The sequence below is a fragment of the Haliotis asinina genome, chromosome 2 (genome assembly GCF_037392515.1).
Source record: "Haliotis asinina isolate JCU_RB_2024 chromosome 2, JCU_Hal_asi_v2, whole genome shotgun sequence".
NCBI classification, from domain to species: Eukaryota; Metazoa; Mollusca; class Gastropoda; order Lepetellida; family Haliotidae; genus Haliotis; species Haliotis asinina.
Window position 1 is genome coordinate 22,499,057 of NC_090281.1, and position 72,089 is coordinate 22,571,145.

The 72,089-nt window shown below is 40.0% G+C and overlaps 6 protein-coding genes across 7 annotated transcripts in view; 5 read left to right on the forward strand and 1 right to left on the reverse strand.

The window, feature by feature from the left end:
- Positions 1-1,508: 1,508 nt before the first annotated feature.
- On the reverse strand, positions 1,509-23,508 carry LOC137273404 (endoplasmic reticulum transmembrane helix translocase-like). The gene is made up of 26 exons (XM_067806064.1): positions 23,242-23,508; positions 21,466-21,555; positions 20,999-21,186; positions 20,071-20,299; positions 19,450-19,519; positions 18,710-18,816; positions 18,055-18,184; positions 16,948-17,130; positions 16,344-16,481; positions 16,012-16,132; positions 15,479-15,630; positions 15,112-15,287; positions 14,233-14,343; positions 12,831-12,956; positions 11,820-11,925; positions 10,802-10,911; positions 9,911-10,003; positions 8,274-8,370; positions 7,505-7,566; positions 6,161-6,295; positions 4,687-4,804; positions 4,337-4,533; positions 3,620-3,762; positions 2,803-2,914; positions 2,142-2,285; positions 1,509-1,710 (listed from the first exon to the last, which is right to left on the reverse strand). Exons 1-26 carry the CDS (start codon positions 23,494-23,496, stop codon positions 1,603-1,605), a joined length of 3,501 nt encoding a protein of 1,166 aa, XP_067662165.1. The 5' UTR covers positions 23,497-23,508; the 3' UTR covers positions 1,509-1,602.
- A 177-nt stretch (positions 23,509-23,685) lies between these two features.
- LOC137272350 (coiled-coil-helix-coiled-coil-helix domain-containing protein 5-like) lies at positions 23,686-28,990 on the forward strand. 2 transcript variants are annotated; one of them, XM_067804719.1, is made up of 5 exons: positions 23,686-23,748; positions 25,127-25,195; positions 27,010-27,150; positions 27,734-27,879; positions 28,401-28,990. In XM_067804719.1, exons 2-5 carry the CDS (start codon positions 25,179-25,181, stop codon positions 28,430-28,432), a joined length of 336 nt encoding a protein of 111 aa, XP_067660820.1. In that variant the 5' UTR covers positions 23,686-23,748; positions 25,127-25,178; the 3' UTR covers positions 28,433-28,990. The 2 variants fall into 2 exon arrangements, with proteins under 2 accessions (XP_067660820.1, XP_067660819.1); XM_067804718.1 differs by lacking the exon at positions 23,686-23,748 and having other exon boundaries at positions 24,940-25,195.
- Positions 28,991-32,670: 3,680 nt separating this feature from the next.
- LOC137271640 (cell surface glycoprotein 1-like) lies at positions 32,671-39,785 on the forward strand. Its single transcript, XM_067804076.1, has 6 exons — positions 32,671-32,678; positions 33,926-34,498; positions 34,870-34,968; positions 37,185-37,247; positions 38,298-38,360; positions 39,686-39,785. The coding sequence occupies exons 1-6, from the start codon at positions 32,671-32,673 to the stop codon at positions 39,783-39,785; spliced, it is 906 nt and encodes a 301-aa protein (XP_067660177.1).
- A 3,979-nt stretch (positions 39,786-43,764) lies between these two features.
- LOC137271641 (high mobility group nucleosome-binding domain-containing protein 5-like) lies at positions 43,765-51,043 on the forward strand. Its single transcript, XM_067804077.1, has 6 exons — positions 43,765-43,772; positions 45,031-45,630; positions 46,003-46,101; positions 48,443-48,505; positions 49,556-49,618; positions 50,944-51,043. The coding sequence occupies exons 1-6, from the start codon at positions 43,765-43,767 to the stop codon at positions 51,041-51,043; spliced, it is 933 nt and encodes a 310-aa protein (XP_067660178.1).
- Positions 51,044-54,902: 3,859 nt separating this feature from the next.
- Positions 54,903-62,504, forward strand: LOC137271643 (cell surface glycoprotein 1-like). The gene is made up of 5 exons (XM_067804078.1): positions 54,903-54,910; positions 56,165-56,737; positions 57,107-57,205; positions 61,274-61,336; positions 62,438-62,504. Exons 1-5 carry the CDS (start codon positions 54,903-54,905, stop codon positions 62,502-62,504), a joined length of 810 nt encoding a protein of 269 aa, XP_067660179.1.
- A 9,004-nt stretch (positions 62,505-71,508) lies between these two features.
- LOC137271644 (cell surface glycoprotein 1-like) overlaps positions 71,509-72,089 on the forward strand; it is a 7,305-nt gene continuing 6,724 nt past the window's right edge. The window contains exon 1 of the mRNA XM_067804079.1: positions 71,509-71,516. Within this exon, the coding sequence (XP_067660180.1) occupies positions 71,509-71,516 (8 nt within the window). The remainder of the gene's footprint in view (positions 71,517-72,089) is intronic.

The window sequence follows — 72,089 nt, forward strand, 5'->3', positions numbered from 1 at the left end:
TAAAACTGAAACAAATTTGAAGTACTCGGCAGCAGTGTTAGTGCATGTTAAGTGAATATAATATACAGTGCATGGAATTTATCAAGCAGCCTACTCAACTTCCTAATTACTTTCTCTTGCAGACAATTTGAGAACTCCTGGGAACAAATTGTTTTATTTATCTAATTATCATTATTTGTAGTCAAAGATGATCCTAGCCCTCCAGTAAGTAAGACTATCTATATCTTTGTTATATTTTGAAAACAATCGGAATGAATTTGGCTTTGTCGGAATGATGCAATCAATGCATTTTGGGGGATGATTGCAATAAGTTTGGGATTGTTAGCATCTCTGTGCTACAGGTTAGCAATGGTAAATGATCACAGATATCACCAACATCGAGCAATGGTGAGTTCTAAACCTTCCAATTAACATGTCCTGTGATGAGACTGCGTCAAACATTCTGACCTAACACCATACATTCAAACACGGTGACATGGACACTTGCACATCAAAACATGTCACTTATTTTATTTCGACTTTATCAAATTGGTGCAGCTCTACAATCCCAGATAATGTCATACTGTGACCTGATCAGTTACATCACAACTGTGTAGTGTGTAGTCAAATGTCAGTAGATATATTTTGTGCAGTCATGACAGATTTGATGAGTGTTCCTGAGCTCCACATGTCATCCCATCGAACATGGGCATCTAACAAACATGGAATGTCGCACAGTCAAACTTGTCATGATACACAATCAGTAAATAAACTGATATCTCATAATACTTTCAGAATTTCATTATACAAAGGCAGCTCAGTCTAGGAATTGTAGTCTATAGGAGATGCATCTTCAGTTAACAAGTAATGCTGTTTAACTTCTTTGAGTGACATTTAGAAGTTGGTAAGACGAACAAGAAGGAGAGTTCTATGCATACATAAAATCTTTAATGTTCATATGAGTGATAACAGTGCTAGTAGTTACACCTTCATAATATACCCAGGAGTGCAACACAGATGTTGAGGTCAAATTCCATATTGCACCCTAGATCCACTTTGAACCCCTGCTGTTCTACCTTCTCCAAATCTCGGCACATTCCGGTATTTAACAGATTAATGCACGATACAAGGTAAATAATAAACATAGAACATCATACTTGAGCATTTAGTTGTTTGGTATTAACAAGAAGATGTCATGGGAGCAGAGAAACAAGTTCAAAGAACAAGCTGTTCCTCTTCTCCCATGACATCTTCTATATATACAATCATATCAATATTAAAAAAGTCGCATATCCATAGAAATCTCCTAATTGTTGAGTACTGCTTTATGCAACATTCTTTCTCATGACTGCACTACTGCACCTTAAAGTGGGGTGCACTTTGAACAGTGCACCAGACACACACAGACACGATATGTAGCACTACTGCTCTTGAAGAGGGGGGACCTCGAACATTATTTGGCCCCACTGTAACCCTTCAGACGGAAATGACAAGATGAAATGCAAGAATGAGGTCAGACTAACAACCACGGTATATCAAGGGGCAGGAGGGAAGTCCTGTATTGGAGACACAGCCATGTATAAGAAAAGCATGTGAAAGGCAATGTTATATAAAAATAAGTTACTATGTCGATTTTAACTTTCCCGTTCCTAGGAAAAATCGTATAACTCTGTCCACTACAAATGCTGAAACGATGTCTGCTGATATCACGCCAAGAACTGTGTTGCGAAACTGAAACAGGAAAGGGCGGGGTAAGCAAAAGATCTGTCGGTTAAACAACTTCATCTGAATACCTCATCTTTTAGAGAAAAAAATTTTCTGATCAAGCTTACAAAGTTTCTAAAGAACTATCATCACTGAAAATAATGAAAGAGGATTTAGTTGCAAAGCATGAAAGCACACTAATCATGTTGAAGGAACACGTAACTTTCGTTATCATGGGACAGTTTCCTGAAGTACAACTCATCTCTCTGTCGTATGCATCTTATCAACTTTCACTTGGGTTGTTGCATCTTCATAATCGGGTTGTGAACAAAACAACCTGGTGGTTTAGCAGTGAATGAGGTAAGACTTTTCAAATTGTGTCCTGCATCTCGACAGCTATATTGTGTTGCTCCAACCTCATGGATTTAAGGTGTATGTGGACAAACTTCTATAGTTACCTCATCTGGAAAGGCAACCAGTTGAAACTGGTCTGCAAGGTCGGGAAGCAGTCCACTTGCTAGTGCAAAGATGGCGCCCCCTGAGAACATCAAACTGTACAGGAGGGGTTTATTGTCCTTTAAACTCTCCATGAACGGTTCTCCCTGTAACAGAAGTAAGTTACAACATTCATCTCCACATCTTTGAAAGGCATTTAGAGGTGGAATGCATATTAGGAAAGCAAGATTTATGGTGAGTCAAATTCCTTATTGTGAATAATACAATGTTTCTGAGTGTATGATTGCTCCTTGACTAGATGACATGACTTGACCTCACTTGACATGACTTACCTTCAACTGACATGACTTACCCTTCAGTACACATGACTTACTCCTAGTTGACATGACTTACTCTCCAGGTGACGTGACATAACCCCACATGAGAAGACTTACCTCCCTTTGACACAACTTGCCCTTCAGTACACATGACTTACCCCCAGATGACATGACCTACTCACCAGCTGATGTGACCTAACATGACATGACTTACCTCCCTTTGACATGACTTACTCTCAGCTGACATGACTTACTCTCAGGTGACATGACTTACCCTCCATTGACATGACTAGTTGACAATGACCATTCGTTTCATCTGATGCACACTCTACATGACATAACTCACCCTATAGTTGACAGCAAATGTTGACACTTGTAAAGCCATGGACATGATATATACAGTTGTGTTTAAGATGGTTGGCTTAAACTCTGCCTCTAAATCTGGAAACCCTTCTTTTCTGGAAGAAGATAAAAACAGTAAAATGTTATTTCTTCAAGCAGGCAAAACAATCCCATTACTGGGCTTCATGAAACTAATGATATCTTTGAAAAGTAAGATGAATGTGATTCACATAAGGAAAATGAAAGAAAACATCATCCAACCTCTACTGTTGACATAGACTCGCAGCTTCTGGCACAAGGCCTCACACAAAACGCAAGATACATATGGGTACACAATTACAGGAACACCTCCCAGATGAAACTCCCAGCGTTAGGTGCTCAAAGTCCCACAATGTGGACCTTACACTGAGGGCCAGACTTTGTGGGTCAGACACAGACAGTTCCAGACACTGAGGGAGAGACATTGATGGCAAGACACCGTGGGTCACACTGGTGGTCAAATACTGAGAGCCTCACACTGTGGGCCTCACACTGAGGGCCTCACACTGAGGGCCCACAGTTCCAGACACTGAGGGAGAGACATTGATGGCAAGACACCGTGGGTCACACTGGTGGTCAAATACTGAGAGCCTCACACTGTGGGCCTCACACTGAGGGCCTCACACTGAGGGCCTCACACTGTGGGCCAGACATGGAGGACCAGACACTGTGGGTCAAACATTGACTGTCTCACACTGTGGGTCACACACTGAGGGAATCACACTTACACACACTCAGATCCTCCCCAGGAGTCAAACAGACAGTGCCAGTGAGGGGCTTACCTTTCTGCATCATGCCGATGTGCCTCCCCGACTAAATACACTAAACTACTGAAATGTACAGCAAACTGTGCCAACACTGTGAGTATTGTGTACATGTTGAAGATGTTAGGTAGAGGACGTTCCTTTGACAGAGATTTTAGTGGCTGAAACAAGGAAAAACATCAGACTGTTAAACTAAACATGGCCTGCAGACACTTTTCTACAAACTGTTGAAACCTAAGGTTATTAAACACAAAATCATCATCATCATCATCATCATCATCATCATCATCATCATCATAATCACCACCACCACCACCGATGTCATGGTGTTAATTTGTCTAAGTGGCATTCTAGAAGCTGCTGGTATAGAGTTAACACAACATTTTGTATGAAAAATAATGGACTAAAATAAGGAAGTTTGTCATCCGTAAAGTTGTGTCATCTCGTCATGATATTATCTGGGCTGAGTGGGTTGGTGAGTACAGTTTTAGGTTGCTTTTCACAATATTCCAGCAATATCACAGCAGAAGACATGAGAAATGGGCTTCACACATTGTACATATGTGAGGAATTGATCTCGGGGAAGGTTTAAAAACTAGGCTATCCCACCATCCATATCTGGGCAACACCACTATGTATGTGCATGAGTTTTGCTGTTTAAGCCCTGACTGTAACAGTAATTCAGCAAAAGCAAGGCGTCAAATAAACATGTGACAAGAAGCTGTCGAGAGTTACCTTGGACCGTGAGATAAACAGGAAGCAGCCAGCTAGCAGCAGACCTTGCATGGTTGCCTGGCCGTCGCTGAATTTTATGCCATCCAGGTACAACACACTCTGACTGTAAGCCAGGATCAGGGCGTTTAGGGCCAGGATCTTGAACATCTGCAGGGTCGTAACTAGTGTACATCGGCCTTGTTTGATGATGTGACACACTGAAACAGCAGAAATACTAGCTTGCTATACACTGCTGGGTCAGGAGTTTACACAACAAGACACATGTAGAGGTGACCAGCTAAAACTGCTATGGTTTAAACTACAGTGGATAGTTTGGATGGTTGAGTCTATGCCAGTAGAATGCCACTCACCACTTGCAACTGTGGATAGTTTGGATGTGAAAGGGGAAGCTATACTGGCATCTCCAAGTCGAACAATCTGCGATTTTTCTTCTTCTTCAAGTTCTTTCAACATGGCAGCAAGTTTTTTCTGTAATGGCAAAAGACACATTAAACTCCAGTAGACTGCCATTAGTAATGTTCAGGGCCTAGTCTCTTGTAGAAAGATTTACAATTCTATGATTGTCCTGATACAAAACACTGCAAACTTCCCCACTTTTTCTGTTCAATTGTCCAACATTTTAACTCCTCCAACCATGGATACCAACCAGAGTTATCGGTCCTTGATCCATTACCATCTCATCAACACTCAATTAAATTTAAAATTGAGTTTGTTCTTTAACTGAATCAGGTCCTCCTAAGTAATTGAAGGAATTACAGTAAATTTGAAGGAATTGCATCTCAAATGTAAACAAGCACATCCTACTTCGCGAAACAACTGCAGCGATATCGGTAGTTTAGCAATAATAACATAAACACAACACCCCTATCGGAAGCAATGTCAGTAATACTTGAAACACACTCAGCCATCTTCGGAGATTTCTCAGCTCTGTTCCGTGATTTGTCAATCATGTCCTGAAACTCACATATCTAAACATGGTGTCACTGGAAGGAGCACCCGCCTTGGTGAGTTTTGTTTTTAGGTAGTACTACCTCATTTTTATCTTTATCCACCTTTGACCACGCGTGATGAATGCGTTTAGGTATAAGGTCTTGTTGGGACTATAGATTGTTTTTTCCAGAAAAGATCATTACTGCAGAAGAGCATGATAAGTCAGGCCCCTGGAGGTTGTTTACGTCTGAACATTGAAAGCCTCTAGAGGGGGTGACATATGACACACTTCTGCAGTGACGATCTTGTCCTAAAAAAATAATCTAAAAGCAACACCTCAAACATAAATGCATTCCACATGGGTGGTCAAAGGTGGATAACGATAAAAATGAAAACAGTACAAACTAAAAACAAAACTCACCGAGACGGGTGCTCCTTCCAGTGACGCCATGTTTAGATGTGTGAGTTTCAGGACGAGAACGACAAATCACGGAATGGAGCCGAGAAATCTCTCAAGATGGCTGAGCATGTTTCAAGTATTACTGACATTGCTTCCGATAGGGGCGTTGTGTTTATGTTATTACTAAACTACGAATATCGCTGCCATTGTTTCATGAGAGGGCTGCACTTGTTCACATTTGAGATGCAATTCCTTCAAATTTGCTGTAATTCCTTTAATTACTTAGGGGGGCCTGTGAATGCTAATAGTAAATATGTAACATATGTCATACAAAATTACACACAAAGAACTATAAACCATATCATTTGATCAAATTTGGCAAAGAATTAAAAAGCCTTTTGTGATGCATTTTCCAGCCACCATTCAGAATTCAGGTAATGATATTGTTGAACATCTTCACACTAACTCTGTACATGACAATATAGGGTAACTACCTGTGCTGGAGCTAGGTTATCTCCCCTTGCAATGGCTCTCTGTTTGGCTGCCCGTCCTGACACCTTGCCCCCACCACGCTGACTTAACATCTGTAGCTTGTCATTGGGGGCCTCACCATCTACACTGCTGCTATTCTGAACAAGAACATTGAACACTGTTCAATAGCCATGCATGGCATCGTACCAGATATGTCAACCTCACAAACAAAACAGACTTTGATTTACCAGCTCTTGTTCATCTCACATCTGTCATGAAAAATAGTCGAAACCCTAAATCAACACTATTGCTGTGTTTGGGAAGTAACATCAATATCCCAGATCTCATTTAACCATTAGTTTGAATTTGACAATCATCATCATCATCATCATCATCATCATCATCACCATCATCATCATCCCGCTCCTTCCTGCCTTGAGCATTTTAGAAAAGGAGTTCGGGCTAGCAGTGATCGAAGTTAAGAATTCTAAGGGCGGTGAATGTTTTGAGCATAAGGACCAAGCTACTTAGACTCCAGTTTGCGATGATTCCAAATGAAAGTTTCTCTGGAAGCCCCAAATACAAGCAGAAAATTCTGAAGACATATTTTACCTTGGAAGCCCCACACTACAAGCAGTAAATTCTGAAGATATATTCTACCTTGGAAATTAGATAATTCAAGCTGTAGATTCAGGTGTAAAATCTAAGACAAACATCGCTTTCGACTTTGGCGTTTCCAAATCCACTTTCAATTCTATGATTAAGAATTGCGAATCTACTCTACAAGAATAAAGATTTGAAGCCTCAGAATATACATCTCTACATCTCAACAATCCAAGATGGCAGTCAAATGTGAATAACAAACAACAGATATAGCAAACTTGGTCCCTTGGAGTTCATTATATCCATGTTCTACTGTATTTGTATGGTAAACTTCAATCGTGACTACATTTAAAAAACACGAAATGAAAAGCAGGCATGTACTTTTACTGTTCTGCTACATTCTGTTTAGAACCAGGCTGTGGTGAATACTGCCACAATAGTGAGTGAGTTTGGTTTTACGCTGCTTTAAGCAGTATTCCAGCACAAATATCATGGCGGGGGATACCACATATTGGCTTCACACATTGTACCCACGTGGAGAATCAAATCATGAAAAGTCCTTCTAGGACACCCTACCAACCCACGTATGAAATAGCACATGGGAACTTCCCGACTTGGTGCATTATTCAAGTGATAAAATGTGCACATCAACAGAAAAGTGTTCGCTTTTCGCTAAAATCATTAAATGTTGAATGGTCTTAAGTTAAGAGTCATGAAATGTTCCGATTCAGAGTATTATTCTGTCTCCTCCAACTTTTACATACCTCCTCTCTCTTCTTCTTCTTGTCAGGCAGCCTCTCAGGTGCATTTGCTAATAGTGCAACACCTGAAAACACAGAACAACTTGTACCTCAGAACAAGGGGAGGTGAAGCCATACAAAATCTGCATGGATTTGAGCAGTAAGGCTAATGCTGGTTTGTTAGAAATATCCACTGATACTTCAGAAAATACAACATTAAGTGTTTCACATTTATTTGGTACAATCTGATCCATGAAGAATTGGTCGTCAACAACCCATGTTTGTCGTAAGAGGCGACTAAAGGGACTAGGTGGTCAGGATCAATGACTTGGTTCATTTATCTTATATCCAAACTGCGTAGATCAATGCTCAGGCTGTTGATCACTGGATTGTCTGGTGCTGACTTTATTATTTACAGACAGCCACAAAAGAGCTGGAATATTGCTGAGTGTTAAACAACTATCAGCCTAGTACAATCTGCAGGCAGTAGGCTATGTCTGTACGTCCATGCTACAACACTGCTGGTGATCGAGGATCTGAGAAGCCTCTGGGTAAGCCTTACTACAAATACAACCTTCAAACCGGCTTCGTGATGAAAGGAAGAAACAAAACACTTTTATCTATGAATAGATGTTAGAATAAATGTTGAAAGTTGGTATAGGGATCACAAATATTTGCTGGCTATTTTTCTGAAAGTATGCACTCATTCTTCAGGAAACAACCATTTAAATACAGTTAGATTCAAGGCCCTAACTCTCTGCCCAGTTTATTGTAAAAGAACAACTCTCCTCACCAACATGAGCATGTTTGAGAGCACCAACATCATTAGTTCCATCTCCACACATGAGCACTGTGTAACCCATGCTCTTCAACGTTGTAACAATGAACTCCTGCAAGGCAAATAACATCAGTTGAAGTGAAATTGGGTTTAAAGTCGTACTTGACAACATTTCACTCATATACCAACATGTGTGCATCTGTATGTGTGGCTGCTTGTACTAGCCCAGACTTAATTTGGTTTTACAGTGCTAGCTCACTGAGATACCATGCCACAGTTAAGCATGAATACCCCACTCTGATACATTATACTGACTCTGAGCTGACCAGTCCCTGTATCCATTAATGCCGAGCACCAGAATGGGAACAATAATTACCATGTTTTAACATGTTTAGGTATGACACAGCAGGGATTGAACTCACGACCTTCCGCTCTTTGGGCAAAAGCTCTAACCACTACAACGCAGAAGTGTCCCACTTGTAATATACAGTGTTAGTGAAGCAACTATCAATTAAAAAGCCCTTTACAAACACAACCTGTGTATAAGAAACGTGTGTATAAGATGTCCATTGAGTACATTTCATTTCAGAATTGCTCACTAACACAAGAACTGATACTTGAAACAAAACCAAGTTTGGCACAGTTGTCTGAAATCGACAGAGCAACTCTGATGATTTGTCTCATGATTTTGGACACAGCAATAAAAAGGTTGTTTAACAGATGAACTTTATTTTGTTGTCACTTATCACTATTACTTACGAGGGAGGACCACTCGCTGGCAGAACAGCCAGCTGTGTGAGATGGATGTATGAAACTGCAATTTCACTGCACACACTTGTTGATTACCTGGCTCTTCCACCAGTGGGTGGTTCCACCTCATAATGAAATTTTGCAATAACATGAAATTGACATACCAACTGTGATAATTTGTCTCATTATTTTTGACACACGAATAAGAAAGTTGCTTCACAAATGATGTGTTGCTACGACTAAAGATCTGAACTGACTGTAATATCCACACAGTGATTCTAACATCGTTAGCGACTGTGTAATTGTGTACAACACAAACCTTGATTTGTGATTTGTTTGCACTGAATTTTATTGGTCCTTATGATATATCTACATATATAACTGCAAGAACTGTTTGATTTTTAAACAATGTTTTTATGTTTTGAGTGTTTATGTGAGTACATGTAAAATGGTGGGGTATGATATGTTGACTGGGTGAGTAGGGGAAGAGAGAATGTGTAAAGGGTGAGGTTTAAGTGATAACATGTACGAATCACTGTAAGCAAGGAATGGTCAGCCAGTAAATGTTAACTCTGAAATGGGGGTTAGTGATTACTCTGACATGTGACAAGTGTTAGTGTTCTATGATATGAAATTATCATGACATCAGTTTATATGGAATATAACACATCAATTGAGACTATAAAAGTTAATCTAAGCATTAGTATAAGTACATTAAGAGATAACACAGAAACTTCATGGACTCTGACTTGATGGAAACACAATGATAATACTCTAAACGAACACAAGAATGCTTGCACTGACTGAACGGAAATTGAAAGATATTTTTCGAAATACTGTGTCACATCTAAAGACTTCCTATGTGAGGCCTTGTAGGATGACGTTAAGTGTGTGAAACTTACCTTTTGTTTTGGGGCTACCCTGGCAAAGACTTTCGTGTTTGGCAGCACGATCCTCAGGAGTTTCTCATGTTCTGCCTGCAGCCAAGTCAGCGCCTAGAAGAAATTATCCCTGATCAGAAATAACTCACTGAATTGGTGAATGTTGTTTTCAGTGAGAGCTCGTAGTTAATCAATGTATCCATGACAACTAAGTCTGATCCCTGTTGTAAAACAAACCGTGAGGTTACTGAAAGGTGCAGGCTCTTATCGCACACAGGGAACAAAATTGAGTACATTTTCCTACTAGGGCTAGGAGAGATGCACGTGTACTTGAATCAAGGTCAGTTACAGCTGGAATCGAGTCCGATTTCTAGGAATCAGTGAGTGAGTTTTGTTTTATGCCGCACTCAGCAATAGTCCAGCTTTATGGTGGTTTCTATGTGGAAAAGGACAGAACGTTGTATCAACAATGGGGGCAGATAATAACTTATCTCTTCATTATTGACTCAAATTTATCTGCGCATGAGTAGTGAGTAGTCAAGTTACAGTAAGAGCAAGAATAAAAAGTTTTAACAAGGAATATAAGTAATAGTATTACTCTCTGTATAAATTAAATACCCTGAGATCGGACCAACACCATCATCATCATCATCATCATCATGAACTTATATAGTGAAAGAATCCAGTCAGTATAACTGCTCTAAATCGCTTTGACTGATGTTACATGTATCAGCAACGCCCATGTCTTTGAGATTTGGGTTTTCAGATTGGTGTGAACATATATCACTGCAATCTGAAATTTGTTTGACAGTTTGAAAGTTTACACTCGATCATACAGGTTTATCGTATATGCCATGATCTGTTTAAAACATAAGCGTGCCAAGAGTTAAACTGATAATGTCAATATCATACCTCCCCTGTGAGACAAAGGTCATATGACGCTATAAGTTCTTTCTTCATGTCCACTGGTATAGCAGGGATGACAACACGATCGTCGATTGACTGCCAGTGCCACCCTCGAGCTGCAGGAACATAACAGGCAAGCTGGTTATCATGATATTTGTGGTTATCATGTGTTATCATGAACTGGGTATTTATCATGAACTGAGAGGTTATGAAGTTTATGGTTATCGTGAACTGAGCATTTATCACAAACTGGGTAGTCATCATGCACTGGGTAGTTATCATTAACTGGGTAGTCATCATGCACTGGGTAGTCATTATGAACTGGGTTGTTATCATGCACTGGGTAGTTATCATTAACTTGGTAGTCATCATGCACTGGATAGTCATCATGCACTGGATAGTCATCATGCACTGGATAGTCACCATGCACTGGGTGGTTATCATGAACTGGGTGGTTATCACAGATGCAGGGTAAACAATCATGTACAGTGCGGGTATATGAACTAAGGGCTGAAGCCTCCTAAAATCAATTGTCTGCAGGCATGGATAATTCAATAGTACAAAAGGAAGAGCAAGAACAAGCACAAGCATATCCAATCTCCATGGGAGATGAAAGTCTGGATCTGCTGAGTGAGTGAGTACACTCTCTCTCTCTCTCTCTCTGTGTGTGTGTGTGTGTGTGTGTGTGTGCGTGTGCGTGTGCGTGTGCGTGCGCGTGCGCGCGTGTAGTTTTATGCCACACTCAGCAATATTCCAGCTATACGGTGGCAGTGAGTGAGTGAGTGAGTGAGTGAGTGAGTGAGTGAGTGAGTGAGGTTTAATGCCGCTTTTAGCAATATTCCAGCAATATCACCGCGGGGGACACAAGATCTTCACACATTGTATCCATGTAGGGAATTGAACCCAGACCTTGGTGTGACGAGAAAACATGCAAAACTTGATCATGTTGATCAAGTCATGTACATCATGATCCTGCTGACAAATGGCCAGTAACACATAAACAGTTGAACACAGCTGTACGCACCTTTATCATTTGGACCTTGTAGGATGACAGTCTCTCGCCTGGTGATTCTCAGCTCCTTGGCAACATGGCAAGCTGTCAGTGGGTTGTCTCCAGTAATCATGGCAACCTGAGGAACAACAAGTATTTTCAGTACCTTCAAATCAACTTCACATTTTCCTCCTCATGTTTCTCATTCCATGAGGATCTTTCATGAATGGTTGATAAATCTTTAGAATCATGACATTAATCGTCTCTGTGCTAAGCACTGTTGGTGTTAAAGGTAACGTAGCTCCAACACTTCATGACAATTCCAGTGCTGACATCACTGTGAGCAGGCTGCCCTGTACTCGAGTTTGGCTGCGGTATCTCAACTAACCTTAACAACATTAATCAAGAGGAAAGTCTGACATTTCCTCAAGCCTTTTCTACTTCTTTGATTGGCATTCTAGAAGTTGAGAAGATGAAGAATGAGGTCAACTTTTATGGATATACAGCTTCTTCACTCTGAAAATGTGACATTTTGATATAGATTCTGTGAGAGAGTGAGTGACTTTGGTTTAACACCTCTTTTAGAAATATTTCAAAATTTTCACAGCAAGGGACAACAGAAATGGGCTTCACACATATTGTACCCATGTGGGTATTTGAAACTGGGTCTTTCGTGTGATGAGCAAACGCTTTACCTTCTAGGCTACCCCACCACTCCTCTATACAGAATAAAGAAGTTGTATATCCATAGAAAATATCCTCATTCTCCCTACTACCTTGGTAAAAACCCATGAGTGACAAAACAAAGAACTGGAACCCATGGTTACTGGCACCATGTGGCATCAGTGTAACCCAACACACAGTCATCACTCAGCAAGTCTTAGTTAATGGCGAACAAGCACACTGCTGATTTAGGTCTCAATCTCTCTCACTCTGTCATCATATCCCATTTAGTAATAGTAATCGTCTTCATACATGGAGCTCATAAGTATGTGTATGAGGCACTGTGGACTGATTTCACACTGGAATGAAACGTGTAACTACCAGATGTGAGGCATTATAGATTTCTTTGACCGAAGCCTTGGAGTCCGCCTTGAGTGGACATGAGATAATGATGAAGCCAGCAAACTCCAGCTGACATTCCGCCTCCTCCCTTGTCATCTCCCGCACCTGCAACAACATGCACAGCATGGTCAACATCACATCAATATTAGTCATTTCATGTTGTTTCACAACAATCAGTTTTTTCAGAGGTTGATGATGTGAGCTACTATCAACAGTGTTGGATAGGGAAAGAAGCCTTTTTAAATTTACCACTAAACCACTGGACCAGTGAGTGGATAATAATTAGTGGTCCTGTTTGTATTTCGTTTCTCCAAAATAACATTCGCAGATTTACTTTTAAAATTCACTGGCCAGTAACACTTCAGTGTTATCACTGGTGGTCCTGATGAAATTTTTACTAGCAATGAACCACAGGGCAAGTGTTATTTCACACAATGATGGTACCCTTATTCAAAGAATGCTCAGTTAAGTTAACTTTCAAGACAATTAGGGTATTTAATGAAGATAGGCAGTATTTTCTGGGGTTGTATATTGAGGAATTCAAGTTATCAAATCTGGTCCAGACAACAGACGACTGGCTATTCAATCTTCATCCTTCTAGACTGTTCCTGCAAGGGATGTGCCATGAGCAGAGTGAGATTCATGTCTGGGACATGCTAAGAACAAACACAACATACAGTGAAACCTGTCTAAACCGGCACCCCAAGGGACCGAAATGAAATGCCGGTTTAGACAAGGTGACAAATTAGACAGTGACAATCACTTTCCAATATGGCTGCCACTTACACACACCATTTTCTTTATCTCTATAATGTCTTTCATCTTTTCCAATTGTACAACAAACTAAAACAATGTTATCTACTTATTTAATCATCCTGTTTATATGAAGCATAATCATTGTAATCCTGCCAGCATTTGATTCACCCCACAGTCACTACTTATCGATTATCTAGCATGCCGAGAGGGGTGTATTGGCCTAAGGGACCATAACTGAACTGCATATATCCATGGCAGCTAAATAGCAGTTGATTCTCTGCACGATGACTACTTCCAGATTATCTAGCATGCCACGATGATTAATTAGCCTATTGGATTATGGATCCTTGACTGGACTGCTTATACCCATGCTGGTTTAGACAGTGTTAATTATAGTTAAAATTGCTTGTTGGGACCAAAAAGTCGCACCTGAATACACAATACACTGGTGCCACATAAGACAATGTTTTAATGACCAATCATCACATTAATCGTCTCTGTGCCAAGCAATGTTGGTACTAAGGGTAACGTGACCAAATTTTAATACCGGTTTTGATAGTGTGGCAGATTAGACAGGTGCCAATGTTGGCAGGTTTCACAGTATTTTCGGATATGTGATACCAACCTCTTGATGTGAAAGGCTTCCCATACGTTTGTATCCAAGGGCCAGAACTCTAGCTCCTCTTCTTGCCATAGCCAGGTACACTTCATCATAGTCTGCAGGTGGGTTCTTGAACTGTAGGGAGATGATTCATCATACTTCACAAGTAAATCAGTATTGTGTGATATCAAGGGTGAAACACTGGACATTGGCTCTGACACATTACATAGTCACATGAATTACTGTACATCACTTTGTAAGTGTTTTATCATGGCTTTAATAGTCTCACCATTAGTGCAACTATATCAGCAAAGGTCATCACTGGCTTAAAGTCTCCCTGTAGGTTCACTGTAGTTCTTACTTTCAAGTCAAATGTCTCACTATAAGTTCAAGTGTCCAGGTTTAAGTGACTAACCATAGGTTCAAGTGTCTCACCATCGATAGAAGTGTCTCACCACAGGTTTTAAGTGACTGACCATAGGTTCAAATGTCTCAGCATAGATGTAAGTGTCTCACTGCAGGTTTAAGTGATTCAAGTGTCTCAAGACAGGTTTAAGTGTCTCACCATAGGTTTAAGCAACTTACCACAGATGTTAGTGTATGACCACAGGTTCAAGTGTCTCACCGAGGATGCAAGTGACTTACCACAAATATAAGTGTCTCATCATAGATTTAAGTGTCTCACCACAGGCTTAAGTCTCACCATAGATGTAAGTGTCTCATCACAGGTTTAAGTGTCTCACTATAGATGTAAGTGTCTCACCATAGATGTAAGTGTCTCATCACAGCTTCAGGTGTCTCACCACAGATGTAAGTGTCTCACCATAGATGTAAGTGTCTCATCACAGGTTTAAGTGTCTCACCATAGATGCAAGTGTCTCACCATAGATGTAAGTGTCTCACCATAGGTTTAAGTGTCTCTGGTGCTCCCTTCACTGTGGCCATGTAGTCAGTCTCCATGGAGCCTGGCGCTGTGTGACCAGCTATCACTGACATTCTCTTGAGGGCACTGGAGAAGTGGAATCTGTGGAAGATCTTCATCCCGTGGGTCTTCTTCTTCTGTGGAACAACAGCTTCACCTAAAGAGAAGAGAACAAGGAAGTCAGACAAAACAGAAATGTCTTATTGACATATTTGTCTGAAGGATGTGGACATGGTAGGGTTAGGTTTTTCAGTGTAGTAACTGAAACCATTGTCTCTCTGACCACTGTGAGCTTGTCTCATCTGCTAAGAGTGAGGATGACATCAGTAAGGCAACCACTGTTCCTACCTTTTGTCAGTGTCCACTCCACAGCATTGAGAGTGGCTTTCTCCAGGGGGTCTCCCACCATCTCATCATCCAGTTGCACCAGAGAGTGGCATGTTGCCATCACCTGCGCCGTCTCCAGGGGAGCTTCTTGTGCTGAGATGATCTCAGACCCACTAATATTAGCAGAGAACAAGTGTTAAGTCCACTTCAAACAAGAAAGGGCATAACGTCCTTAAATCAGTGATGGTAATTCCATGAAGAAAGTAATTCAGTTTGTCAAAACCAAAATGATTTTTGAATGAGTGAGTGAATTTAATTTTACATTGCTTCTAACAATATTCCAGCAATTTAAAGCTCCTTAATTCCATGAAGAAAGTAGTTCAGTTTGTCAGAACCAAAATGATTTTTGAATGAGTGAGTGAATTTAATTTTACATTGCTTATAACAATATTCCAGCAATTTAAAGCTCCTTGTCTTTCATGTTTTACCTCGAGCACTAGCAATATGACATGCCACCAAACCTGAGTGAACTACTGACTGTGTCCAGTACTTACTTGAGGCCAGCTACCCCTTCCACTACCAGGTTGTCACTTGTCAGAGTACCTGTCTTGTCAAAGCAGCAGATGTCTACTTTACCCGCAAACGGTATACGGAAGGGCTCTGTGCAGTACACATCTACAACATGCATCAAAGAATAGTCAGCAGGTGTCAATCATGAACCACTATCAATTCCTGTATGGACAAAGGGAGACCACCAATTTAAGGTTATCTCCCTTTCCATTGTATGGATAGGTAAATTAACCAGAGAACATGCTGGACACAATTCATTGTCTTTTAAACATGATTAACATTTGGACAAGTTCCATTAGACCATGTGTCTACATACATAGTTTAGTGAGAGCCAGCAGCGATGTGTTTACAGCCAGAGACAGCTCTATAGGTAGCTCTGGCGGTACGACAGAAGTCAGGATGAGAGTACACTCCAAGAACAACTTGTAGCGGTTTCGATCAGGATTTTTGGTGCCTGAAAAACAACACAACAACGTGAAATACTCATCTATAGTCAACTTTATCTGAAAACTTCTCATTCTCAAGTATTTCTCAGCAGCTGCTTAACCACGATGTGAATAGATCTGCTAGCAAAGAGTAGCTTTTTCATAGTCTTTAGTTTCCAAGATGCAGAACATGCCTCAGCTAAATGGTATAATTTCTACCATGTGTTAGTTCAATGAATCGTTAAATACTATTTTCATGAATTGTGAATATATCATGAAAGACTGTTCCGATGTGACAACATCGATGGTGAACAAAAGCACAGGGGTAGAATGAACTGAGATCCAAATCTGGACAAACTTATTGATTAAAAGATCATGTCATGTCACTTGGGCACAATACATTCAGCATATTATCATCTGAGAATTAAACCAACCACAGCCAGTATTCAAATATTTCGATGAACAGACTTGAAACAGAAATAGAAACTAAAGCACCTTCTATCCAGACATAGCTGGCTGCAGTGACAGCAAAGATGAGGAGAAACAGGATGAAGCAGAATGTCTCAAGGTTGTTGGCTGTGACTCTCTTCACACCAAACAGGATGGTGCGCAGCAGCTTGCCCTGCGACGTGTTGAAACTATGCCGCAACACGAATGCTATACATCCATTGTCACTAGCTGAAACACAGTGAAGGAGATTAGTACTACTGATGATGATACAATCTGGGTTGGGTTCACTTTGAACAGTATTCAGTTATATTGAGTTGGGTCAATTCAGCATGGGAGGATTGAGGGAGTGAGGTGAGTGAGGTGAGTGACTGGGGTTTTACACCACGTCCAGCAATATTCCAGCAATATGATGGTAGTGGACACCAGAAATCAGCTTTACACATTGTATCCATGAGGAGAATCAAACCCAGGTCTTCAATGTGACAGGAGAACACTTGAACCTTGAAGCTACCCCAATGTCCTGAGGACAGCCCAGAGTGATGCAGGTTTCAGATGTTTATTGTCCTTAGAATGGGTACAGTGCTGACAAACTTATCATCACAAATGGCGCAAAAGTGGGGTTTAAACCCATGATCATTGTTTCCTTGTGAGCACAAGGGATGTAACTCTGCACAAATGATTGTGGCATGTTAGACAATTGGGCCAGCCTTGCCACCTCATTCCACTTGAACAGAAGTCACTTTTAGTGGAAACAAGCTTCACTGGTCTCAAGAAGAAGGGACAAGAGGGATTGTGGATTAATCGGTCAGGACATATTCACACTTGACTTTTTGCCAGGTTAGAATTATGAGGTCTGCCATTTACATATACAGACCAAGGATTTGAGCATTACTACAGCTAAACTGAACAGACAGTACGGGCAGTAAGGTTGCCTAATAGTAAAAGCATTTGCTCATCATGCCGAAGACCCGGATTCGATTCCCCACACGGGTACAATGTATGTAAATAATCGAGTCTCGATCAGACGATCCACTGGTCAACAGCATGAGCATCGATCTTGTTACAATGACCCTCAGGTCTTGGTAACAGACATTTTAAAGACAATTTCTGTCCATTCTAGCTACAACAAATATTGACTGAATAAGTACTCACATTTGAGTCCTGGTCCAGTCTTGCTTGGGGGCGAGTGCTGCACTACCTTTGTACCACCATACAGAACGTGAAGTTTCCCATCATGCTCCAGATCAAACACATGATCACTGTCCATGTTCTCTACCGGCTCCTGTTGATACCAAAAGTCCATGAGTTAACATCAATGTGAAAATTAAAAGAACATAAGTGATTTTAGACCCATTCTTGTCACTCATCAAGGAATCATTACACTTACAGATAAAGGAACCCTTGAAACTGGTTTACACAGCCTATCAACTTGACCAGGGCAGAATATAGAAACATTAGGTGACAATTTCTCTGAAACATTTCATTTTCATAATTTCAAAGACATAAGTATGTGAAGAGTGACAATCTAAAATCACTTCAGCTTTGTTCTCAAAAAGTCACACTTCCGTGCAGATAACATTTAAAAAAACAAATGACTTTGCATCATCCCATACATGATAAATACTTTACTCACATGACAAGAAAAAATTGCAAATCCTGTCCTACAACAGTCTCCACCAAATGTCTTACTGCCTGGTACATACATACAAATTGTTTGCTTAGCATTCATACAATGGACAGACCAAAACCATAAATTATTATAATTATTTTTATTATATGCCACCAGTTGTAAGTATTTGCCACTGACCTTCATGACTGGTACAGACTCTCCTGTCAACATGGACTCGTCTACTATACATGGCCCCCTCAGTAACAGCATATCACATGGTACGAGGCGATCATCCTGGGATCGCCCTGCAACAGAGTCAGGAGTGAAACTCAACCCAATATTGCTTACCACAAACTTCCACACTTATCTACTAGATATATTGTCACTCGACTGATTATAAAAACTCTAGTCAGAATGAATATTGTTGCTTTTTGCTGTATCCCGCTGTGAGCATGCTGTCGTTGTGGATTTCGCACTATATAAATGGACTGTTCATTATTATCACCAATATTAAAGCCATTAAGACGAGTCTCTGAGTTTTCTCTCTATAGGTACAAGATTTAGAAAACCCTCCTCTGAAAATTTACTTGTTTCACTATTCCAGTACCGTAAAACAGGCACAATTGGTTTCAAGTGCATTTAAGGTTCCCAAATTTAGGAAATTACAACGAACAATGAACAAAATTTTGATGACATAACAAGACCTTGTCAGATACAACTGAGAGGTAAGAATGTCTAATGTTTACCATTTTGCAGAAACCAATGAGCACTGGTATGGCACAGACAAACCTAGAAATCTTGGATTCAAACCCATAATCAAAGTAAACAAAGGGACATAACTCTGCAAAGGAATTAAAACTAGGTTCAATGTGCTCAAAAAAGTGAAAGATGCCTCTTGCGTCTGATCAAAAACAGACATGTCTCATTACATATCTCACCTATTGAGATTATGTCACCCGGAACTATTTCATCTGACAAGATCCGCTGCCACTTTCTGTTCCGATAGGCCTGAAACACGGAAACATGAGCTGACCAGCTTTTTGAGTTGTTTAAACAGACAAAGCTACTGACATCTATGAAAATCTAGCTGTGAAACTAACACTGTATTCACTATATATCAACCCATCTAGATGGGCTCAATTTTGCTCATTGCAACCTAGGAAGATTAGTTTCAACAAAATAAATAAGGAGTGGGGCCTCTTGACTTTAATTCTTAAGTTTGGACTCTGCTGACCAATAAAAACATCCACATAGTTTTGAAAAGCTGAATCAGACAATGTGTACAATGTCTCATCACTGAACAACCCATGAAGATTCAAGTTAGAACTGGCCTTCAGTAACCCATGCTTGTCATAAGAAGCAACTAACAGGATTGGGAGTTCAGACTCACTGACTTGGTTAAACATGTCATTGGTTCATTTGTACAGATGTTGATCACTGGATTATCTGGTCCAGACTTCATAATTTACAGACGGCTGCCATATAGCTGAAATATTGCTGAGTACAGCATAAAACTAATCCCATTCACTCCCTCTTGACTGAACTGTCTGCATCATCACCTGCATAACATAGGGTTTATTCCCCATCTTCCTGATCTCCGACATGTTGCGCAGCTGCTGTTGTACAAGTGTAGCCTCGAACGCTATCAACATGAACAGCGTGAACACACTGTAGTACCAGTACTCATCCAGGCACCATAAACCCACACAGAACACTTGGAACACGAAGAATGGAGCAGTGGCTCTCTCACTGAACAGCTCCATGAAAGCTGGGATGTCCATGGTCATGCTAAAATGATGGAATGGAATGGTAAACATTGTAGTTCCACAAACTGGGATAGTATTTCTAACAAATAATAGATAAACTGTATCGTGATCAGTCTCCTTATGAATACACAATGTCACTTAGAAAGTGGTCAGATGTAATGTATCCTAAACCTGTTAATTCACAACTGTCAAGTAACCACCACTCTTGGGGATTTCACTGGATGCATCCAATGAAGTTGGTTCCATGGTGATTGAATTATTGGGGTGAAGTGATTTAGTTAGTACTGAGGAATGTACAAGAGACGATAGGCCATCTCACAGACATGTGGCATCTCTGACAAATAGTAAAGTACAAACTGTAGTACTTTTGTTGGGTTGAGTCTAATCTGGGATTTGAACCCACACTCCCAGACACAGGCAACTAATCACCATCACACAGTCAGGCATCTAACCCGCTCAATAACCACAGCTTCCACCACAATAATGTGTTATTAATTCACTAAACTGACCACTGGTTTGGAAAGATAATTTTTATTAAACCCAAAGTTTATTATTGGGATCATTACTGTTTGCATTACACTATGCCACATCTCAGAATTTCAACAGCTGTATGTTTCCTCAAACATATAATCATAGCCTTACAAACAACATAATGGTAATGGTAAAAAGTTGTGTATGTGACTACTCTTTCTCAGAACAATGCAGATTAAAGAACACTGACTTGTTGAGTCCGAACTTGGACTCTGCCGCCTTCATCTCTCCTTCATCCTGGTAGCCCTTCCACTCCATGTAATACTTGATGCTGTGGTTGTCAGGGAAGGACAATGTGTAGAACTGTTTCCGCTCCTCCGCATCGTACAGGTATTTTGTTTTCTGGAAGTTGTACCATAACTCCTCCCCTTTTTCCTTCTGAAGACAAAATAATTTTCTGTTTGGAGACAGAATTATACCAATGTCATTGGACACTTTTTTACCTATAGTAAATCTAAAGTTTACTGTTATCAAAGAAAAATACTTATAACAGACAATAAAAATAATAAATGAGTACCATGGTTTTAAAAAAATTCAAAACATTTCAATAATATTGCCAAGCTTCCTTTCAATGTCTTCAACATGTCTTCTACTAACATGCCACTTAAAAATACTGTATACCTTCTTCACAAAGACATGGCAAAGTGTTTACTTTACCTTTTGGTGATGCAATCGAATAAGTTCCGTGGATCCATTATTTGGTGTAGGCACAACTTTCACCCAAGATGCCTTGAATGGATTGGTTTCCTGTTGAAAGTTGAATAAGTTGATCACGGTGAAAGAATAACCTTGATCAAGAGATTAAGTGGTTTGGCTGTTGAAACAGATGGTCAAGTTCTGAGGCTTGGACTGGCAAGCAGAGTAACTGATCATTTAATCAATCAAAAATCAGATTCATATGGTCTAACATCAGTAATCTGTGGTGAACATTCACTGAAAACAAAACAAGCATCTAAAATAGTATCACAGTTACTTCACCAGTAAAATACCAGTATTAATCATGTTGATGGGATTATTTTTTTAACTCTTGAATCCAGGCAATATTTTTGTGACTTGGATACATCCAGTCAAATGATGGCAGTATTCAATACCCTTGATCAATTAGAAAACATGTATTAATTGATCGTGCTTTTACAAAATAGATGAAAATTGGCTTCTTGTTGTGATTCAAAAGAAAAGCATAATCGAGAATTTGGATACCCTAATTCAGAATGGTTATATACTTATGAGATGTTTGGTGGATTATTTTAAATTGGAACTCTTAACTTTCTGCACAACTATAAGACATGAGATTTATATTTCCGATTTTCATAAGTGCATTTCAAAAGATAATATTTACACATTATTTGAGACATTTAAGATTAAAATAGATATTTGTTTGCTGTTCAACAGTAATATTGCTGCTATAAGACAATGTTCAATTTCATCTCACAAGTCTTAACTTTTCTGAAATAACAATTCTAACTCAAATTTTCAAAGGGGTGAGAACAGTCAAATGTTCTCTGAAACTTCCTGTGGAAACTCATGGCAAATCAAGTTTCCATGTAAATGATTCATATCAGACGAACCCAAGCACATTTACAGATCACCAAAATATGTTGACTGATAAATTTGGAGCAAAAATAGCATTATTCAAGGAAAGGAAGTTTAACAAAAATAGAATTTACTACGAGCATGTAACTCCACATAATTTCTTTCATCATAGTTCCATGTTACTTGGATAGAGAACTACATTTGTTCAAACACAGTGTGTGAAACAGTTTCCAAATTTTGCAACCCAACCGGGATAGCTATGCCTGTACGCTACTAACCAATAAAATAATAAACTAGCCCAAAATCTGAATGCATATACTACATTCACTAGCTAGTCGGGCTAGTGACTGAGGAGATTTACTGGACCAGCTGGATTTTTACTACTACTAATACCAGTCACAGGCCAACGGCTATTTCAAAACACTGAAGCACGAGGAGATCTGGACATGAGAACATTAAATATGTTTAACCAGACATGATTCATAACTGACAAAGCCACTGCCAGTAAGTAGCAGTGAATGAACAAGACTACAAGCCTCAAGCTGCACTTCTTTGGATTGTTTGACTCGAAAAACCACCTCAAGGCACAAGTTATATCCTATTTCAGAATTTCTCATAGTCTTCCATATGTAATAAATTACTGATTTTCATGCTTTACTTGTTCAGTCTGACATTGCTTGAAATTAACACAGTGTGACTCTGAAAAGAAAGAACTGTGCAGAAATGGATACCAATGACCAAAGATCTATCACTGGCCATATGGAAACCAAATTTCGTGAAAGTGCTAAGTTTAATCGTAAAGTGCCGCGTAAAGTGATCTGCATATAAAAAAATTCACACATCTAAGGAAATACACATACAATGTGAACGATTTTACTTTCTGACGGTATCCATTCTTACTTTAGAGCATGTGAGAGCACATCTCACATGAATCGACCACAAACAAAACAACGCCGTCAGAATCTGCACCAAGCCGATGATTGCCAGAGCTATCAAACCGCCCTCATAGTAATCTTGAATTCCATAGACAGTAGCCCACACATAAAACCAAGCTATATAAATGCAAATAAAAGGCGCAACATATCCATGCAATGCTACATGTCGAATATTATAGTAGGAAACAGATTGGATCTCGTCATTTAAGGGCGCAGCCATCTTGAAGTTTCCAATACTGCAGCAAATGCTTTCCACAGATTCGATTCCATGAAAGTTGATAATTAATTCAAGACCACGTCTAATTTGGGACTTGAACTATTGCATCATTGACTATTTTGTCAAATTTAATTATTCTAATAAACATATTATTATCGTTGAAGTGATCAACAACTCGGCGAGTTTTATGCAATTTTCTCCGATGTGCGAAACATGTGTTTGTGTTGTGTATCGGGAATCGTGAATTTAGAACATGTAAGACGAAACACAGATGTTAACCTATATTGACTACACAACACAATCGCAGGCTAGGCTCTTTGGGGCCGGCTCTTTTACAGAACAGTGGCCATCGACATTATATTGACTAATATTCTGAACATTTATTAGCTAATTGCAGTTTTGACAACACAACACACGTTTCATTTTCCTAGCAGCTGCGAATCCATCGCTCAGTCCGTAGATATACAAATCCACCTAATTTCTACGAACCAGTTTGTTCTACGAATTCACTGCAAGCATATTCTGGTTCTTTTTGTTTTTGAAATTTGTCTCGGCTACACTGCAGAATGCATTTATGGCAGAATGTGTAGCCTACAAACAATTTTTTAAGTTACTAACAAGTACACGCCGTATTGAATACAACTTAAAGTCAGAAGCCCCAGATCTATATATATATTGTGTAAGATCAGTAGAAACAAAACACATTCCACTGTCCAATTATGAGTTCTAATTACATTGGCTCAGAAATACAGCTGACAGAGTTGCCCCTCTTTGTCATGCCAGGATCTGCTGATTATATGGGTCCAGTGTACCAGCACTTATTATTGTCCTTAAGACCAATATATACAGGATTCCCCAAAGTAATATGAATGTCAACTACCTGCATGACCATGAGTTTCCCCTATAGCCTGTACCAAATGCATTGATTGATGCTCATGATGTTGATCACTGGATTGTCTGTTCCAGTCGCGATTATTTACAGACCGCTGTCACATGGCTGGAATATTGCTGAGTGCAGCTTTAAGCAACAAACCAAATAACCTTAAATCCCAATCCTCAAATCCGTTATAAGTAAAATTATCATAAATATTTTCAATGCCAGAATTGTTATATCGTTACCTGCAGACTTTGTGATAATGACTGGTTAACTTGAACTAATTTTCTGTAACCAGTGCTTGTCGTAAGAGGCGACTAAGGGGATTGAGTGCTCAGGCTCGCTGACTTGGTTGACATATGTCATTGAATCCCAGTTACATAGATCAGTGGATCACTTACTTTGTACATAACAATTAGAGGGGGTGGGAGTTGGGGAGTAGTCATTTACGTTGTACATGCTTCTCCATAGCAATCATCATTGGCCCACTAGCCATGATTATTGAATAGTTCCTTAGGGATGCAGCTTCCATATTACATTAACATGGCAATACACGATACTGGGTCCTCATTCTTGAAATGCTTGTAGCCCAAAGTATTCATAGCCAATATGTTAGGATTGGGCCCAAGAAGTTTGTAGGGCCATGAACATTTTGAGAATAGCTAGCCTGGTACCTTATATATTACTGCAATCATTAACAGGTCTATTCCTATCATCATTATTATGTATATTACCTCCTTATTCCATCTACAACTGCAGCTACACGAATGAAGAGGTGACATACGACAGCTCTTTTCTTCACCTGGAGGAAATGGACGTGAACAAGATGTAGGTGTTACAGGTGATCATGTCTTCAGTGATAGAGATAACTTGCAGTTGTCACATTTATAGAGGATAGCAATGCCAGATGATTATTATGATTCTCTTCATGGTTTAATTTAAAATCTATGCAGACTTTCAATCACAGCAAACATTTTCTTTTGTTATTCAATGGCAAAGCGGCATACTGTAATACTAAACTATATAAAAGAGAAAATAGGACCCATGACTATGCAATCTAATTTTGAGATTGCTGTTATCAGAACCACCTGGGAAGGTCAGGGGCAGAATAGGCCTTCAGCAACCCATGCTTGCCATTAAAGCCGACTCTGCTTGCCGTAAGAGGTTACTATTTTGATCGGGGGGTTAGGCTTGCTGACTTGGTTGACACGTCATCGGTTCCCAGTTGCACAGATCAATGCTCATGCTATTGATCACTGGATTATTATTTACAGACCGTCTTGACATAGCTGGAATATTAAGGACTGTGGCATAAAACTAAACTCATTGATTCACCCTTCTCACTGTTATCGGAACCACAACATGTATATCTGAGAACATAGGATTTATATGCACAATTAGTGTCTGTCACTGTCAGACACTCTGCAAAATTTCCATTGTGTCACAATACTTATCGCAATATGGGTACCTGAAATACAATATATTGCAATACAATTTATTTGCCAATACACTGTCCTACTGGGCACAGCTATGTCTTCATTGTGGGAGTGTTTACCTTAGGGATAGCCTCTCTCCCAGACCAAAAATAATAAATGTATAAAGATGTCAAATGAAATCCAGAATGATCACACAAGTTTACAAGAATTTTTCAGTTTCTATTTTGTCTTTTTGTAGGTATATATTTTGATAACTAAATCTTTTGGTCTAAATGTCTGTCTATCTTGGGAGAACAAACAGAAGTGAGCTAGTGATTTTCAAATTTTTTAGCCGAATAGGACCAGTTGTCAGAGTGAGGCTATGACATGTCTTAGAACTTTGACCGTATGTCCAAACCAGCAGCAGCCAGGAGCATCAAATGTGCAGGTCACCATTGTATTCTTTAATGACTAATTCACATTTTGAACTATATCAAGCTAAATTTTGTGTAGATCACTATTATTTGTGTTTAAATATCATGAGCTGCACTACTTGAGTTGCAAATGATGATGTTTAGGAAATGAATTATCCTACAAACAGCCCTACCATATGCTGTGATGCTTGTAATGGATGCTGTGATAGCCATGGCTAGTAAAACTCCAGTTGGGCCAGTAAACCTCCATAGTCACTGGCCTGACTTGTTAGTTAATTTTCATAGGGTCATTTTAAATATGTCACTCTCTCCGACTTGTTAAGCTATGACACACTTCTAAATCATGCAAGATTATGATCTGTTTGATTGGCATTTTAGAAGTTGATGGATAATAGAAAAGTATAATACTATATTGACGACAGCTTCTTTATTTCTGTGATGCGACGTTTTGGTATAGCTTCTTATGCCATTTTAACTCTTGCATGAAAATGGTTAAGAAGCTATACTGAAATGTGGCATCACAGAAATAAAGAAGTTGTCATCCATACAGTATTATACTTTTCTATGCAAGATTAAGGTCTGATAAAAATGTTCATCATATTAGCAGTTTAATGATGAAACCTGTGTTTACGATCAAGTTTCAAACTAGTGAATTGTTTTGTTGGCTATTAACTTTCAGGCATAGCTAGCCCGATGGGCAAGCAAAATCTGGAAACTTTTTTGTATGCTGTTTTGATGGTTATGTTTGCACAGTATCCATGACTGTCAGTAAGTTGTGTTCTGTATTAACCAGGAACGCCTCCCTCCAACTGGTGGAGCGTCAGTGTGGCCGCTACCTCAACACCTATGCGGCCTGCATTAACAACTTCCCCGACACTTGGCACCTTGACTGCAACAAACAGAAGCTCAAACTAGCCAGCTGTGCTGAGACGGAGTATGTTATCAACAGTATATTTGTGTTGATTTTCAAGCAGAAGTGATATTCACTCTCAGATTTAGGGCACTTTTGACCTATCAGGAACAAATAGATAGGTGTGTACCTTTTGATTTGAACTGAATGGTGGAAATTTGATGTTGTAATGTAGGCATTACATGGCATGGTGATAAGGGCTGACTGAATAATGGGTATTGCAATGGGTATAATGGGTATAGTCCCTACTGACTACGCTTGTGGAGACTGTCATGGGAGGCAAAGCATAACTATGATAATATACTGGCCATAGTGATAAGACTTTTTTACTATCAAGGCTGTATGAAAGATTAACACCTGTGACTGTTTAACAACAGTTATGTTTGTGCCATAGACTAATACCTTTGTCGGTGTTACAGACTAACATCAATGACTGTGTTACAGACCGACACCTGTGACTGTGTTACAGACACCTATGGCTGTGTTATAGACCAACACTTGTGTCTGTTTCAGATCAACACCAGTTACTGTGTTACAGACTAACACCCATGATTGTGTGAAAGACTAACACCTATGGCTGTGTTACAGATTAACACCTTTGTTACAGACCGACTATCAAGAAGATCAAGACAGTCTGTGCAGATCAGTTTGAGAAGTATGAGTCATGCGTGGTGTCAAACCCAGTACATAGTGACCACTGCCAGCCTCAGTTTGACCTGTTCAACAAGTGTGCTCAGACAGTGTCTTCCCACAGTAAGTAGTGCCTGACACCTCTACTGGTATGAGTCATGCATTGGTCAGTCACCATCCATCTTGTGATGAAGATCTATTCCATTACCTCTGAAGATCCAGGTTAGATTTGATCTTCCGTAAACCATGCTTGTCATGAGAGGAGACTAACAGGGTCAGGTGGTGTGAATTTATTGACACATTTATAACATTGTATCCAAATTGCATAGATAGATGATTTTGATTTTAATTCACTGGATTGTCTGGTCCAGATGTTATTATTTACGGACGGACATCAAATAAGTGGAATATTTTTTTTTGCGTAATGTTAACAATCAAACAAACAGGTCATACTAAACATTGTGGGTCCCTTTCTAGGTATCCAGCATACTGCATGGAATTTTGGGCATCCAATTAACAGGTCACATGTTCACAATGTTAATTTCACCTTATTTGATTTACGTTTTTGTTTAAAGTGAAATTCATCAGTACATATTCATGGCAAACAGACTGTTGTGTATTGACACTTTTCATGTTGTTTACAGGTAAAGATGATGACCAACACACAGGGACCTGACATCAGTGTTCTGTAGGGAAGAACGATACTCAGCATCAGGACCAGACACTAGTGTATGGAGGTTTAGAGTGTGAGGGAGTGTGTATGTCCAGACATGTGGATATGTGCGTGCAAGTGTTCAAAGTGTGTTTACAGATATACAGCTTTACAGGTCTGCGTTTGGTGTGTTTGTATACAAGCATGGGTTCTGACATACTCTTAATGAGTGCATGTTTTTATGTTGGTTCCAAGACCTAAGTGAGGGCATCCAGACTGTCTGGACTTACCTGTGATTGTTGCTGAAAAGGTTGGGCAAGCCCACAATACTATCTAAATATACAGCTTTGGAACTTATGGGGCTTATACAAAAAATTGCCTTGCTAAGCACCTGGTGGAGTCATGAATTGCCACAACTGTTGCTACTATTTTATTTGTGTGTGTATACAGAGGACATGCCTTAAGTGGTACTGTTTGTTTGATTTACCATTGATAGGACTGTGCCCCTTAATAGGTCTGTTGCTGTGTCCAGATTGTTGATTGTAAGTCTCACTAGTGTATTAAAACAGCTGAATGAAGACAGCTGAGTGTCAACTGTTTTGTTTGATTAGAGGTACGCTTGTTGACTGACACACAGGTGTAGGTACTAGGTAAGTTGAAAAAATGTATGATGTTTGTGTTTCTTTCACCAATGTGTAATGGCTTGTTGGGTAAGAAACATTACTTACATAATTTATGTGTATTTCATATTACAATCAAAATCCAGATTGATAGTCACTGTATGACAGAGTATAATCTGGCTGAAAGATTCCAGCAACAGGTCAGGGTCAAACACATGTACAGAGTCAAACATACACCTCATCAGTGTACAAAAAGTTATAAACTTAGGATACTGTTTTATTGAAGTAAGTGCCCTCTGTTTCGACTTGTCATGAGAGGGGACGATTGGGATTCTGTGGTCAGACTTGCTGACTTTGTTGACAGATGATGTTGTGTTCCAGTTGTGTAGATTGATGCTCATAATGTTGATCACTGGATCACACTAAAAACTGTCATCAGGGTATGTACTATCAGCAAAGGTTTCTTGGCACTGTATAAAAAGATTTTCTTTAATATAGTGCCAAAACCCCGTCACTGATGGTGGATACCTTGATGGCAGTTTTCTGTTACAAGCCACTGTTCACAGACGACTCCAACTGTGCAGAGCTGATGATTATCAAGGGTCGAAGGTGTCAGGGTGCCTGTGAACTGGTATGGGGTAGCTTTACAGCTCATGAGTCATGGGAACAACATGCTCTTGTACAGTGCTGAACAACTATCGCCTCGATGTTTCTGCAGACATTTCCCAAGTACAACGTGTAGAATGAGTGAGTGAGTTTAGTTTTACGCCGCACTAACCAAACTTCTAGCTATATGACGGCGGTCTGTAAATAATCGAGTCTGGACCAGGCAATCCAGTGATCTACAACGAACGTCGATCTGCGCAATTGGGAACCGATGACGTGTTAACCAAGTAAGCGAGCCTAACCACCCGATCCCGTTAGTGGCCTCTTACGACAAGCACAGTCGCCTTTTGTGGCAAGCATGGGTTGCTGAAGGCCTGGTCTACCCCTGGACCTTCACGGGTCACGTGTAGAATGAGACTGAAAGACAAGATCAGCCTTTAACCATAGCTAACTTGACCATGGTGTGTTCGCCATTTGGAACCTCAATTCCCAGGCTGTTTTCAAGTATCTGGTGCTTTTTATGCGCATCCGCCCGCGGTGGTCACATTTGACGTTGTCATAGTTTACAACGTTGTTACATCCGCCATTTTTTTCATCGTCTGTCGTAAAATAAATACGATACGAGGTATGAGTTTATTTATGAAACTAGGAATCTGACGAATACTCAAATGCAGTTTACTTTTCTAACGAACTGTGCCTAATTGTGACGAACTCTGCCCTATTATCTGTCACACAAGTCCTACAAAATGTAAGCGATAGTTCCCCACACACACAGCAATACGACTTGGTACAGTTAGACGATATGTTGTCAGGCTTACTTCTTCATACGTGCAGGTGCAGATATTCTGCACCTGCAGAGTGAATATAAATATAAATGAAGAAATCCTCCAGAACCGCCAGTTGGCAGTATTTGATATGGTTCAATCCCAAAAGAACGGATAGATACTGCTTTGTGGAGAACTTCAGCCAAGTAGAAGACACATCGACGCCAATTCCTAGTCATACATTTTGAATGATTGCTTGCTTACAAACGAAACTTTCTCCCATCTCCAAGTGTCAGCATAATGTTGGAGATTGGGTTTATTCCTTCCCAAAATATTATTAGACTTTTAAAAAAGGTGGAATGACTGTATGGGTCACTTCTAGAACACTAAAACTTGGACCACCATCGAAACCGGTCCCTCTGAAGACTAATGTATGCCCTTCCTGTAAATGCGTGTTACACATTTAAATATTCTTACAAGTGAAGATGTTTAAATTCAGGTGATTCAAAGGTAAAGGTATTTCATTTGCATCGTCCAATTGCCCAGGTATGTATGCCTGTCTAGACGTTTACCAGAGACCGAAAACAATATTAAAAACAACACATGTACAATACATAAAGGGCATTCATAATGCTTTTTCTAATGATCAAAATCATTTTATGAACCAGAATGCAATATTGATAGATGTTTGTATTTGTCACTGGAAGACACAGGAGACTGAAATGGCAATTGTACTGTTGGTTCCACATAGTCCGCAGTCACACCACAACAGTTGATAACAGTGCCGAAACTAAACTCTTGGTAGAACTTTAGCCCAGTTTCCCTTCCATTTTAGGACAGTCCCACAGGACAGGGTGAGGTGGAACGTGCAGACTGGAGTGAGTATGGTTTTACGCCGCCTTTAGCAATATTCCAGGAACATAACGGCGGGGGACTCCAGAAATTGGCTTCACACATTGTGTCTATGTAGGGAATCGAAACCAAGTCTCTTTAACCACTAAGCTATCTCACTGTCCAATGGCACCAAACAGCTACAACAGTGTGAATTGCACATGGCGGTGAATGCCAGGACAAATACATTGTGTGTTTCGACTATTCACAAAATACAACTTACGTAACCTCACAAAATTCCATATTATCACTTTATACAGTGGAGTGACCGATATACAAGTATACCTTTAAATGTATGGAAAATACTAGTAAATTACCGGTATGAGATGTGTAAACACAATTATTTATGGTCACACAATAGATAAAAAAACCCCGAAGTTTTCAATGCTATGTGTAATGTAATATTATCTAAAAATGAGTTCTTCACAAATGACTGGTCCTAAAAAATTAACTATATCACCTACAGCACACTGAGTGAGCATTATTTTTCAGATAATGATTATTCCTCAGCCGGTTTGTCTCCAAGGGTAAATTGCAGGGTTTTTTTTAAAGAAGGTAAAGAAAGCCATAATAATTAGTTTTCTTCAAAATCTTTATCAAGGTATCTAAGATTGCAAGTGAATATAATCTAGTTTAGCAATATCTATGTTTAGATAGTATCGTTTTTGAAGTTTCTGTTCGACATGTGTAACTAGAAATTACGCCGTGTAAACCCATTGTGACACACCTTAGATCGGGTGACAACAGAACAATCTGACGTTGAAACTGTGTTTGTGGTATTGTCGCCCTTTTCAAGATAAAAATGCATACAAAACGCGACAATGCGACATGCATTTTGCAATATTTTGACTCTTTTTGTATGTTTTTGTATGTTTTTGTAAAGCAAATAACGCGACAATGTCTATTGTAGAAGTCCACATGTAACGGAAGTCGTGTTCTTCAAATCGTTTCATGCGCGTTATACATTTATGTTTCCATGTTCCTAATAATTGATCAGTAAAACGTAACTTAATAGTGCAAAATAATTAAGATAATTTCCCAGTCAGAATTCTAACCAAAAGCATATCGCCAACTGTATCCTGCGATCAGGATTGTTTTAAGATCCGGGGCTTGGTACCGAATTGTTGATGACGTCATAGTATAATGACGTCACAGAAGAGACAAGGATTGGGCTCATTCCTGGGCCTCATTTCACAAAACTCTCGTAAGGCTAAGGTCTCGTAACCTTTCTCGTAGCATTTGTACCTGGCATACTGTAACATAGGAGGTGCAAAGGCTACGAGAAAAGTTACGAGACCTTAGCTTTACGAGAGTTTTGTGAAACGGGACCCAGGTGTCTTTATAACAGAGCGGACGTGTTTAGACGCCCAGGACTGTCAGAATGGAAAGGTAGGGACGTTATGCTAGCTATCCAGGGAATACATGCCACACGAGACCATCATATGTCAACGAGATGACGTGATGGGTGAAAACAGATGACTGACAACCTGTGCTTCTCAAACAAGGCGGTTTAATGGTTCGGGTGGTCAGGCACGGTGACTTGGTTGATTCCTTTCTGGCCTTTCTCGTTCTCATTATACATTTAGTCCTTCAATGTTTAAACCGACGACAATATCTGGCTGCTAATTTAAGCTCAACATGAAGAAGTTATCAATATTCTTTAAGACTATTTCAGATATGTATGTCAGTGATGGTCGCAAATTATGTCGCAATGTGTGCATGCATAATGGTAAAATGTCCAGAGTATCCCATCTTCAATCATACACAAATATGTGTATATATATTCATCTGTATCTACATCTTGGCATTTTAAACTAAGTGCATAGAATTATATCTTCACATGATTAGGTGTATTTAGATACATGCATATGTGACTGCATTTACTGTACAATGTACATGACGGACAGGTGTTTATATACCAACTAATATATGTACCCATATTTCTTAAATTTTTGTGTATATGTAAGTAAGTGAAATCACCATGTATGACATAAAAATGTGGTTAAATGGATTTTGATTTTTCTTGTTAAACACAGACTAAAATGCACATTTAATTAGGAAATACACATCCTTGTTTCGAACACCCGGGGAATAGTTTGACTGATGTCAACACATACCACTCACAACAGAGAGCAAACGTTTCACTTCATGGGTGTCAAGCAATATTTAATAGCGAAAAAACCCCAGTGGCATTTATCGCACATAATACAAATTCTAACATGCCGGATTTAACAGAAATATTTAAGGGTTCAATTTGATGAGGACTATAGTTTGAATTCTCGGGTCGAGATATTCGGTTTAGAATAATGGTATATGAGTTACACAATTACACAATAAAAGATTCGAAACATTAAGATAAAGTTCGTGATAGATGGTTCGACTGAAGATGCAAATGGTAGGTATTCATTCCACCAGGGTGGCCTAGGAGTCGTTCAGTTGTTGGTATATAATAAATCAAATCATTACATTTATGACCTATTTGTCTTAAATATACGATGACATGTATCAACCAAGTCACTCGATCCCGTTGTTACTGTGTTGCTGAACAGAGTTGGAGGGTGTAAACACAATGTAAGCTCTTAGCTCATAGTCTTTACTATGATAAAAATAAGATAAGATAAAATATGTGTGTACAGGAAACAATCGAACCAGACAGAAGAGAATAATGATGATGGTGATGTCGAGGACACCCCCGATGTGTTTTCCCCCGAGGACACACCCGATGAGGTTCCCCAAGAGGACACCCCCGATAAGTTTCCCCCCGAGGACACACCCGATGAGGTTCCCCAAGAGGACACCCCCGATAAGTTTCCCACAGAGGACACACCCGATGAGTTTCCTCAAGAGGACACACCCGATGAGTTTCCCAAGGAGGACATCCCCGATGAGTTTCCTCAAGAGGATACACCCGATGAGTTTCCCAAAGAGGACACACCCGATGAGGTTCCCAAAGAGGACACACCCGATGAGTCTCCCACAGAGAACATCCCCGATGAGTTTCCCAAAGAGGATACACCCGATGAGTATCCCAAAGAGGACATCCCCGATGAGTTTCCCAAAGAGGACATCCCCGATGAGTTTCCCACCGAGGACATACCCGATGAGTTTCCCCAACGGGAACCTCCCCATATGCCTGCTTCTGATGCTGGAAGTGTGGGAAACAAGAGGCGCCCCCTCCCAACAGTACTCCAGCGCCAACAGCCAGACAGGTCAGACATCTGCTTGATCACAATTTGTTAGGAAGAAAATGTCATGTTTTGCCAGAAGAAAATGTTTATATCCATGACAGTCTTTAGTTGTGCCATAGACTTCAGTCATATATCTATTAGATACTTGAATGGCATTTTAGAATATGCTATTTGATGAACATAAAAAATATTTTCTGTGTTTCATATTCTGTTTATTCTATGACTATTCTCTGTGTTCACATGTTTATTCGTAAGGGGTATGTATGCGATATCTGAAAAAGGGAATTCCGATTCTCGTCGGTCACATGTAGACCAGAAACAATCACAAAACCACTCTACTATCACGTCTGTCTTGATACCTTTCCCTCCATCTACCATTGTCTGTTGTATAGGACGCCTCCCCGAACACAGCCCGAGGACAGAGACTCCGGGGGTGAGGGTGACTGCACGATTGACCTCACCCCACCCAGACCACCAGGTCCTCTACCCAGGTGAGATGATGATCGGTAGATACCTACATATTAAACACGCGCGAATAACCTGTAAGACGTAAGACCTCTTTGATTCTTATTGGCAGTAATCGGGTCGTCCATATGACAGTCTATAGAGGGAGGGGAGTAGCATTTCTACAACTGTTCCCAAAAATGAATGAAGATCACATCAAAACAACAAACTTATTTATGCTGTGGCTTCTGAACAAAATGATCTGTGGCATTTTATATTTTTTTACAGAAAAAACAAACACACACACACACACACACACACACACAAACCATTCATTTTCAAGCAATTGGTTAGAACACTAGTATCTGTCATTCCTTTAAATCTTAATCAGAAAATATGTTTCTTCTTGTTCTAGAGATCTCGAGGTTACCCCAAATCAAATCGAAGTCAGATTGTAAGTAAAAATATGCTTATATGTTCTCGGTTCACTATACATTGGGGGCGATGGGGTAGTCTAGTGGTGAAAGCGTCCTCTCGTCACGCTGAACACACGGGTTCGTTTCCCCATACGGGTACAATGTATGGAGTCCATTTGTGGTGCCTCACACTGTGACATGGCTGGAATATTGCTTGACGATGGATCTGGTCCAAGGTGCTGTAAGCTCGTATGCGAGAGCCTGAAACACAACTGTCTCCAAAGGGATGCCTATCTTGGCAATTCGGCCGTCATACGCGGTGTACTTGGTCCTTTGTCTCAGGCAGGGTTTAGCCCTGACCGGAAACTCAACAGAATGTTTCGTTTTGTCAGTGTTATACCACGGGTGTTTTAGCTCTTCTCTACCTAGATGAGTTTCTCTGTCTATCCTAAATAAGGCCCGAAACACGTTAAAAAGACAGGGGACAGAAAACTTCAGGCCCCGAATCTTCAAACTTGACTGAGACGACTGCCCAGCGTCACGGGAAAGGGCCCCTGGTTGACTAGATGAGATCTCGGGATGGTCGTAAGAGAGTCGGATGCTGACTGGAATGTGTTGATCCGGTTCCCAGGTTGACTCCTCAGTGTGATACCCTTGCCATTTGACAAGATATTCTGTACCCTGAACAGAGGGGAAAACATGTATTAACACAAGCTCATTATACATTTAACACATGGTGTTTTCAAATCGAGGAGTGGGTTCACCTTGTTCAAAGTAAAAACAACATTACGCAGTGCTAATGGATTCTAAAGCATCTCAGATAGATCTGTAATTGTGATTCTATCTATCTATAATTAACCACCTGACAAACAATGAACAAAGTTAAGACAAATACGGGAGTCAATCCTGCTATTGTGAGGGAACCGTATTCACGTAATTTCGTATTAACTTCTCCATATTGGTTTGATACGGTGTTGTTATTGTAGTCTCTAAGTAAAAGGTAAATTTGGAAAGCCACAGGTGTTTCAATTAAACAGTAAGAAAACAAAACGTACTTTATTTAACTATTTTCTGTGTTTTCAGAGCAACAACTTTGATTGTGTTTACCGGGGACAATCTGTCAGTACACTGGTTTTGCTTTAAATGATATCCTGTTCTTGTAATCCATTTGATGACTTGAAGGTTATACAATGCTTGATGTTTCAGTGTCAATCAGGGTACAAGCTGATCATAAGTAATTTTAAAGGCACGTTACAGTAATCAGTTAAGTGATAGCAACTGAATCTTATAAATCAAAGATATACAACTGAACAACGAAGAAAATGTTCTTGGAAGATGTAATGACTGACATGACTGATGATTGCAAAATGATCCAACGCTTCAAACTGGTCAAAATTGTCACTGAGGTGTTTCCTATTCTATCTATATTTATGTTAAACTTATACCCGTATACTGGTGGTATAAGGGCGTGATAGTGTCACATTAATCCATCTATTGAACGTTGAGGAAGTAGCGAAGGTTGATGCCACTTTGAGGGATGGGGTTTGAGACATACTTTAATGTAATGTCCCCATGTGACAACGTGTAACATACTTGAACTAGTCCATACTTAACCTGGTTTTATGGTGTTAGCTCACTTAAATACCATGCCGCAGTTAAGTACAAATACCCCACTCAGTTACATGCTAATACCGACTCCGAACCGATCAGTCCTTTTTGTACTCATTAATGCCAACCATCAGACAGGGACCAATAAGTACCATATATTAACATCTTTTGGTATGACGCGACCGGGGATGATGCCGCACTGTGATTATAGACTGATATTTACCTTTATCTCTACGCAGGTATTCTTCCTCTAGCTCGAACAGCAGCACATTCTCAGTGTACTACACAGATGAAGAGGACAGGTAACTCTTTCACTTTGTGTACACGAAAACTGAAGAAACTGAGCTACGAAAAAATGACCAGATTATAGAGAACACAATGATTATTATCTTACCCCTCACATAAACTCCGGCACTCCGTATAATGATTCAACACCCATGCTTCAAACTAGTCAAAATTATCACTGACGTGTTCGGTAAGATAAATACGTTGTTCACTGGACACGAGTTCATTGGTTCATGCTGAACACCAGGGTTTGATTCCCCACATGGGTACAATGTGTGAAGTCCCCACAGTGATATTTCTGGAATATTGCTAAACACGGTGGAAATCCACACGCACTTGTTTACTCTCTAACTATGCACTACATTCTGACATCGACAATGGCAACCTGGATACAGACTTTTATATGCCCTATGCTCTATCGTGACAGCGGCCATAGTCAATCCTACAACGAATGTCGGAAATATTGTCAGACACTTTCGTTATAACTTTCAATACAATATCACATTTGCGAGTGCGTAAGATATTAACTGTCAAACGGTTAGGTTTGTCGTATAAATAGGTTAGAATATTTTTCGACTCTGTCTATCTTTATGTTAAACTCTATACCCTACGGGTGGTATAACGGCTTGATTGTATTATATTAATCCATCTATTGAAAGACGTTACAGAACCTGGAGGAAGTAGCGAAGGTTGATGCCACTTTGAGGGGTGGGGTTTAAGCCATACTTTAATGTAATGTCCCTGTGTGACAAAGTGCAACATACTTGAACTAGTCCAGACTTAAACTGGTTTTATGGTGTTAGCTCACTTAAATACCATGCCGCAGTTGAGTACGAATACCCCACACAGTCACATGCTAATACCGACTCCGAACCGATCAGTCCTTTTTGTACTCATTAATGCCAACCATCAGACAGGGACCAATAAGTACCATATATTAACATCTTTTGGTATGACGCGACCGGGGATGATACCGCAATTTGATTATAGACTGATATTTACCTCTTTTATAGGCATTCTAGAAGTTGAGTAGATGAAGAATGATATTTACCTTTGTCTCTACGCAGGTATTCTTCCTCTAGCTCGAACAGCGGCACATACCCAGTGTACTACACAGATGAGGTGGACAGGTAACTCTTTCACTTTTTGTACACGAAATTGTAGAAACTGAGCTCTTAAAATATGACCAGATTATAGAGAACACAATGATTATTATCTCACCCCTCACATCAACTCCGGCATTCCATATAATGATCCTACACCCATGCTTCAAACTGGTCAAAACTATCACTGACGTGTTCGGTAAGATAAATACGTTGTTCACTGGTCATGAGAGGAACATGGGTTGATGTACCCTCTATGTTTGATTATGTTCCCTGACCTCGAAGCCCCGAAAAAAACCAACAATTTATAGAGATCAAAATAACCATTAAGACCCTAAAATTGTGTCAACGAAGAGCACTTGGATAGAACAGTTTTCTTCAGCATATAATACCTGTTGAATGTCTCATACTAACCACGAACATCCATTTTGACAATGACATATGTAGCTCGCTTAATTAGTTCTGAAAAATAATGGCTTGAGAAAACCAAAACACTCAGTTCGCGCTTCCGGTTACGAAAATATTTTAAGGAATTATTTTACCGTTCACCTGATTCCGTTTACGTCCGTCTGTATATGCAGAGTATCATTTCTGCTAGGAATCTTGACACTAATTCTATTGTTCTCCGTCACATTGCAGAGTTCCAGAAACTGAATCTGTCGCTGTGTCAGGTATTACATATGGGCAATCGTTGTAATGTTTCCGTCCTTTCGTACACTGCAATACATACCTGACTTTGTGACTGAAGTTAAACTATAATGAAAATGCCAAATGCTTTATTCATTGGTATCTCCTCAAAGGAGTCCTGGTAGAGCCAAGAATTGATAGAATGACGTGTAAAATGCTCGAAGTTTGAATCGTGAATGGGAGATGAATTAATGTCCTTTCTTCTACAGGCAAATCCAGAATTCGCCGCATGGGCAGGGCGATTCTCAGGGTAAGGACATATATAGGTGTATAAACGAAAGGCGTTACCTCCACTCATTTCGATGCTGCATATTATAGCGATTCTGAGGACAAGGGCATATATAAGTGTGTCAACAAACGCCCTACCTCATCCATCCATTATAGGGTTTGATAACAGGGTGGTCCTAACGGTAAGGGCATATGTATAGGTGTATAAACGAAACGCCATACCAACATTTATTGAATGCAGTGTTTGATGAATGTAGGCATAATCAAGGTAAGGACATATAGGTGTATAGCTGTAAAAACGTGTTACCAACGTCCATCCAATGCAAAATTTGATAATACCATGAACGACTCTTTGAAAGTCGTTTCCAACATTTATTTAATTTATTCTAGTGTATGAAATGTCCAGTCTCTACTATTGTTGTTTTCCTCTGTTCCAGGGACTCCGCATCTTGGCCCGACCATTTGTTAGCTGCTGCTGCAGCTGCCGCCGCCACCGGTGCTGAACATGACGTGTATGCTGACGAGCTGACATCCTGATATTGAACAAGAAAACAGTTGAACTCAGTTTGGATACATTTTCATTCACATGGGAAATATTCTAATTGGAATAAGTAACTGTAATTTCAAATCTCTGACGGTGTCTGGTTCTCGTCGGGATGAGTTGTCAAGCCAGGAGTTGACCCAATACCCGGAAGTGGTTGACCGGGTGACCGAGCTGTGATGTTCCTCCCCCACCCTCTGACTGTTTGACGATCCCAACCCCTCCCAAGGAGGAGGACTCGTCGGTCAACTGGTCAGTCTATCCGGGTGTTGAGTTGTACAGTCCTGATTGAACTCATCTTACGATAGTCGGGCTCCGTCCTTCAACCTCAAAATTCTAAATTATCATTGAACTATTCATATTTCTGGAACATTGGCACATTCTTGTCTTTTGGCGGTAACTGTAGGATATTAGTTTGGTCAGCACGCTTATATATCACGCCACAATACACGGTGCATTATGTGGATCTTTTATAGCAGTATAGTATTGTATTTGTTTACTTGGATTAAGTTTCATTACCTACATGAATAAATGTGCGGAACTCTTACCGAAATGCATACTTGGTTTTCTCTGAGTCTGGGTTTCGTTCACCAATGTGTAATGGCTTGTTGGGTAAGAAACTTTATTTACATAATTTATGTGTATTTCATCTTACAATCAAAATCCAGATTGATAGTCACTGTATGACAGAGTATAATCTGGTTGAAAGATTCCAGCAACAGGTCAGGGTCAAACACATGTACAGAGTCAAACATACACCTCATCAGTGTACAAAAAGTTATAAACTTAGGATACTGTTTTATTGAAGTAAGTGCCCTCTGTTTCGACTTGTCATGAGAGGGACGATTGGGATTCTGTGGTCAGACTTGCTGACTTTGTTGACAGATGATGTTGTGTTCCAGTTGTGTAGATCGATGCTCATAATGTTGATCACTGGATTGTCTGGTTCAGAGTCCATTATTGGCAGGTCACCTCCATTAACTGAAATATTGTTGTGTGAAGCGTTAAGCAACAAACAAACACCTCTTGGTGGTTTCTTGTGTACACACACTACTTAGTGCTGACAAATCTGGTAAGCCATATGTTTTAGTGGATGAATCAAACTATGCTTGATATAAAGTTCATTAGTAAATGTGTCCTGAAATTAATTAATGCATCTTTCATAACTTATCTGTGATGGAATCTCAACTCCTAACTATTTACCCATGCATTCTCACACCCATTTTAATATTCATGGAAACACAATGTCATCACTTTTTGGAGACATTTCTATAGCAGGGTAGCATCATGCCTGCAACAGGCGAGTCATTATGACCCTGTTCAGATAGATCAACGGAATCGATACCAAACTGTCAGAGTAACAGCTGTGTTGAGACCAATTTGTGTCAAAGCCATACACAATTAGTTGGGAGAGCGACAGCCCCGCTTGCAGGTCACCGTTAGGTACATGTAACAGCATCTGAGGCTCAGAAGACCGTTTGCTGTTCACACAGGGACTTGTAACACTAAAAACTGTCTTCAGGGTATGTACTGTCAGCAAAGGTTTCTTGGCACTGTATAAAAGATCTTCTTTTATATAGTGCCAAAACCCCGTCAGTGATGGTGCATACCTTGGAGGCAGTTTTCTGTTACAAGCCACTGTCACTGTTCACAGACGACGCCAGATATGCAGAGCTGCTGGTTGTCAAGGGTCGACAGTCGAAGGTGTCAGGGTGCCTGTGAACTGGTATGGGGTAGCTTTACAGCTCATGAGTCATGGGAACAACATGCTCTTGTACAGTGCTGAACAACCATCGCCTCGATGTTTCTCCAGACATTTCCCAAGTACAACGTGTAGAATGAGTGAGTGAGTTTAGTTTTACGCCACACTAACCAAAATTACAGCTACATGACGTCGGTCTGTAAAGAATCGAGTCTGGACCAGACAATCCAGTGATCAACAACGAACGTCGATCTGCGCAATTTTGAACCGATGACACGTGTCAACCAAGTAAGCGAGCCTGACCACCCGATCCCGTTAGTGGCCTCTCACGACAAGCACAGTCGCCTTTTGTGGCAAGCATGAGTTGCTGAAGGCCTATTCTACCCCCGGACATTCACGGGTCACGTGTAGAATGAGACTGAAAGACAAGATCAGCCTTTAACCATAGCTAACTTGACCATGGTGTGTTCGCCATTTGGAACCTCAATTCCCAGGCTGTTTTCAAGTATCTGGTGCTTTCTATGCGCATCCGCCCGCGGTGGTCACATTTGACGTTGTCATAGTTTACAACGTTGTTACATCCGCCATTTTTTTCATCGTCTGTCGTAAAATAAATACGATACGAGGTATGAGTTTACTTATGAAACTAGGAATCTGACGAATGCTCAAATGCAGTTTACAATTTTAACGAACTGTGCCTAATTGTGACGAACTCTGCCCTATTATCTCTCACACAAGTCCTACAAAATGTAAGCGATAGTTCTCCGCTCCACACACAGCAATACGACTTGGTACAGTTAGACGATATGTTGTCAGCTTACTTCTTCATACGTGCAGGTGCAGATATTCTGCTGCTTATATAAATGAAGAAATCCTCCAGAACCGCCAGTTGGCAGTATTTGATACGGTTCAATCCCAATTCAGGTGATTTAAAGGTAAAGGTATTTCAACTGCAACGTCGAATTGCCCAGGTGTGTATGCCTGTCTAGACGTTTACCAGAGACCGAAAACATTAATAAAAACAATATGTACAATATATAAAGGGCATTAATAATGCCTTTGCTATATCCTGTGATCAAAATCATTTTATGAACCAGAATGCAATATTGATAGACATTTGTATTTGCCACTGCAAGACACAGGAGACTGAAATGGCAATTGTACTGTTGGTTCCACATAGTCCCCAATCACGCCACAACAATTGACACCAGTGGCGAAACAACTCTTGGTAGAACCTAAGCCCCGTTTCCAATTCTTTTTGAGGACAGTCCCACTGATAGGGTGAGGTGGAACGTGCAGACTGGAGTAAGTATGGTTTTACGCCGCTTTTAGCAATATTCCAGCCACATCAGGTGGCGACACCAGAAATGGGCTTCACACATTCTACCTATGTAGGGAATCAAACCCGGGTCTCTTCAACCACTAAGCCACCTCACTGTCCCCGTGGAGACAGGAACAAGCAACCCTAACAGTGTGAACTGAATTGAATCTGTTTTCGAATATTCACAAAATACAACTTAAGTATCCTCACATTGGCCATATCATCACGTTACACAATGTAGTGGAGTGACCGATTGACAAGTATATCCTTAAATCTATCTATAATAAATTACCAGTATCAGATGAGTAAATACTTAAACACAATTACCTATAGTCACACAATAGATAAAGAAGTTTTCAATGCTATGTGTAATATAACATTATCTAAGAGTGAGGTCTTCACAAATGACTGGTCCTAAAAAATTAACTATATCACCTACAGCACACTGAGTGAGCATTATTTTTCAGATAATGATTATTCCTCAGCCGGTTTGTCTCCAAGGGGAAATTGCAGTTTTTTTTAAAGAAGGTAAAGAAAGCCATAATAATTAGTTTTCTTCAAAATCTTTATCAGGTATCTAAGATTGCAAGTGAATATAATCTAGTTTAGCAATATCTATGTTTAGATAGTATCGTTTTTGAAGTTTCTGTTCGACACATGTAACTAGAAATTAGGCCGTGTAAACCCATGTTCCCAATAATTGATCAGTAAAACGTAACTTAATAATGCAAAATAATTAAGATAATTTCCCAGATAGAATTCTAACCAAAAGCATATCGCCAACTGTATCCTGCGATCAAGGTTGTTTTAAGATCCGTAGGTATCAAGGGGCTTGGTACCGAATTGTTGATGACGTCATAGTATAATGACGTCACAGAAGAGACAAGGATTGGGTTCATTCCTGTTGTCTTTATAACAGAGCGGACGTGTTTAGACGCCCAGGACTGTCAGAATGGAAAGGTAGGGACGTTATGCTAGCTATCCAGGGAATACATGACACACGAGGTCATCATATGTCAATGAGATGACGTGATGGGTTAAAACAGATGACTGACAACCTGTGCTTCTCAAACAAGGCGGCTTAATGGTTCGGGTGGTCAGACTCGGTCACTTGGTTGATTCCTTTCTGGCCTTTCTCGTTCTCATTATACATGTAGTCCTTCAATGTTTAAACCGACGACAATATCTGACTGCTAATTTAAGCTCAACACGTAGAAGTTATCAATATTCTTCAAGACTATTTCAGATATGTATGTCAGTGATGGTCGCAAATTATGTCGCAATGTGTGCATGCATAATGGTAAAATGTCTAGAGTATCCCAATCATACACAAATATATGTATATATATTCATCTGTATCAACATCTTGGCATTTTAAACATAGTGCATAGAATTATATCTTCACATGATTAGGTGTATTTAGATACTTGCATGCATATGTGACTGCATTTACTGTACAATGTACATGACGGACAAGTGTTTATATACTAAGTAATATATGTACCCATATTTCTTTAATTTTTTGTGTATATGTAAGTAAGTGAAATCACCATGTATGACATAAAAATGTGGTTAAATGGATTATGATTTTTCTTGTTAAACAAAGACTAAAATGCACATTTAATTAGGAAATACACATCCATGTTTCGAACACCCGGGGAATAGTTCGACTGATGTCAACACATACCACTCACAACAGAGAGCAAGGGTGTCAAGCAATATTTAATAGCGAAACAAAACCAGTGGCATTTATCGCACATAATACAAATTCTAACATGCCGGATTTTACAGAACTATTGAAGGGTTCAGTTGATGAGGACTATAGTATGAATTGTCGGGACCAAAAGAAAGGTCGAGATATTCGGTTTAGAATAATGGTATACGAGTTGCACAATTACACAATAAAAGATTCGAAACATCAAGATAAAGTTCGTGATAGATGGTTCGACTGAAGATGCAAATGGTAGGTATTAATTGCACCGGGGTGGCCTAGGAGTCGTTCAGTTGATGGTACATAATAAATCAAATCATTACATTTATGACCTATTTGTCTTAAATATACGATGACATGTATCAACCAAGTCAGCGAGCCTGGCCACTCGATCCCGTTGTTACTGTGTTGCTGAACAGAGTTGGAGGGTGTAAACACAATGTAAGCTGTTACCTCATAGTCTTTGCTTGAAGGGGACAAGAAATAAGATAAGATATGTGTGTACAGGAAACAATCGAACCAGACAGAAGAGAATAATGATGATAGTGATGTCGAGGACACCCCCGATAAGTTTTCCCCCGAGGACACACCCGATGAGGTTCCCCAAGAGGACACCCCCGATAAGTTTCCCACAGAGGACATCCCAGATGAGTTTCCTCAAGAGGACACACCCGATAAGTTTCCCACAGAGGCCTCACCCGATGAGTTTCCCAAGGAGGACACATCGGATGAGTTTCCTCAAGAGGACATTCCCGATGAGTTTCCCAAGGAGGACATCCCCGATGAGTTTCCCACAGAGGACATCCCCGATGAGTTTCCCAAGGAGGACACACCCGATGAGTTTCCCAAGGAGGACATACCCGATGAGTTTCCCAAAGAGGACACACCCGATGAGTTTCCCAAAGAGGACAAACCCCATGAGTTTCCCAAAGAGGACATCCCCGATGAGTTTCCCAAAGAGGACATCCCCGATGAGTTTCCCAAAGAGGACATACCCGATGAGTTTCCCCAACGGGAACCTCCCCATATGCCTGCTTCTGATGCTGTAAGTGTGGGAAACAAGAGGCGCCCCCTCCCAACAGTACTCCAGCGCCAACAGCCAGACAGGTCAGACATATGCTTGACCACAATTTGTTAGGAAGAGAATGTCATGTTTTGCCAGAAGAAAATGTTTATATTCATGACAGTCTTTAGTTGTGCCATAGACTTCAGTCATATATATTTATTAGATACTTGAATGGCATTTTAGAAGATGGTATTTGATGAACATAAAAAATATTTTCTGTGTTTCATCTACTGTTTATTCTATGACTATTCTCTGTGTTCACATATTTATTCGTAAGGGGTACGTATGCGATATCTGAAAAAGAGAATTCCGATTCTCGTCGGTCACATGTAGACCAGAAACAATGACAAAACCACTCTACTATTATGTCTGTCTTGATACCTTTCCCTCATCTACCATTGCCTGTTGTTTAGGACGCCTCCCCGAACACAGCCCGAGGACAGAGACTCCGGAGGTGAGGGTGACTGCACGATTGACCTCACCCCACCCAGACCACCAGGTCCTCTACCCAGGTGAGATGACGATCGGTAGATACCACACATATTAAACACGCGCGAATAACCTGTAAGACGTAAGAACTCTTTGATTCTTATTGGCAGTAATCGGGTCGTCCATATGACAGTCTACAGAGGGAGGGGAGTAGCATTTCTACAACTGTTCCCAAAAATGAATGAAGATCACATCAAAACAACAAACTTATTTATGGTGTGGCTTCTGAACAAAATGATCTGTGACATTTTATATTTTTTTACAGAAAAAACAAACACACACACACACACACACACACACACACACACACACACACACACACAAACCATTCATTTTCAAGCAATTGGTTAGAACACTAGTATCTGTCATTCCTTTAAATCTTAATCAGAAAATATGTTTCTTCTTGTTCTAGAGATCTCGAGGTTGCCCCAAACCAAATCGAAGTCAGATTGTAAGTAAAAATATGCTTATATGTTCTCGGTTCACTATACATTGGGGGCGATGGGGTAGTCTAGTGGTGAAAGCGTCCACTCGTCACGCTGAACACTCGGCTTCGTTTCCCCATACGGGTACAATGTATGAAGTCCATTTGTGGTGTCCCACACCGTGACATGTCTGGAATATTGCTGAAAGCGGCGTAAAACTACATTCGTCCCCCCATTCACTCTCTCATCATACACTACATTCTGACATCATTTGTGGTGCCTCACACTGTGACATGGCTGGAATATTGCTTGACGATGGATCTGGTCCAAGGTGCTGTAAGCTCGTGTGCGAGCCTGAAACACAACTGTCTCCAAAGGGATGCCTATCTTGGCAATTCGGCCGTCATACGCGGTGTACTTGGTCCTTTGTCTCAGGCAGGGTTTAGCCCTGACCGGAAACACAACACAATGTTTCAGTTTGTCAGTGTTATACCACGGGTGTTTTAGCTCTTCTCTACCTAGATGAGTTTCTCTGTCTATCCTAAATAAGGCCCGAAACACGTTGAAAAGACAGGGGACACAAAACTTTAGGCCCCGAATCTTCAAACTTGACGGAGACGACTGCCCAGGGTCACGGGAAAGGGCCCCTGGTTGACTAGATGAGATCTCAGGATGGTCGTAAGAGAGTCGGATGCTGACTGGAATGTGTTGATCCGGTTCCCAGGTTGACTCCTCAGTGTGATCCCCTTCCCATTTGACAAGATATTCTGTACCCTGAACAGAGGGGAAAACATGTATTAACACAAGCTCATTATACATTTAACACATGGTGTTTTCAAATCGAAGAGTGGGTTCACCTTGTTCAAAGTAAAAACAACATTACGCAGTGCTAATGGATTCTAAAGCATCTCAGATAGATCTGTAATTGTGATTCTATCTATCTATAATTAACCACCTGACAAACAATGAACAAAGTTAAGACAAATACGGGAGTCAATCCTGCTATTTTGAGGGAACCGTATTCACGTAATTTCGTATTAACTTCTTCATATTGGTTTGATACGGTGTTGTTATTGTAGTCTCTACGTAAAAGGTAAACTTGGAAAGCCACAGGTGTTTCAATTAAACAGTAAGAAAACAACAATGCTATATTTAACTATTTTCTGTGTTTTCAGAGCAACAACGTTGATTGTGTTTACCGGGGACAATCTGTCAGTACATTGGTTTTGCTTTAAATGATATCCTGTTATTGTAATCCATTTGATGACTTGAAGGTTATACAATGCTTGATGTTTCAGTGTCAATCAGGGTACAAGTTGATCATAAGTAATTTTAAAGGCACGTTACAGTAATCAGTTAAGTGATAGCAACTGAATCTTATAAATCAAAGATATACAACTGAACAACGAAGAAAATGTTCTTGGAAGATGTAATGACTGACATGACTGATGATTGCAAAATGATCCAACGCTTCAAACTGGTCAAAATTGTCACTGAGGTGTTTCCTATTCTATCTATATTTATGTTAAACTTATACCCGTATACTGGTGGTATAAGGGCGTGATAGTGTCACATTAATCCATCTATTGAACGTTGAGGAAGTAGCGAAGGTTGATGCCACTTTGAGGGATGGGGTTTAAGACATACTTTAATGTAATGTCCCTGTGTGACAACGTGTAACATACTTGAACTAGTCCATACTTAACCTGGTTTTATGGTGTTAGCTCACTTAAATACCATGCCGCAGTTAAGTACAAATACCCCACTCAGTTACATGCTAATACCGACTCCGAACCGATCAGTCCTTTTTGTACTCATTAATGCCAACCATCAGACAGGGACCAATAAGTACCATATATTAACATCTTTTGGTATGACGCGACCGGGGATGATGCCGAAATGTGATTATAGACTGATATTTACCTTTATCTCTACGCAGGTATTCTTCCTCTAGCTCGAACAGCAGCACATTCTCAGTGTACTACACAGATGAAGAGGACAGGTAACTCTTTCACTTTGTGTACACGAAAACTGAAGAAACTGAGCTACGAAAAAATGACCAGATTATAGAGAACACAATGATTATTATCTTACCCCTCACATAAACTCCGGCACTCCGTATAATGATTCAACACCCATGCTTCAAACTAGTCAAAATTATCACTGACGTGTTCGGTAAGATAAATACGTTGTTCACTGGACACGAGTTCATTGGTTCATGCTGAACACCAGGGTTTGATTCCCCTCATGGGTACAATGTGTGAAGTCCCCACAGTGATATTTCTGGAATATTGCTAAACACGGTGGAAATCCACACTCACTTGTTCACTCTCTAACTATGCACTACATTCTGACATCGACAATGGCAACCTCGATACAGACTTTTATATGCCCTATGCTCTATCGTGACAGCGGCCATAGTCAATCCTACAACGAATGTCGGAAATATTGTCAGACACTTTCGTTATAACTTTCAATACAATATCACATTTGCGAGTGCGTAAGATATTAACTGTCAAACGGTTAGGTTTGTCGTATAAATAGGTTAGAATATTTTTCGACTCTGTCTATCTTTATGTTAAACTCTATACCCTACGGGTGGTATAACGGCTTGATTGTATTATATTAATCCATCTATTGAAAGACGTTACAGAACCTGGAGGAAGTAGCGAAGGTTGATGCCACTTTGAGGGGTGGGGTTTAAGCCATACTTTAATGTAATGTCCCTGTGTGACAAAGTGCAACATACTTGAACTAGTCCAGACTTAAACTGGTTTTATGGTGTTAGCTCACTTAAATACCATGCCGCAGTTGAGTACGAATACCCCACACAGTCACATGCTAATACCGACTCCGAACCGATCAGTCCTTTTTGTACTCATTAATGCCAACCATCAGACAGGGACCAATAAGTACCATATATTAACATCTTTTGGTATGACGCGACCGGGGATGATACCGCAATGTGATTATAGACTGATATTTACCTCTTTTATAGGCATTCTAGAAGTTGCTTAGATGAAGAATGATATTTACCTTTGTCTCTACGCAGGTATTCTTCCTCTAGCTCGAACAGCGGCACATACCCAGTGTACTACACAGATGAGGTGGACAGGTAACTCTTTCAATTTGTGTACACGAAATTGTAGAAACTGAGCTCTTAAAATATGACCAGATTATAGAGAACACAATGATTATTATCTCACCCCTCACATCAACTCCGGCATTCCATATAATGATCCTACACCCATGCTTCAAACTGGTCAAAACTATCACTGACGTGTTCGGTAAGATAAATACGTTGTTCACTGGTCATGAGAGGAACATGGGTTGATGTACCCTCTATGTTTGATTATGTTCCCTGACCTCGAAGCCCCGAAAAAAACCAACAATTTATAGAGATCAAAATAACCATTAAGACCCTAAAATTGTGTCAACGAAGAGCACTTGGATAGAACAGTTTTCTTCAGCATATAATACCTGTTGAATGTCTCATACTAACCACGAACATCCATTTTGACAATGACATATGTAGCTCGCTTAATTAGTTCTGAAAAATAATGGCTTGAGAAAACCAAAACACTCAGTTCGCGCTTCCGGTTACGAAAATATTTTAAGGAATTATTTTACCGTTCACCTGATTCCGTTTACGTCCGTCTGTATATGCAGAGTATCATTTCTGCTAGGAATCTTGACACTAATTCTATTGTTCTCCGTCACATTGCAGAGTTCCAGAAACTGAATCTGTCGCTGTGTCAGGTATTACATATGGGCAATCGTTGTAATGTTTCCGTCCTTTCGTACACTGCAATACATACCTGACTTTGTGACTGAAGTTAAACTATAATGAAAATGCCAAATGCTTTATTCATTGGTATCTCTTCAAAGGAGTCCTGGTAGAGCCAAGAATTGATAGAATGACATGTAAAATGCTCGAAGTTTGAATCGTGAATGGGAGATGAATTAATGTCCTTTCTTCTACAGGCAAATCCAGAATTCGCCGCATGGGCAGGGCGATTCTCAGGGTAAGGACATATATAGGTGTATAAACGAAAGGCGTTACCTCCACTCATTTCGATGCTGCATATTATAGCGATTCTGAGGACAAGGGCATATATAAGTGTGTCAACAAACGCCCTACCTCATCCATCCATTATAGGGTTTGATAACAGGGTGGTCCTAACGGTAAGGACATATGTATAGGTGTATAAACGAAACGCCATACCAACATTTATTGAATGCAGTGTTTGATGAATGTAGGCATAATCAAGGTAAGGACATATAGGTGTATAGCTGTAAAAACGTGTTACCAACGTCCATCCAATGCAAAATTTGATAATACCATGAACGACTCTTTGAAAGTCGTTTCCAACATTTATTTAATTTATTCTAGTGTATGAAATGTCCAGTCTCTACTATTGTTGTTTTCCTCTGTTCCAGGGACTCCGCATCTTGGCCCGACCATTTGTTAGCTGCTGCTGCAGCTGCCGCCGCCACCGGTGCTGAACATGACGTGTATGCTGACGAGCTGACATCCTGATATTGAACAAGAAAACAGCTGAACTCAGTTTGGATACATTTTCATTCACATGGGAAATATTCTAATTGGAATAAGTAACTGTAATTTCAAATCTCTGACGGTGTCTGGTTCTCGTCGGGATGAGTTGTCAAGCCAGGAGTTGACCCAATACCCGGAAGTGGTTGACCGGGTGACCGAGCTGTGATGTTCCTCCCCCACCCTCTGACAGTTTGACGATCCCAACCCCTCCCAAGGAGGAGGACTCGTCGGTCAACTGGTCAGTCTATCCGGGTGTTGAGTTGTACAGTCCTGATTGAACTCATCTTACGATAGTCGGGCTCCGTCCTTCAACCTCAAAATTCTAAATTATCATTGAACTATTCATATTTCTGGAACATTGGCACATTCTTGTCTTTTGGCGGTAACTGTAGGATATTAGTTTGGTCAGCACGCTTATATATCACGCCACAATACACGGTGCATTATGTGGATCTTTTATAGCAGTATAGTATTGTATTTGTTTACTTGGATTAAGTTTCATTACCTACATGAATAAATGTGCGGAACTCTTACCGAAATGCAGACTTGGTTTTCTCTGAGTCTGGGTTTCTTTCACCAATGTGTAATGGCTTGTTGGGTAAGAAACTTTATTTACATAATTTATGTGTATTTCATCTTACAATCAAAATCCAGATTGATAGTCACTGTATGACAGAGTATAATCTGGTTGAAAGATTCCAGCAACAGGTCAGGGTCAAACACATGTACAGAGTCAAACATACACCTCATCAGTGTACAAAAAGTTATAAACTTAGGATACTGTTTTATTGAAGTAAGTGCCCTCTGTTTCGACTTGTCATGAGAGGGGACGATTGGGATTCTGTGGTCAGACTTGCTGACTTTGTTGACAGATGATGTTGTGTTCCAGTTGTGTAGATCGATGCTCATAATGTTGATCACTGGATTGTCTGGTTCAGAGTCCATTATTGGCAGGTCACCTCCATTAACTGAAATATTGTTGTGTGAAGCGTTAAGCAACAAACAAACACCTCTTGGTGGTTTCTTGTGTACACACACTACTTAGTGCTGACAAATCTGGTAAGCCATATGTTTTAGTGGATGAATCAAACTATGCTTGATATAAAGTTCATTAGTAAACGTGTCCTGAAATTAATTAATGCATCATTCATAACTTATCTGTGATGGAATCTCAACTCCTAACTATTTACCCATGCATTCTCACACCCATTTTAATATCCATGGAAACACAATGTCATCACTTTTTGGAGACATTTCTATAGCAGGGTAGTATCATGCCTGCAACAGGCGAGTCATTATGACCCTGTTCAGATAGATCAACGGAATCGATACCAAACTGCCAGAGTAACAGCTGTGTTGAGACCAATTTGTGTCAAAGCCATACACATCTAGATGGGAGAGCGTCAGCCCCGCTTGCAGGTCACCGTTAGGTACATGTAACAGCATCTGAGGCTCAGAAGACCGTTTGCTGTTCACACAGGGTCTTGTAACACAAAAAACTGTCATCAGGGTATGTACTGTCAGCAAAGGTTTCTTGGCACTGTATAAAAGATCTTTTATATAGTGCCAAAACCCCGTCAGTGATGGTGCATACCTTGATGGCAGTTTTCTGTTAAGAGCCACTGTCACTGTTCACAGACGACGCCAGATGTGGAGAGCTGATGGTTGTCAAAGGTCGACAGTCGAAGGTGTCAGGGTGCATGTGAACTTGTATGGGGTAGCTTTACAGCTCATGAGTCATGGGAACAACATGCTCTTGTACAGTCCTGAACAACCATTGCCTCGATGTTTCTCCAGACATTTCCCAAGTACAACGTGTAGAATGAGTGAGTGAGTTTAGTTTTACGCCGCACTAACCAAAATTCCACCTATATGACGGTTTTCTGTAAATAATCGAGTCTGGACCAGACAATCCAGTGATCAACAACGAACGTCGATCTGCACAATTGGGAACCGATGACATGTGTCAACCAAGTCAGCGAGCCTGACCACCCGATCCCGTTAGTCGCCTCTTACGGCAAGCACAGTCGTCTTTTATGGCAAGCATGGGTTGCTGAAGGCCTATTCTACCCCGGGACCTTCACGAAAGATCAGTCTTTAACCATAGCTAACTTGACCATGGTGTGTTCCCCATTTGGAACCTCAATTCCCAGGCTGTTTTCAAGCATCTGGTGCTTTTTTATGCGCATCCGCCCACGGTGGTCACATTTGACGTTGTCATAGTTTACAACGTTGTTACATCCGCCATTTTTTTTCATCGTCTGTCGTAAAATAACTACAATACGAGGTATGAGTTTATTTATGAAACTAGGAATCTGACGAATGCTCAAATGCAGTTTACTATTTTAACGAATTGTGACGAACTCTGACCTATTACCTCTCACACAAGTCCTACAAAATGTAAGCGATAGTTCTCCCCACACACAGCAATACGACTCGGTACAGTTAGACGATATGTTGTCAGCTTACTTCTTTATAGGTGCAGGTGCATATATTCTGCTGCTAATATAAATGAAGAAATCCTCCAGAACCGCCAGTTGGCAGTATTTGATACAGTTCAATCCCAAAAGAACGGATAGATACTGCTTTGTGGAGAACTTCAGCCAACTAGAAGACACATCGACGCCAATTCCTAGTCATACATTTTGAATGATTGCTTGCTTACAAACGAAACTTTCTCCCATCTCCAAGTGTCAGCATAATGTTGGAGATTGGGTTTATTCCTTCCCAAAATATTATTACACTTTTTAAAAAGGTGGAATGACTTCTAGAACACTAAAACTTGGACCACCATCGAAACCGGTCCCTCTAAAGACTAATGTATGCCCTTCCTGTAAATGCTTTTTACGCATTTGAATATTCTTACAAGTGAAGATGTTTGAATTCAGGTGATGTATATAAAATACTAGTAAATTACCAGTATCAGATGTGTAAACACAATTACTTATAGTCACACAATAGATAAAAAAACCCGAAGTTTTCAATGCTATGTGTGATATAATATTATCTCAAAATGAGTTCTTCACAAATGACTGGTCCTAAAAAATTAACTATATCACCTACAGCACACTGAGTGAGCATTATTTTTCAGACAATGATTATTCCTCAGCCGGTTTGTCTCCAAGGGGAAATTGCAGGGATTTTTTTAAAGAAGGTAAAGAAAGCCATAATAATTAGTTTTCTTCAAAATCTTTATCAAGGTATCTAGGATTGCAAGTGAATATAATCTAGTTTAGCAATGTCTATGTTTAGATAGTATCGTTTTTGAAGTTTCTGTTCGACATGTGTAATTAGAAATTACACTGTGTAAACCCTTTGTGACACACCTTAGATGGGGCGACAATAGAACAATTTGACGCTGAAACTGTGTGTTTGTGGTATTGTCGCCCTTTTCAAGATAAAAATGCATACAAAGCGCGACAATGCGACATGCATTTTGCAATATTTTGACTCTTTTGTATGTTTTTGTATGTTTTTGTACAGCAAATAACGCGACAATGTCTATTGTAGAAGTCCACATGTAACGGAAGTCGTGTTCTTCAAATCGTTTCATGCGCGTTATACATTTATGTTTCCATGTTCCCAATAATTGATCAGTAAAACGTAACTTAATAATGCAAAATAATTAAGATAATTTCCCAGTCAGAATTCTAACCAAAAGCATATCGCCCACTGTATCCTGCGATCAGGATTGTTTTAAGATCCCTAGGTATCAAGGGGCTTGGTACCGAATTGTTGATGACGTCATAGTATAATGACGTCACAGAAGAGACAAGGATTGGGTTCATTCCTGTTGTCTTTATAACAGAGCGGACGTGTTTAGACGCCCAGGACTGTCAGAATGGAAAGGTAGGGATGTTATGCTAGCTATCCAGGGAATACATGACACACGAGGCCATCATATGTCAATGAGATGACGTGATGGGTTAAAACAGATGACTGACAACCTGTGCTTCTCAAACAAGGCGGTGTAATGGTTCGGGTGGTCAGGCTCGGTCACTTGGTTGATTCCTTTCTGGCCTTTCTCGTTCTCATTATACATGTAGTCCTTCAATGTTTAAACCGACGACAATATCTGACTGCTAATTTAAGCTCAACACGAAGAAGTTATCAATATTGTTTAAGACTATTTCAGATATGTATGTCAGTGATGGTCGCAAATTATGTCGCAATGTGTGCATGCATAATGGTAAAATGTCCAGAGTATCCCATCTTGAAACATACACAAATATATGTATATATATATTCATCTGTATCTACATCTTGGCATTTTAAACTAAGTGCATAGAATTATATCTTCACATGATTAGGTGTATTTAGATACCTGCATGCATATGTGACTGCATTTACTGTACAATGTACATGACGGACAGTTGTTTATATACCAACTAATATATGTACCCATATTTCTTTAAATTTTTGTGTATATGTAAGTAAGTGAAATCACCATGTATGACATAAAAATGTGGTTAAATGGATTATGATTTTTGTTGTTAAACACAGACTAAAATGCACATTTAATTAGGAAATACACATCCTTGTTTCGAACACCCGGGGAATAGTTCGACTGATGTCAACACATACCACTCACAACAGAGAGCAAACGTTTCACTTCATGGGTGTCAAGCAATATTTAATGGCGAAAAAAACCCCAGTGGCATTTATCGCACATAATACAAATTCTAACATGCCAGATTTAACAGAAATATTGAAGGGTTCAGTTGATGAGGACTATAGTTTGAATTCTCGGGTCGAGATATTCGGTTTAGAATAATGGTATATGACTTACACAATTACACAATAAAAGATTCGAAACATTAAGATAAAGTTCGTGATAGATGGTTCGACTGAAGATGCAAATGGTAGGTATTCATTCCACCAGGGTGGCCTAGGAGTCGTTCAGTTGATGGTACATAATAAATCAAATCATTACATTTATGACCTATTTGTCTTAAATATACGATGACATGTATCAACCAAGTCACTCGATCCCGTTGTTACTGTGTTGCTGAACAGAGTTGGAGGGTGTAAACACAATGTAAGCTCTTAGCTCATAGTCTTTACTATGATAAAAATAAGATAAGATAAAATATGTGTGTACAGGAAACAATCGAACCAGACAGAAGAGAATAATGATGATGGTGATGTCGAGGACACCCCGGATGTGTTTCCCCCCGAGGACACACCCGATGAGGTTCCCCAAGAGGACACCCCTGATAAGTTTCCCACAGAGGACACACCCGATGAGTTTCCTCAAGAGGACACACCCGATGAGGTTCCCCAAGAGGACACCCCCGATAAGTTTCCCACAGAGGACACACCCGATGAGTTTCCTCAAGAGGACACACCCGATGAGTTTCCCAAGGAGGACATCCCCGATGAGTTTCCTCAAGAGGATACACCCGATGAGTTTCCCAAAGAGGACACACCCGATGAGGTTCCCAAAGAGGACACACCCGATGAGTCTCCCACAGAGGACATCCCCGATGAGTTTCCCAAAGAGGATACACCCGATGAGTATCCCAAAGAGGACATCCCCGATGAGTTTCCCACCGAGGACATACCCGATGAGTTTCCCCAACGGGAACCTCCCCATATGCCTGCTTCTGATGCTGTAAGTGTGGGAAACAAGAGGCGCCCCCTCCCAACAGTACTCCAGCGCCAACAGCCAGACAGGTCAGACATCTGCTTGATCACAATTTGTTAGGAAGAAAATGTCATGTTTTGCCAGAAGAAAATGTTTATATCCATGACAGTGTTTAGTTGTGCCATAGACTTCAGTCATATATTTATTAGATACTTGAATGGCATTTTAGAAGATGCTATTTGATGAACATAGAGACTTTTCTGTGTTTCATATTCTGTTTATTCTATGACTATTCTCTGTGTTCACATGTTTATTCGTAAGGGGTATGTATGCGATATCTGAAAAAGGGAATTCCGATTCTCGTCGGTCACATGTAGACCAGAAACAATCACAAAACCACTCTACTATCACGTCTGTCTTGATACCTTTCCCTCCATCTACCATTGCCTGTTGTTTAGGACGCCTGCCCGAACACAGCCCGAGGACAGAGACTCCGGAGGTGAGGGTGACTGCACGATTGACCTCACCCCACCCAGACCACCAGGTCCTCTACCCAGGTGAGATGACGATCGGTAGATACCACACATATTAAACACGCGCGAATAACCCGTAAGACGTAAGAACTCTTTGATTCTTATTGACAGTAATCGGGTCGTCCATATGACAGTCTATAGAGGGAGGGGAGTAGCATTTCTACAACTGTTCCCAAAAATGAATGAAGATCACGTCAAAACAACAAACTTATTTATGCTGTGGTTTCTGAACAAAATGGTCTGTGGCATTTATAATTTTTGTGCAGAAAAACCAAACACCCAAGAAAAACCCATTCATTTTCAAACAATTGGTTAGAACACTAGTATCTGTCATTCCTTTAAATCTTAATCAGAAAATATGTTTCTTCTTGTTCTAGAGATCTCGAGGTTGCCCCAAACCAAATCGAAGTCAGATTGTAAGTAAAAATATGCTTATATGTTCTCGGTTCACTATACATTGGGGGCGGTGGGGTAGTCTAGTGGTGAAAGCGTCCACTCGTCACGCTGAACACTCGGCTTCGTTTCCCCATACGGGTACATTGTATGAAGTCCATTTGTGGTGTCCCACACCGTGACATGGCTGGAATATTGCTGAAAGCGGCGTAAAACTACATTCGTCCCCCCCCCCCCCAATTCACTACACTACATTCTGACATCAGAACGACCTGTTGGATACAGATGATAATACGTCACTCTCTCATTATACATTACATTCTGACATCAGAATAACCTATTGGATACAGATGATAACACGCCATATACCACATAATGTTTGTTATCTGTGGTGACATCAACAAATACTGACACATTCCACTCTGTTCGAGTCAAACTGTGACACACGTTCGATGTTATTCATTTCCGATGGTTTCAACAACTCCCTTTCAAACACGGCCATGGTGTACATGTCTTTCTCATAATTGATTTTCTGTTTCCCTCCTTTCATTTTCTTCAATTTGCGACACACAATTCCACATTGGGTAGCTAGCCTGTTCTCAATTCGATCACATTGGTGAATCTTAATGTAGGTAAGCTGAGAGTTGAGGATATCAACCATTGTTAAATTGTCGTACTCTTTTTTCGCTTTGTGTAAGGTTTTAAGGAAGAGATTTGTCATTTGCAAAGACACTGCGAACTTATGATCTTTCCTGAGGTGTTTCGAATTGATGCATGGGCTTGGTTCACCTTTAAGAGAAACGGTGTCCTTGAACTTACTCATTTGTAGTTTACTCGGGTTGTCTGACATTGCATATATCTGACATTGCCCCGAATCTTCAAACTTGACTGAGACGACTGCTCAATGTCACGGGAACAGGTCTCTGGTTGACTAGATGAGATCTCGGGTTGGTCGTAAGAGAGTCGGATGCTGACTGGAATGTGTTGATCCGGTTCCCAGATCGACTGCTCAGTGTGATACCCCTGCCACTTGACAAGATATTCTGTACCCTGAAGAGAGGGGAAAATACGTATTAACACACACTCATTATACATTTACGACATGGTGTTTTCAAATCGAGGAGTGGCTTCACCTTGTTCAAAGTAAAAACAACATTACGCACTGCTAATCGATTCTAAAGCATCTTAGATAGATCTGTAATTGTGATTCTATCTATCTATAATTAACCACCTGACAAACAATGAACAAAGGTAAGACAAATACGGGAGTCAATCCTGCTATTGTGAGGGAACCGTATTCATGTAATTACGTATTAACTTCTCCATATTGTTTTGATACGGTGTTGTTATAGTAGTCTCTACGTAAAAGGTAGATTGGAAAGCCACAGGTGTTTCAGTTAAACAGTAAGAAAACAACACATGCTTTATTTAACTATTTTCTGTGTTTTCAGAGCAGCAACTTTGATTGTGTTTACCGGGACAGTCTGTCAGTACATTGGTTTTGCTTTAAATGATATCCTGTTTTTGCAATCCATTTGATGACTTGAAGGTTATACAGTGCTTGATGTTTCAGTGTCAATCCGGGTACAAGCTGATCATAAGTAATTTTAAAGGCTCGTTACAGCAATCAGTTAAGTGATAGCAACTGAATATTATGAATCAAAGATATACAACTGAACAACGAAGAAAATGTTCTTGGAGGATGTTATCACTGACATGACTGAATAATGGAAAGCGTTCTTTTCCCATTCTGTTAACATTCCTAAACAAAAGGGGCTGATGGTCTTATCATCATGCAAGGTTAAACATGATATGTAACATGCATAAGAACAAATTGGATACTTTGAAATAAATACATAGCGTATGTGTTAATTACAATCAGTTCAATGAGGACAGAATACTACTTTGTAAAATCCTTTTGCGAACATTCACCAATAACATTCATTTTTGTAATAACAATACCTTTATTCATTTTGCATTTATAGGAAGGCAGCTATAAATGTACACTTTTCCATGTCCCTCAAGTTATTTGGTAAGGATATTTTATTTCAAGAGCTCCGTGAGCTTATTTAAACGCCTCTCCCGAACATGTACCCATTGCGGAAGCTATTTACAAGCAAATCCATTGCCAATAAAGCAATAGAATGGATTTGTACCACACTCTTCCTCTTTGAATAAAATATGATCTTTAAATGTTGAACTTTATGAATAATTTCTCAAGTTCTGTTAAATCTGTTTGAAAAATGGATACAACAGAGGAGATCAACTTATTGTTATTTTCAGAGAGTACATTAGAAGTACCATGTAATACCGAATGTATGTCACATCCGTGTTGGTAGATGTAAGTCCTCATACAGCGGACAGGTGAAGAAACAGTGAATACTGTTTTCTTTGGGGTGACCGCGGGAGCATGCCGGGTTTGAAGAGGTGTGTCGGTCGAACTTATGAGAATTTAAATCGAAACACCCAAGTCTGAGGCGCGCATGGATTTCTTGATATTATCTAATGCCACATTGATATAAAAGAAGAACGAGACACCTATAGGAGTAGATATCAAACGTTTGATATCAGAGTGATTATTAACAGAGCTTGTTGAATGAGGCAGATCGTGCCATTGTTTGTTACTGATATAAAGGATCTAACATAGAGAGTTGACCTGCAATAGCTATTGAGAATTTGTTCCGAATTTCTTAGTGTGCAGTTGCCATTTTAGATGGAATTTTCCCGCAGTTATTTGAATTATTATGAATATTACTATTTGGTATCTCGATTACTCGAATATCAGCTTAACAGTATCACTGCATATGAGTATCGTCATCAAGGTTCAGTGATGCATGTAGGATTCGTACGCAAATGTTTGGATATCTCGGTTCAGTTATATGAACTGACAATGGACAGCTTAATTGAACACTCCCTTAATTCAATTAACAACACACACCTTACTAACGAACTGTCGGTGTTAAGTTGGAAAATACTATACTGGCTACTCTAATAAGCACAAAGAATGTCTTCTTACCTCTTTGACTCTACGACGAGTGATCCAACGTTCAAATTGTAAGTCCACTCAGAGTTGACCTTGATCGCGATAGGGCCGAAGATTGGTGATTCCTCGTGTATGCACTTCCAATTTGTGGTCCCTCCAGCACGTTGGCTTAAACAATCAGTTGTTAATCGCAAAAATCACAAACACAGGTGTCTTCCTAACAAAGGAAAGGTATAGCCCACACTGAGATATGCCTCAGTTATATGCACTTCGTAGTTGGCATTTTAAGCACCTTGACAGAGATGATTCACTACAGAAAGTTGATACGTGACACTGAGCAGAAAGAGGTGACTTTATTCTTGAGAAGAATGTGTCGTCCTGTCGTGCCTGTTGGCAGATTTCTACTCATTAATATCGCTACTCAAGCAAAACTTGCAAAATGATCCATCACCCATGCTTCAAACTGGTCAAAATTATCACTGAAGCGTTTGGTAAAATGCATGCGTTGTTCACTGATCACGAGCTCACTGGCCCACGCTAAACACATGTGTTTGATCCCCCACATGGGTACAATGTGTTAAGCCCCGCAATGATATTGCTGGATTATTGCTAAACACAGTGGAAATCCACACTCACTTGTTTAGACTCTAACTACGCGAACGGGCATGATACCAGACTGTGATTATAGACTGATATTTACCTTTGTCTCTACGCAGGTATTCTTCCTCTAGCTCGAACAGCAGCACATTCTCAGTGTACTACACAGATGAAGAGGACAGGTAACTCTTTCACTTTGTGTACACGAAACGATCCGGCACTCCGTATAATGATCCAATACCCATGCTTCAAACTGCTCAAAATTATCACTGACGTGTTCGGTAAGATAAATACGTTGTTCACTGGTCATGAGAGGAAAATGGGTTGATGTACCCTCTATGTTTGATTATGTTCCCTGATCCCGAAGGCCCGAACACGCCCCCCCCCCCCCCCCCCCCCAACAAATTATAGAGAGCAAAATACATAATTATTAAGTTACCATTGAGGTGTTCATTAAGATAAATACGTTGTTCACTGTTCACGAGTTCATTGGTTCATGCTGAACACCCGGGTTTGATTCCCCACATGGGTACAATGTGTGAAGTCCCCACAGTGATATTTCTGGAATATTGCTAAACACGGTGGAAATCCACACTCACTTGTTCACTCTCTAACTATGCACTACATTCTGACATCGACAATGGTCACCTGGATACAGACTTTTATGTGCCCTATGCTCTATCGTGACAGCGGCCATAGTCAATCCTACAACGAATGTCGGAATTATTGTCAGCCACTTTCGTTATAACCTTCAATACAATATCACATTTGCGAGTGCGTAAGAGTATTAACTGTCAAACGTTTAGGTTTGTAGTATAAATAGGTTAGAATATTTTTCTACTCTGTCTATCTTTATATTAAACTCTATACCCCACGGGTGGTATGACAGCTTGATTATATAATATTAATCCATCTATTGTAAGACGTTACAGAACCTGGAGGAAGTAGCGAAGGTTGATGCCACTTTGAGGGATGGGGTTTAAGCCATACTTAAATGTAATGTCGCTGTGTGACAACGTTGAACATACTTGAACTAGTCCAGACTTAAACTGGTTTTGTGATGCTAGTTCACTAAAATACCATGCCGCAGTTGAGTACGAATACCCCACACAGTCACATGCTAATACCGACTCCGAACCGATCAGTCCTTTTTTGTACTCATTAATGCCAACCATAAGACAGGGACCAATAAGTACCATATATTAACATCTTTTGGTATGACGCGGCCGGGGATGATACCACACTGTGATTATAGACTGATATTTACCTTTGTCTCTACGCAGGTATTCTTCCTCTAGCTCGAACAGCAGCACATACCCAGTGTACTACACAGATGAGGTGGACAGGTAACTCTTTCACTTTGTGTGCACGAAATTGTAGAAAGTGAGCTCTTAAAATATGACCAGATTATAGAGAACACAATGATTATTATTAGTATATATGGCCATGAGACCAACAGTACAAGTGTACATTATAAGCAGTATTTGTAACCTGGAGATACATTTATAACATCAAAATAATAGATACGTTTTAACAATTTACATTTTCCTTAACTTGAAAATATGGTATATAGCGACGGCTAACTTAAACAGGAGATCACTATTTTCAGTACCAAGAAGTATGTAGAACTTCTGTCTTGACGGTTGGTGGGTATAGGTGTAGGGCAGATATTTTTGTCTTATTTCTGAGTATTTAGGGCATATAAAAAGTACGTGGTATTCATCTTCAGGAGAGAGATTACAAACGGGGCAAGAAACATCTTGTTGGGTTGGAGATTTGGTGAAACGTGCCGCTTGAATCTTGAAGTTATGTGCATTGCATCTAAACTTAGTTAGTGCGCGCTTAAGTTGTATCGATTTAAGCTTCGAAAGATAAGTTTCTGTTTCAATACAATATTTAAATTCAGAATAAAAATTAACACTGTCTGACGATCGTACTTCATTATACCAATCTTGTTGATAAATGTCTTTACATCTTTGCTTAAATATATGCATAAAATAATTTGCGTCATTTACATTTTGCTCGAGCCAGACATGTCCAAAACCATGACTAAATAGGAGTGTTCTAACAAAGGAAACCCAATTTGTATCATGTGAACAGTCATCTAGTCTTTTGAGCATGTCATAGCTACTTCTGGAGTACCGTGTAGATGGTTGCCTCATCAGTCTGAGCCAGTAAGAAATTACTCGACAGCGCGTATTGATAAATAGTGGGAAACGTCCACATTCCGCCAAAATAATCTTATTCGCACTTCTATAGCCAACACGCAGCAAATATTTACAGAACTTTGAATGTACTTGTTCAATGTTTTTATTTATATTTATGCCCCATACTTCCGAACCATATAATAAAATCGGTTGTATTTTCCCATCAAAAAGCTTATAAGATGCATTCAGTGGTAGATTTTTTAATCTATTTATAAAATGCTTTATAACATGGAGAGCTCGCTCAGCTTGCATTGCTAATGTTTCACATGCTTTAGAGAATATATTTCTACAAGAGAAAATGATACCTAAGTATTTGTAATATGACACAACGTCCAATTTTACGCCATTGAGGAACCATTTTTCATTACTGGAGATTTTACCTCCATTTTTAAAGACCATGACTTTTGTTTTACTAGTGTTTATCTTCAGCCCCCACTTCTGACAATATTCATGTAGCGTATCTATCTTGCGTTGTTACTGTACAATGGAATCCGCGAGGATCACAACATCATCGGCGAACAATAATAACGAAAGATCGGCAATGGTTTCGTTAATAAATATTCCTCTCGAGTCATTCGATAACATTTCCTTAACAAGTTCTTCAACGTATAGTAAAAACAATATAGGAGATAGAATGCAACCTTGTCTAACACCGGCATATGTGTCAAATACATCACTCATTTGAAATTTACTGACTTTTACGGATGCTCTCACATTACTATACATGTTACGTAAGAGACGTTGCAATTTCCCATGTACGCCCGACTGTAATAAAACATAAAGCAGTTTGAACCTATTGACAGAATCAAATGCTTTTTTGAAGTCTACGAATAGACAATAAAACTTTCCTCCTTTCTTTCGTAGATACTTATGGATTATACTATTAAGGGTAAATATGTGGTCAATAGTCGAATATTCTTCACGGAAACCCGCTTGGCACTCCGATATTAGTTCCCGTGTAGATATCCAACATTTGAGACGATTATCAATTATAGTAGTGTATATTTTGTTCAGACTATTCAATAATGCAATACCTCTATAATTACTGGGGTCGTCCGTTGCACCCGATTTGTGAAGCGGTACAATTAATCCAACATTCCAGGATGATGGAAAATTGCCGCTCTCTAAAACTTTATTAAAAAGACTACTCATAACGGGGAGAAGGAATGAAATACATTCCTTAAAAGCTTCCACGGGGATGCCATCTTCCCCTGGGGATTTACCACATTTCAAGCTTCCAACCGCACATAATACCTCGTTATCGGTTATGGGGTTACCCAGAAAATCATCAGAGCTGGCACAATCCTCACAATTATCAAAGTCATGTAATCTCAAGAAGCTATCAACGTGTTCCCCGAACATACGCCCTGTACCACCTGGGTCTTCTGCGAGAAGATTTTTAAAGTAATTAAACCATTCTTCAACTGTTACATTTTCTGATGCATTTTGTCTATGAAAACAGTATTTCCTTAAAGATTTCCAGAAATATCGACAATCCTTATTCTTTGCAGCATCAACAACTTCATCTAAAATATTTCGCTCGTATTCTGATTTCTTTCAATCACAAAGTGATTTAAAAGTTTTTTTAGCTTCTAAGTAAAGTGTGCAATGTACAGGATTGTTTGTCTTTCTGAATCTATTCAGTAGGGTATATTTATATCTTTTAGCCTTTTCACAATCTTTATCAAACCATGCGGGTCAAACCATGCGTACACACTGGTAGGAGATGTACCCTGGGAAAAGTGTAGCAAAATCTGTTGAGTTTCTTGCCCAGGTCTCAATAAAGGCTATGACATCAATCGACTGACACAACTCAGATAAGTTAGCCAACTGACTTAGTTTAGAATTAAGGCCATTAATGTTCCAACACAGAAATGGATAAAAATTACTTGCATCATAGTTGTTATCATTGTTATTGCTACTATTTCTGTATACAGTGTTACTTTGTGTTTGTGTGGTTTCATCTAGCGTAAAGTTACTACTAGTGATTTTACTTAGCTTCGTGTGGGTTGCTGCTGTTGGGTCTCGGCCCGGCTGCTAGCTCTGCTGGGGGTGAGGGTCGTCTGCGGAGTTCTGTCGTCTGCTATTCCGTGCCCGTGAGTCCTGGGTGCTGTGGGGTCGTCGCCTGCCCACCTCACGTAGTGAATCCTTCTCCCAATCATACGTGTAGACAGTACCATTGACCACAAGTTTGTCATATGATATGTAGCACTCATCCCCCTTTTCTCTGTAGGTTTGGAGGAACTTCCCCAGTTTTCTCCGCGTGTCTCTGACAGACTGGGTGAAGTCGGGCGATACCCGAAACTCCTTGTTACCTTTAAGCTTTTCTTTGGCCATTTTGCTCATATATTCCTTGTCTTTAAAAGCAGAGAATTTAACAATTATCGGTCGTGGGTGTCTCTTAGTGGGTAGCCGGTGTGCACGTTCAATGGGTATATTATCAGCGCGACTGGACTCTACATGCAGTTCATTTTCCAAAAAGTTTCTCACCTTTTCTTCAGATTCACTCCACATTTCGTTACCACCATTGTCCGGTATACCAAAGAAAAGTAAATTCTCTCTCCTCGACTGGGATTCAAGTTGTTCAACCTTTTGGCTTAGAGCCGCATTTGCGTCTGTGAGTTTGTCTATTTCTCGCCACATGTCATTTTGCTCATCTGGAATCGACTGTAATGATGTTTCGAAATTTGTAAATCTTGCGTTAAGAGTTTTTAATTGCTCTTCTATACCTCGTAGAATATCTCCATGCTCGGCGTTGCTCTGCTGCCCAGTATGTCTCACACCCGACGCGGACACAGATAGTTGACTCTGTCTCGTGCTCCTGGGCCCCGGATTGCTCTCCACGTTGCCACTAAGTAAGAGGAGGAGTGACACAACTAACAAAATCTGTAGTTGTCGGGATAAAAGACCCCCGCACAGCTTAATACCATGTCTCAACTCACTTTTTGACCCATTTGGCTGGGTGAAACACCCAATGCGGGCCCGCCAGACTTCAATATTTATCCCCATGATGCACACCACGTCCTACCATCGCCATTCGACTCATGAATTCTCCTGTTTAAGTTAGCCGTCGCTATATACCATATTTTCAAGTTAAGGAAAATGTAAATTGTTAAAACGTATCTATTATTTTGATGTTATAAATGTATCTCCAGGTTACAAATACTGCTTATAATGTACACTTGTACTGTTGGTCTCATGGCCATATATACTAATAAAGATCTGTCTGTCTGTCTGTCTGTCACAATGATTATTATCTTACCCCTCACGTAAACTCCGACACTATATAATGATTCAACACCCATGCTTCAAACTGCTCAAAATTATCACTGACGTGTTCGTTAAGGTAAATACGTTGTTCACTGGTCATGAGAGGAACATGGGTTGATGTACCCTCTATGTTTGATTATGTTCCCTGACCTCGAAGCCCCGAAAACCCCCCAACAAATTATAGAGAGCAAAATAACTATTAAGACCCTAAAATTGTATCAACGAAACGCAATTGGATAGAAGAGTTTTCTTCAGCTTATGATACCTGTTAAATGTCTCATACTAACCACGAACATCCATTTTGATATTAATCTAACCTAAAATATGAACAATACAACTATGACATATGTAGCTCGCTTAATTAGTTCTGAAAAATAATGGCTTGAGAAAAACAAAACACTCAATTCGTGCTTTCGGTTACGAAAATATTTTAAGGAATTATTTTACCGTTCACCTGATTCCATTTACGTCCACCCTCAGCCCACGTGATGTTCCGAGTCTGTATATACAGAGTATCATTTCTGCTAGAAATCTTGACACTAATTCTATTGTTCTCCGTCACATTGCAGAGTTCCAGAAGCTGAATCTGTCGCCGTGTCAGGTATTACATATGGGCAATCGTTGTAATGTTTCCGTCCTTTCGTACACTGTAATACATACCTGACTTTGTGACTGAAGTTAAACTATAATGAAAATGCCAAATGCTTTATTCATTAGTATCTCCTCAAAGGAGTCCTGGTAGAGCCAAGAATTGATAGAATGACGTGTAAAATGCTCGAAGTTTGAATCGTGAATTGGAGATGAATTAATGTTCTTTCTTCTACAGGCAAATCCAGAATTCGCCGCATGGGCAGGGCGATTCTCAGGGTAAGGACATATATAGGTGTATAAACGAAACGCGTTACCTCCACTCATTTCGATGTCGCATATTATAGCGATTCTGAGGACAAGGGCATATATAAGTGTGTCAACAAACGCCCTACCTCATCCATCCATTATAGCGTTTGATAACAAGATGTAAGTATGGCTGGGGGGTCCTAAGGGTACGGACACATGTATAGGTGTATAAACGAATCGCCATACCAGCTTCTATTCAGTGCAATGTTGGATGAATGTAGGCAGAGCGATAATCAAAGTAAGGGTATATAGGTGTATAACTGTAAAAGGGCGGTGGGGTAGCCTAGTGGTTAAAGCGTTCGCTCGTCACGCTGAAGACCCGGGTTCGATTCCCCACATGGGTACAATGCGTGAAGCCCATTTTCTGGTGTTCCCAGCCGTGATATTGCCGGAATATTGCTAAAAGCGGCGTAAAACTAAACTCACTCACTCACTCACTATGTCTGTAAAACGTGTTACCAACGTCCATCCAATGCAACATTTGATAATGCCATGAACAAATCTATGAAATTCGTTTCCAACATTTATTTAATTTATTCTAGTGTGTGAAATGTACAGTCTCTACTAAAGCTAGTTTGTTGTTTTCCTCTGTTCCAGGGACTCCGCATCTTGGCCCGACCATTTGTTAGCTGCTGCTGCAGCTGTCGCCGCCACCGGTGCTGAACATGACGTGTATGCTGACGAGCTGACATCCTGATATTGAAGAAGAAAACAGCTGAACTCAGTTTCGATACATTTTCATTCACATGGGAAATATTCTAATTGGAATAAGTAACTGTAATTTCAAATCTCTGACGGTGTCTGGTTCTCGTCGGGATGAGTTGTCAAGCCAGGAGTTGACCCAATACCCGGAAGTGGTTGACCGGGTGACCGATCTGTGATGTTCCTCCCCCACCCTCCGACTGTTTGACGATCCCAACCCCTCCCAAGGAGGAGGACTCGTCGGTCAACTGGTCAATCTATTCGGGTGTTGAGTTGTACAGTCCTGATTGAACTCATCTTACGATAGTCGGGCCCCGTTCTTCAACCTCAAAATTCTAAATTATCATTGGACTATTCATATTTCTGGAACATTGGCACATTCTTGTCTTTTGGCGGTAACTGTAGGATGTTAGTTTGGTCAGCATGCTTATATATCACGCCACAATACACGGTGCATTATGTAGATCTTTTATAGCAGTTTAGTATTATATTTATTTACTTGGATTATGTTTTATTACATACATGAATAAATGTGCGGAACTCTTACCAAAATGCAGACTTGGTTTTCTCTGAGTCTGGGTTTCTTTCACCAATGTGTAATGGCTTGTTGGGTAAGAAACTTTATTTACATAATTTATGTGTATTTCATCATACAATCAAAATCCAGATTGATAGTCACTGTATGACAGAGTATAATCTGGCTGAAAGATTCCAGCAACAGGTCAGGGTCAAACACATGTACAGAGTCAAACATACACCTCATCAGTGTACAAAAAGTTATAAACTTAGGATACTGTTTTATTGAAGTAAGTGCCCTCTGTTTCGAGTTGTCATGAGAGGGGACGATTGGGATTCTGTGGTCAGACTTGCTGACTTTGTTGACAGATGATGTTGTGTTCCAGTTGTGTAGATCGATGCTCATAATGTTGATCACTGCATTGTCTGGTTCAGAGTCCATTATTGGCAGGTCACCTCCATTAACTGAAATATTGTTGTGTGAAGCGTTAAGCAACAAACAAACACCTCTTGGTGGTTTCTTGTGTACACACAGTACTCAGTACTGACAAATCTGGTAAGCCATATGTTTTAGTAGAGGAATCAAACTATGCTTGATATAAAGTTCATTAGTAAATGTGTCCTGAAGTTAATTAATGCATCTGTCATAACTTATCTGTTATGGAATCTATACTCCTAACTATTTACAAATGCATTCTCACACCCATTTTAATATTCATGGAAAGAGGCTCAGAAGACCGTTTGCTGTTCACACAGGGTCTTGTAACACTAACTGTCATCAGGGTATGTACTGTCAGCAAAGGTTTCTTGGCACTGTATAAAAGATCTTCTTTTATATAGTGCAAAAGCCCGTCACTGATGGTGCATACCTTGTTGGCAGTTTTCTGTTACAAGCCACTGTTGCTGTTCACAGACGACGCCAGATGTGCAGAGCTGCTGGTTGTCAAGGGTCGACAGTCGAAGGTGTCAGGGTGCCTGTGAACTGGTATGGGGTAGCTGTACAGCTCATGAGTCATGGGAACAACATGCTCTTGTACAGTCCTGAACAACCATCGCCTCGATGTTCCTCCAGACATTTCCCAATTACAACGTGTAGAATGAGTGAGTGAGTTTAGTTTTACGCCGCTCTAACCAAAATTCCAGCTATATGACGGCGGTCTGTAAATAATCGAGTCTGGACCAGACAATCCAGTGATCAACAACGAACGTCGATCTGTGCAATTGGGAACCGATGACGTGTTAACCAAGTAAGCGAGCCTGACCACCCGATCCCGTCAGTGGCCTCTTACGACAAGCACAGTCGCCTTTTGTGGCAAGCATGGGTTGCTGAAGGCCTAGTCTACCCCTGGACCTTCACGAGTCACGTGTAGAATGAGACTGAAAGACAAGATCAGCCTTTAACCATAGCTAACTTGACCATGGTGTGTTCGCCATTTGGAACCTCAATTCCCAGGCTGTTTTCAAGCATCTGGTGCTTTCTATGCGCATCCGCCCGCGGTGGTCACATTTGACGTTGTCATAGTTTACAACGTTGTTACATCCGCCATTTTTTTCATCGTCTGTCGTAAAATAAATACGATACGAGGTATGAGTTTACTTATGAAACTAGGAATCTGACGAATACTCAAATGCAGTTTACTATTGTAACGAACTGTGCCTAATTGTGACGAACTCTGCCCTATTATCTCTCACACAAGTCCTACAAAATGTAAGCGATAGTTCTCCGCTCCACACACAGCAATACGACTTGGTACAGTTAGACGATATGTTGTCAGGCTTACTTCTTCATACGTGCAGGTGACCGATAGACAAGTATATCCTTAAATTTATGTATAATAAATTACCAGTATCAGATGTGTAAATATTTAAACACAATTACCTATAGCCACACAATAGATAAAGAACCAGAAGTTTTCAATGGTATGTGTTATATAACATTATCTAAGAGTGTGTTCTTCATAAATGACTGGTCCTAAAAAATTAGCTACATCTCCTACAGCACACTGAGTGAGCATCATTTTTCAGATAATGATGCTTCCTCAGCCGGTTTGTCTCCAAGGGTAAATTGCATTTTTTAAACAGAAGGTAAAGAAAGCCATAATAATTAGTTTTCTTCAAAATCTTTATCAGTTATCTAGGATTGCAAGTGAATATAATCTAGTTTAGCAATATCTATGTTTAGATAGTATCGTTTTTGAAGTTTCTGTTCGACATGTGTAACTAGAAATTACGCTGTGTAAACCCTTTGTGACACACCTTAGATGGGGCGACAACAGAACAATTTGACGCTGAAACTGTGTGTTTGTGGTATTGTCGCCCCTTTCAAGATAAAAATGCACACAAAGCGCGACAATGCGACATGCATTTTGCAATATTTTGACTCATTTTGTATGTTTTTGTGCAGCAAATAACGCGACAATGTCTATTGTAGAAGTCCACATGTAACGGAAGTCGTGTTCTTCAAATCGTTTCATGCGCGTTATACATTTATGTTTCCATGTTCCCAATAATTGATCAGTAAAACGTAACTTAATAATGCAAAATAATTAAGATAATTTCCCAGACAGAATTCTAACCAAAAGCATATCGCCCACTGTATCCTGCGATCAGGATTGTTTTAAGATCCCTAGGTATTAAGGGGCTTGGTACCGAATTGTTGATGACGTCATAGTATAATGACGTCACAGAAGAGACAAGGATTGGGTTCATTCCTGTTGTCTTTATAACAGAGCGGACGTGTTTAGACGCCCAGGACTGTCAGAATGGAAAGGTAGGGACGTTATGCTAGCTATCCAGGGAATACATGACACACGAGACCATCATATGTCAATGAGATGACATGATGGGTTAAAACAGATGACTGACAACCTGTGCTTCTCAAACAAGGCGGTTTAATGGTTCACCGGGTGGTCAGGCACGGTGACTTGGTTGATTCCTTTCTGGCCTTTCTCGTTCTCATTATACATGTAGTCCTTCAATGTTTAAACCGACGACAATATCTGACTGCTAATTTAAGCTCAACATCAAGAAGTTATCAATATTCTTTAAGACTATTTCAGATATGTATGTCAGTGATGGTCGCAAATTATGTCGCAATGTGTGCATGCATAATGGTAAAATGTCCAGAGTATCCCATCTTGAATCATACACAAATATATGTATATATATTCATCTGTATCTACATTTTGGCATTTTAAACTAAGTGCATACAATTATATCTTCACATGATTAGGTGTATTTAGATACCTGCATGACATATGTGACTGCATTTACTGTACAATGTACATGACGGACAGTTGTTTATATACCAACTAATATATGTACCCATATTTCTTTAAATTTT

Excerpts from the sequence above, each read along its gene's own strand:
- LOC137273404 (XM_067806064.1), bottom strand. The coding sequence starts at position 23,496 with ATGGCTGCGCCCTTAAATGACGAGATCCAATCTGTTTCCTACTATAAT. Across the intron at positions 15,631-16,011 it reads GAAGGGGTAGCTGGCCTCAA|TGGGTCTGAGATCATCTCAG; the intron begins GTAAGTACTGGA and ends TGCTAATATTAG. Across the intron at positions 12,957-14,232 it reads GAAGCCTTTCACATCAAGAG|GTGCGGGAGATGACAAGGGA; the intron begins GTTGGTATCACA and ends ATGTTGTTGCAG.
- LOC137272350 (XM_067804718.1), top strand. The coding sequence starts at position 25,011 with ATGAACATTTTGAGAATAGCTAGCCTGGTACCTTATATATTACTGCAA. Across the intron at positions 25,196-27,009 it reads GAAATGGACGTGAACAAGAT|GAACGCCTCCCTCCAACTGG; the intron begins GTAGGTGTTACA and ends TGTATTAACCAG. Across the intron at positions 27,880-28,400 it reads TCAGACAGTGTCTTCCCACA|GTAAAGATGATGACCAACAC; the intron begins GTAAGTAGTGCC and ends TGTTGTTTACAG.
- LOC137271640 (XM_067804076.1), top strand. Across the intron at positions 34,499-34,869 it reads CAGCGCCAACAGCCAGACAG|GACGCCTCCCCGAACACAGC; the intron begins GTCAGACATCTG and ends TCTGTTGTATAG. Across the intron at positions 34,969-37,184 it reads CCACCAGGTCCTCTACCCAG|GTATTCTTCCTCTAGCTCGA; the intron begins GTGAGATGATGA and ends ATCTCTACGCAG.
- LOC137271641 (XM_067804077.1), top strand. Across the intron at positions 45,631-46,002 it reads CAGCGCCAACAGCCAGACAG|GACGCCTCCCCGAACACAGC; the intron begins GTCAGACATATG and ends CCTGTTGTTTAG. Across the intron at positions 48,506-49,555 it reads TACACAGATGAAGAGGACAG|GTATTCTTCCTCTAGCTCGA; the intron begins GTAACTCTTTCA and ends GTCTCTACGCAG.
- LOC137271643 (XM_067804078.1), top strand. Across the intron at positions 57,206-61,273 it reads CCACCAGGTCCTCTACCCAG|GTATTCTTCCTCTAGCTCGA; the intron begins GTGAGATGACGA and ends GTCTCTACGCAG. Across the intron at positions 61,337-62,437 it reads TACACAGATGAAGAGGACAG|GTATTCTTCCTCTAGCTCGA; the intron begins GTAACTCTTTCA and ends GTCTCTACGCAG.